Consider the following 72,089-nt stretch of genomic DNA (forward strand, 5'->3'; position numbering starts at 1 on the left):
CACTGACTGTTTTTGAAAAACATTCCCAGGGAAAAGTCTGTTCACAGTGAGTGAGCTGTGTCAGGCAGGTCACCTGAAGTCAAACCCTGTTAGTAGGTTTCCAAGGAAATGCTAGATAGGTCAAGTATTGACAGTTTTCTGAAACTGTGCTCTTGGGGTGCTCCAAATTTGTCCAGCTCACATCCAGTAGTTGCTAGCCTTCTAGTTTTCACTGTGACTGTGGGTTATCAATGTGCAAAGCTACTACACAGGTGGAGAGAGTGAGGGTGGGGTTAGGGCATGGTAACCCCCCCAAATTTGTTATTCTTACTGACATTCAATGAGTTTTCTTAAATTAATACTTTTGGATTGGTATAGACCTTTGATTAATATCCATAGTTTTCAAAAAGTTTGTGTTGGTTTGAATGTATTATGTCCCCCAAAATGCCATTATCTTTGACATAATCTTGTGTGGGCAGACATATCAGTGTTGATTAGATTGTAATTCTTTGAGTGTTTCCATGGAGATGTGCCCCACCCAACCGTGGGTGATGACTTTGATTGGATAATTTCCATGGAGGTGTTACCCCACCCATTCAGGATGGGTCTAAATTAAATCACTGGAGCCCTATAAATTAGCTGACAAACAGAAGGAACTCAGTGCAGCTGAGAGTGACATTTTGAAGAGAAGCTACAGCCAAGAGGGACACTTTGAAGAATGCACATAAGCTGAGAGAGTTGCTGCAGATGAGAGGCAGTTGAAGACAGCCTTTGAAAGCAGACTTTTGCTCTGGAGAAGCTAAGAGAGGACAAACACCCCAAGAGCAACTAAGAGTGACATTTTTGAGGAACTGCAGCCTAGAGAGGAATGTCCTGGGAGAAAGCCATTTTGAAACCAGAACTTTGGAGCAGACGCCAGCCATGTGCCTTCCCAGCTAACAGAGGTTTTCCGGACACCATTGGCCATCCTCCAGTGAAGGTACCCAATTGCTGACATGTTACCTTGGACACTTTATGGCCTAAAGACTGTAACTGTGTAGCCAAATAAATCCCCTTTTATAAAAGCTGATACATTTCTGGTGTTTTGCATTCTGGCAGCATTGGCAAACTAGAACAAGTTGCTGCCTGTATGCTTGCTGCTTTTATGGAGGATCATACTTTTGATGGTCCTTACTCCAACATTCCCTCTGACCTATCCAATCACATTTTACATTTTGGACATTGCTCTATTCCAAGTTAATCTTTGTGTATGCTGTGAGACAAGGGTTGAAATACCCTTTTTAAAAAAATATGGCTATCCAGTTGTTCCAGCACAATTATTGGCAATACTTTCTTTTCACCATTGAATTTCTTTGGCATCTGTAGTGGTGTTGTATTGTTTCTACTTAGGTAGGATGGACCTATATTTCCCAGAATTCTTTTCCTGTACGCACAAAATTATGTTAGGCATAAAAGAAGTTTGCGTGAATTTTGGGAGGCAGAAATGAATCAGAGGTCATTATATTTTGAAGGTAAGTGCAAGGCACTAGGCACCACTGCAGCTTTTATAGGTTGTCTCTGATCTGATGGCTCACCTATTGGTGTGGGACAGAAATAAGGCTCACAGCTTTCCAGCACTTGATGAATCTTGATTTCAGCTTTTGGTGTCCTCATCTACAGATGTATGGAGCTTCCTGGAATAAAATTGCCACTTTCTTTGAAGGTTACCTGCATTTTTGAGGTTGCAGATGCTGAGGCAAAAATCTTTGTTACAATTTTTCTTCATTGGAAATATTTTTCTTGCTGACTGATGGTTACGGTGACACATGGTGACTTGAGGCTCACCAATAGATGGAGAGACAATGTCCTTCATAGATTTCTTCATCTGCTATAATATTTGCATAGTATAGAATTCCTATAATAAATTCCTTATTTCATATCATTCATTTTGGTTCTGCTTCTCATTTTGAACTGTCATGATACAACACTTTTGTTAAAATCAATGTACTATAAATTTTATGGCTTATTTGTGGACTTTTTTCAATTCCATTGATCAATAATTCTATTAATATGACAATAACCCAGAGTAAATCTTGAATACAGTTAGTGTAAGCCCTCTATCTATTTTCTTCTTAATGAAAATTGCTTTGGCCATTATAGGTCCTTTAGACTTTCAGATAAATTTTAAAGTTAGCTTGTAAATTTTTGTTAAAATTCTTGCAGGGATTTATATTCATATTGGATAGAAACTGTAGCTCATTAGAAAGAACTAACAATTAAATGGCATTGTCTCCCAATAAGTGAATAAGGTAAATACTCTCACTTATTTCTGCCTTCTTTAATTTCTCTCAAAATAATTGCAGTTTACAATGTACAGGTCTTTCCCATATTTTGATAAATTCACACCCAATTATTTTCTTTTTAATGCTATTGCATGTGTCTTTAAAAATCAACTTTGTTGAGGTATAAATTATATAGAATAAAATGAACCTATTTTAGGTGCCCAGTTTGATGATACAACTGTACCCATCCATTTAACTACAATCATAGAGAATGTTTCCATCACTCTCTAAAAATTTCCGCATGTTCCTTTGTGGTGAATCCTATTCTGGGCAACCGCTGATCTGTTTTCTATCACTAGAGGTTAATATTTTCTGTTCTGTAATTTCATAGGAGTGGAATCAAGAAGTATGTATTGTCTTTGTGTGTATGACTCCTTTTGCTCAATGTACTGGTTTTGAAATTCATTCTTGCTTGTATGTATCAACAGTTTGCTTCTTTTTTAAATTGCTGAGTGATATTTCATCATATAAATATAACAAAACTTGTGTGTTAATTTGACAGCTGAATGATTTAGTTTCCCATTTTTGGCTATTATGAAAAAGGCTACTGTGATGGTTTGGAAGCTTTATGGGCCCCAGAATATCATGCTCTTAAAGATAATCCATTCCTGAGGGTGCAGACTGATTGTGGGTGTGACCTTTTGTGTAGGCTATTTCAACTGAAGCATGCCCCAGATGGATTTTTTTAAATTAAATTTTAATGATACAGAAATAGTATATAGTACATTTCTTTCCACAGCAGCACCTCATTCACCTCTAAAAACTTTAACACAATTAAGGCTAAATCAGATAATCTGATATTAAAGGGATATTTTATGTGATGTTATTTGTAAAGAATGTTTTCATAAATACAGGATGCTCTTATTTTAATGTTGAACAAGTTACCAGAAATGGGAAATGCAGTACAAAATGTGCTCCTTTATACTGACTCACTGATAGACACCACAACTGCCCTGAGAAGTTTCAAAGGGGATTTTTTTTTAAAATGAATGTTTATGACATGATACTAAGACTTTCTGGAGTCAAAATTCCACAGTGTTGGGCCATTTTATAAAACAAAACCAAGGACAGTTGAGTCTCCAATATAACCCATCTAGAGGAAAAAAAATGCAAAGAAGTGCAGTTTAAACTTGCAAGAAAAATACTTTCATTGACAGACAATTGTGCTAACATTACCAAGCCCTAGAGAGGGTGGTCTTATTTACAGGCCTTAAGGCCCACTTACTTTAACAGGGGCATCTTACTTTATGACAAGAGGACCTGTTACCCCAGAGAACAATCTCATATAATTTTTAAATATTCACCATAAAGTAGCAGATAGTAAGAAACAATGTATTTTTTTTCTTTAACTTTGCATGACAATTTTGTTTTCCTATTTCTTTGCTTCCCACATGCTCCATTTCCACTAAAGAAATAAAATGGAAGGAAAATGTCCAGGTAAATAACATCAAATACATTCTTAAGAATTATCTTGTTTTCTAAAGACTACTAAAACCTCAAGGAAAGAATAGGTTGAGGTACGTATACTAAAATGCATTTCTTATATAAATTCATGTGTAAATACAGATGAATATGATAAATGCCTAATAACCTGTATTTATGTAGAGTAATAATACAATAACATTATATGACAACACAATTGCAGAAAAAGAAGGAATCTTTGAGATCTTCTAGTTCAGTGGTTTTCAAACCTGGCTGATCATCAGGTTCAGCTGGTGGTGCTTTTTCCTAGCCCATCCAAGGATAGTCAGATCCAGCTGATATGGCCGAGGACCCAGACTTTTAAATTTGATAGTTCAATCCTCTCGTTATACATAGGAGGAAACTAAGACCCAAAGAAGTCAAAAAGCTTGTCCACAGCTACAGAGCAAGCAAGCGACAGAAAGGGCTAGAAACCCCAGGTCTCCTGTCCCCTAACCCATGGCTTTTCTGTTACACCACACTGCCTCCCTGAGCTTCCCCCAGACCCATCACCTTTACACACAAGCAAAGCAATTGTTAAAAGAAGTTAGGTAGTAAGCTGTTGAGGGCAGGGCCTAGCCTCATATTCCTTCTGACACAATCCTAGGCACCTGGTAAATGTCCAATAAATACTTGCTGGTTGGCAGATATTTGGCTAAGGCCCAGAACTATGTTCTCCACTCAAATCTCTGTCTATGATCATCCAAGAAGATGTAAAACTAAGTAGCTGGATATTGAAGGGGAGGGACTCCTCTATTTAGGAAGATGCCATGTTCAAAAAACCAGGAATTTGAGTGACAACACAAGTTCCATCAGATCAATCACTCTGTCTTTCCTTTGATCCCGAATTATCTGAAAAAATAAAAAAAATTTGAGGAATAGGAAGAATCTGGCCATTTACCTACCACATTTGGCAAATACAAATGATAAAAAAGCCTTAGCTAGTCTGAGACAATCCTTAGCAACTTTCTGTTGCCATTTCTCTTGCTTTTCCACGTGTTTTCCCAGACTTACAAAATATTCTTTCATGGATGGATCAAACTCATTTATAAATTTGATAGTGGGGGACTGGCCACATTTAGCCTCTATTCTACCATGGCTCTGTCTCTGCCTTTCTCTCCCTATGCATAAATGCACACACACGCGTGCATGCATGTAGATGCACACACACGCACACACTGTGTGTGTTTATTTGGAGGTGGGGAGAACAGGATTTATTATTTTTTCTGTTTGTAGCTAAGAATCATGAACCATGTAAGAAATAAGATAATTCTACTATATTGTCATCTTGTTTGTAGATATGGTAAGAAAAAAACAATAACCAAAACATTTAAAAAGCAAACAGGAAAATATTAAGGAAAAGTTAAGGTTAAAAATAAATAAGCAGGAACATCAGCCAGCCGCTGCCATGCAGCCCAGCCCTGATTAGGTGCACTTGCCAGTCCAGGCTCTGCCAGCACCAGGAGCAAGGAGGGGGCCCCAGGGGCAGCCATGATGTAGGAAGAGAGGTTGGGGCTGGGGTGGGATGGGGGAGAAACCTTCCAGCTGGTTTCCTGGTACTCAGAAGTGGGGAAGGAGCTATACCTCCACAGCAACCACCAGAGGCGGCCCCTTGCATCCCTTTCTGGAGCCCTCCCTCCCTCCCACATATTATTAAAGGGATGCAATGCTCCACTTTAAGAAAATGTTGCTAGAATAATTTATGGCTGAGGACTTTTCCACTTGAAAGAGCCTGTAAACCCCATTCAAACTATGCGTGCATCAGAGCACTCCTTCTTCAAATCTTCTGCCACAGAGAGGCTGGGCAGGAAAGACTTTCCTCAATGGGTATTTTGTTTTGATTCTTATAGAAAAGGAACTGTCTTTTCTTTTCTTTTAAAAAAAAACTTGCTGAATGGAATCCAGTTTTGCCTATACACAGATTCCTAATCATTCCTCCAGATACACTTTAAAAATCACATTGATAAGCTCATTCCTCCATTTATTCATTCAATACATTAATTAAATGATGATGATGGACTTCCAGATGGTCAGACTAGAAGAGACCATGGACATGTGGCATCCCAGGCCCCTCATTTCACCCAAGATTTATGGAGGCCAGGCCAGCTTTACAGCCTGGGCCTCCTCACCTTGTCTCCCTGATCTGGTACCATCCCACCATCCCAACCCAAGGACTTGGCAGTACAAAGCCTCATACGAAATGTATGTTCTTTTTCATATCTTCAAGAAGTGAAAAAATTATAAGATGAAAGAATTTTTGTACCTCGTTCTGATTTACAAAGGTAATAAATATTAGCAAAATGGAATGATAAAATCAAAGGGTAAGAGTGCCTTTTGAAAAAATGAATGGCAGAGTTTGTAATGATTCTTTCCAATTTTTTTGATATTAGTTTATCAAGTCATATGCTATATGCATATGACAACTTTTATGTCTTCCTCCAGGGTTAGGATGTCATTCCAGAAAGACAACAATACCACAAAACAACACTCAGAGAATGCACATTCCACAGCACTGACATTTGTAATCTACGGTTCTATGCTATAATGTCCACTGTGGTCAATACACACACCGTGGAATTGGCTACAAAAACATTCATTTTCTATTTATTTAAACAGGAGGAGGATGAAGCTGCTGATAACATTTCAATAAAATATCTGATTCAAAACTGTGAAAAGTAACTGAATTTAGCGAGGGTATGGACTGACTAATCAAATGCAAGTTCTGGACAATCTTATTTAAAACAGTACAGGTTCAGATAGCTGATACATCTTTTCAGGGATTTTAATAAGTAATTTAAAATGCCAAATTACTTTTTTTATGGGTCATATGTGTGTGTAGGAATATATTAATATACTTATCATCCTTAGCCTTTTATAGAATTTTTTTGTGCCCAGTTCCACAAAATAGAGCCCTAAAAAAACCTGTTAGCTGACAGATCCTACTGTGAACAAAGAGCTTCAACTACTGAATACCCTAATCCTCCAGGAAAAGTACACCAAAAAAAAAAAGAGAGGACATTTTATGACAGAATCACTCATTTATCTCAAAACCAGAACAAATAGAAAACAACACCAGTAAGGGAAGTTATGTGTTTTTCTGACCTCTATTGCAGAAACAAAGAAACTGAGCAGATTGCAGACATGTGGGAGCCAGCACTGTATAGGAAAGGGTTAATGAATCAAATGCAGTACTACTTTGATAACTGGATTGAAAGTAGACTCTTAATAAAACCAAATTATTTCTTCCTCAAGGCAACCATTAGCTACAAAGGAAAAATGATTTCATATCCTTGGTCCATAAAGAAGTCACATTTATTCACATTCTCAATGTACTAAAAGAGATTTTAAACTGTCACAATTAAAATTTTATGCTTCCAAAAATATCATATGATCAATGCACTTAACTTAAAGCTTTAGGTATTAATAACTTCATTTAGACTTCTTAAAAAACCAACAACAACATACTTTCTAGAGTGCAAAATGCTTCTTATTAAATACTTCAATAACACAAAAGCAATTTGTTTTTAAACACAGGAATCCTTTTCTGAAGGATTATCACCACAGAGACATCCATTGCCGGCAATGGACATTGAACAAAACTGCCAGCTCGGTAAATGCGAACATTGCCACTGTGCATTCAGTTTCTTCACCTCCCCAGATTCATTTGTACAAACTCATTGTCAGACTCTGGTACTGCACATATATGCATCACAAAGAAGTCTTGTGCACATCCTTGGATTCTTCTGGAGTCCAAGGAATGTAGGTCTTCCAGAGACATTTTCAAGTACTCGCCTACTTCTGGGCATGGGGTAACTTGAGGAATGTTGAAGCCATTCTGACCATCATCCCAATCAGCCATGTTGTCAAAGAAGAGCCAGGCAGAGGCATCTTTCCCGTACTTCACAAAAGCAACATAGTGGCTTGTTTCTATGCAGAGAACAGTAAACAACTCCATCTTCTGGCAGGGTATGCAGCCGTGTCTCCAGTCCCAGTCAGGCAAGTCTTTGGGAAGTGACACTGGATTATAGTTATGATTCACCCTCTTGGGATGAAGGTGGACTTGAGCATTGCAGGCTTTATAAAACTGTTTGATTTTTCCAGCTGAGATGTCAGGATCATCATAGCATTCTCTACATTCATACATTGCAAGTCCTCCACATATATGGCACTGCCTGGGAGTGTCTTCAAGTAAATCTGTTATATTTAATTCCAGAGAAGGAAAATTTTTTAAAAACAGTTTAAAGTCTTTTCCAAATCGAGGCATTGGAATAATCAGACATGAGGGTGCCTCTGCAAACTTCAGGCTACTGTTGATAAAAGACCATTCTAACAACTGCTGAATTGTAGGAACTCCAACTTTCTCATTTTTTTTCCATAAAAATTTGATAGAAGTAACAATCTTGTACTTTTTGACCTGCTCATCTTATTTTTAACAATGGTTCTACCCTTAAAATATGATGAAACAGGATATTCAAGAATTCTTCAGGATCTTTTTCTTCAGAGGTAAATCGTGATACAGCCTCAACTTTTTCAAGTATTTTCCTCAGTTTCATAATTTTTGGTGGCACACACATATCCATATATTCTCAGAGGCTTAACAATTTCCATCCTCAGTAGTTCTTGAGTTTCACTATAATATTCTACACCATTCTTTTCTTTGGGTCTAAGTAACCCAGTGTCCAGAACAGAACTAAAAGCAAATAAGCATAATAAGGTCGAGTCTAAGTAACAAGAATTATAATGACCCTGGATACCTTTCTTCTTTCCAATCATTATCTCTAAACCTTCTTTTACCATTTTTCGTGGAGTGTTTTCTTCTACTACTGCACTTAAGTAGCTTCCAAATGTTAAATTTACAGTGTTCAATCTGATTGGAAACTGGCTGCAGGGAGGCAAACCTGGAATCAGGCCTGCAGCTCTTTAGTTTAACAAACAGCGCCTTCTTCAGGGCACAGGTGAAATAGCGAGTGCCCTTAAAGTTCCCATCTGTGCAGCCTGCACACTCTTCTTTCAGTTCCAGTCCAGCTAATACTTCATTGAGCCCTGGTGGCTGACCAATCCAATGGATCACTCCATAGAAAAGAGGATTCTCTTTAACTTCAGCCAGTGAGCCTACTTCCAGACCATGTGAGTTTCCAGAAGACATGGCCAAGGGTGGGCTCTCTTGGACAGGTGCATTGTTTAGTTCTCCCATCACAGACTGAACTGACAGAGAAAGCAGACTGTGGCCAATACTTCCATTGGTGTTGGGCATCTTTGTCAGACTAAATGGTAAAGAGTGAAACCTGTTCTCATTGGATAATGAGTTCATGGAAGGAGGCTGCAGTGGTGGTGAAGAATGTACAAAGTCCAGAGATATCTCTGTAAGTGATTTTGCAAGGTCTTCAGCAACTTCATCAATATACCATGTACTTTTTATTTGGATCGTGGTTGTGAATCAAAAGAAGACCCATTTAAGGTATAAAATAATTCAGATCTGTTTCTGTTTCCAGGGTCTGAGGTAGATCCTGTAACCTTTGGTTTATTATGGCTGGATGAACCTTTGTCCCCAACACCTCTTGATGTAAAGGCAGGTTTGGGAGGCCTCCATTCCTGTGTCATGCTCTCTGGGATGATATCACTGACGTGCAAGAGAAGTGTACTTTCAACACTCGCAAAACTACAGAGCTGCACTCCATTAAATCTTCCATCCCAGTTGCCAATAGGATTGTCCATGTCCACACCAACAAAGTACCCTAAGTCTTCTTTTCCTGGCAAAAGACCACAGAATATAACTGTTCCAGATTCTAGAGTTTCTCCAACCTTCAGAGAAACTCTGGAGTTTATTTCCAAAAGAGGAAGTTCAACTCGCGTTGCATCCACTGGACCTGCATAATCACTTTCCAATACATGGTCGTCATCTTCTATGATTTCCAGCTTGTCCAATGCAACAAACACTCCACAATCTTCATCACACTGAAAAAGCTGTTTCCCTTGATATAGCCCATCTGTGAACCCTTGGCCATGACCTTCTTCCAGCAATTCTACTCCAAAGAATATCCCCGACACTGTCCTTTCTGCTAATAAGGGTCCTCTGAAGTGTACAACTCCAGGAAATTTTTCTTCCCCAGATCTCAACTGTACTTTCACAGGGCTGCCCACAGCTATTTGAAGGCCTTTAGTTAATCTGTTTCTGTTTTTAAACAGGCTGAACCTCTCCTCACAACTGGTAATTGCCAAAAGTAGCTCTGTGAATTTTTCACGTATTTCTACAACATCCTTTTCATCAACAAAGAGAACTGCATGAGGTTGCTCTAAAATTTTTAATCCAATCTGATTTTTCTTGCGTTTTGCAGAAGGAATGCTTGAATGCCCCAAAGAACAGTCTTGGATATACTGTCCTATACTTCCCTTTGGTACTTTAAGCAGCTTTTGTGTCTGTTTATCTGTAATACTGCATTCTTGAAGAAGCAAATAAAAATTCAACTCTTCCCAGCAGAATGAGGTAACTTTTTCTTGGCTCCATAAGCCTGAACTCATTGTGGTATAACTTTAAAATAGTAACTCAAAAAAAAGGGAACTACTATTAAGTTTTTCGTCAAACCGCAATAGATAAATTCATCGTGAGCCCCAGAGCACGTTTTTAGCAATTTGATGTCCATGCTGTAAAAACATAGAAAATCAAAATGCCTTGTCTCAACAGAGCACATCTTTCAACTAAAGAACTCCGGGCAGTTGTGTAAAATCATTCTCACCCTGCAAAGGGGGAAACCGGGACTCCTGACGCCAACTTGGGCGGTCGGGAGCCGGCCAGAGGCCCGTGCCTCAGTTTCCCCATCGGTAAATGGGGCCGAAGGGGGAGACTGCGTCCAGCGCGGCTCGCACCCCAAGTTTTCTCTTCTCCGGAGCTCGCGGCGGCGGCGACCAAGTTCCCACGACCCGGGACCCCTCCCGGGAAGGCCGGGGGGTGGGGAAGCCACCCCCCAGATGGATCTTAATCCTCTTACTGGAGTCCTTTATAAGAGGATGAAATATATAAAGACATAGAAACAGAGAGAAAGACACAGAAGCTGAGAAAGAAAACCACAGATAGAGCAGCTAGAAGCTGAAAGCAAAGAAACCCAGGAGAGAGCAGAGAGCTCAGCAGATGCTGTCATGTGACAGAAGGGCCCAAGATCACTGGTAACCTGCATTCAGAGAGAAAGCATTGCCTGCTGATACCATGATTTGGACATTTTCATGACCTCAGAGCTGTAAGTTTGTAAAGCAATAGATCCCCATTCTAAGTGCCAACCCAGTTGTGGTATACTACATTTTGGCATCTCTAGCAAATTAAAACAGCTTCTATGAAAATTCATATACAGGTCTCTATGTGGCCAATATCATTTATCTAGGGTAAATACCTAGTAGAGGAATTGCTAAATCTGTGGGGTGACCATAGATTGTCCAGTATCAGCTCAGGTTTAACACTGGAAATCCCATGTCCCAGAAAACCTCTCAATTCTGGGATAGTTGGTCCCACTAATTGTGCTTAATATCATTAAGAAACTGAAAAACTGTTTTCTACAGTAGCTGTACAACTTTTAATTTCCATAAGAAATGTATGAGAGTTTCCTTGTGCCTTGGGTGTAAAGTCTAAGAAACCATTGTCTAGTACAAGATCCTGACATTTCCTTCCATTCTTATTTTTTAGTGTTTTTATCAAGGGAGGATGCTGGATTTTTTCAAATGCCTTTTCTGCATCAATTGAAATGATTATATGTTTTTTTCCCCTTCACTTTGTTAATGTGGTGTATTACATTAATAGATTTTCTTGTGTAGAACCACCCTTGCATACCTGGGATAAAACCCAATTGATCATGGTGTATAATTCTTTTAATGTGCTGCTTGATTTGATTTTCAAGTGTTTTGTTGGGGATTTTTGCATCTATATTCATAAGAGATATTGGTCTATAGTTTTCTTTTCTTGTGGTGTCTTTGTCTGGCTTTTTGACAGTGTTACTCCAATTTTTTTGGAAGAGTTTGAGCAGGATTGGTATTAATTCTTCTTGGAAGGATTAGTAGAATTCACCTGTGAAGCCATCTGGTCCTGAGCTTTTCTTTGTTGGGAGACTTTTGATGACTGCTTGTAATTGGTCTGTTGAGATCTTCTGTTTTTTTGAGTCAGTGTAGTTTGTGAGTTTCTAGGAATTTTTCCATTTCATCTAGGTTGTCTAATTTGTTGGCATACAGTTATTTAGAGTATCCTCTTATATCTTTTTTATTTCTACAGGATCAGTAGTAATGTCCTCCCTCTCATTTTTTATTTTGTTTATTTGCATTGTCTCTCTTTTTTCTTTGTCATTCTAGCTAAGGTTTTGTCAATTTTATTAATCTTTTCAAAGAACCAATTTTGGTTTTGTTAATTGTCTCTATTTTTTATTCTTAATATCATTTATTTCTGCTCTAACCTTTGTTATTTCTACTCTGATGCTTGCTTTGGGGTTAATTTGCTGTTCTTTTTATAGTTTCTCCAGATGTGCAGTTAGGTCTTTTATTTTAGCTCTTTCTTTTTTCATGTAAGCATTTAGGACAACGAATTTCCCGTTCAACACCACCTTCACTGCATCTCTTATGTTTTGATATGTTGTGTTCTCATTTTCATTTGTCTCAAGATATATACTGATTTCCCTTGCAAATTCTGCTTTGATCCATTGATTTTTTGAGAGTGTTATTTAACTTCCATATATTCGTGGATTTTCCAGCTCTCTGGCTGTTATTCATTTCCAGATTCATTCCTTTATGATCAGAGAAGATGCTTTGTATAATTTCAGTCTTTTAAAATTTATTGATACTTGTTTTATGATCCAAGATGTTGTGATCCAAGATGAAGAATGATTCATGTTAACTTAAGAAGAATGTATATCCCCCATTTTTGGGGTGCAATATTCTCTATATGTCTGTTAGGTCTATTTCATTTATCATATTATTCAAGTTCTCTGTTTCCTTACTGATCTTCTGTCTAGATGTTCAATCTATTGATGAGAGTGGTGTATTGAAGTCTCCAACTATTATTACAGACATGTCTATTTCTCCCTTCAGTTTTTCCAGTGTTTCTCATGTATTTTGGGGCATTGTCATTAGGTGCATAAATATTTATGATTGTTATCTCCTCTCCATGAATTGCCCCTTTTATTAACATATAGTGTCCTTCTTTGTCTCTTACAACAGCTTTTGATACAGTCTATTTTGTCCAATATTAGTATATCTACCTCAGTTCTTTTTGATTACAATTTGCATGGAATATCTTTTCCATGTTTTCACTTTCAACTTATTTGTACCTCTGGGTCAAAGGTGAGTCTCTTGTAAACAACACATAGTTGGATCATGATTTTTTATCCATTCTGCAAATCTATGTCTCTTGATTGGGGACTTTAATTTGTTAACATTCAGTGTTATTACTACAAAGGCAGTACTTCAACAATTTTATTCTTTGGTGATTATATGAGATATCTTTTTTTCCTCTTTTCCTTTATTGCAACTTCCTTTTCTGTATAGTTGGTTTGTTGTGATGTATGTCACTGATCCCTTCTCATTATTTTTTCTGTGTATTTTAAAGTACTTTCTTTGCTGTTACCCTTGGGTTTGTATTACACAGCCTACATTTATAAGCTACTAATTTGAAAAGATGCCATCTTAAATTCAATAGCATACATGTTCTCTGTTCCCATATCCCTGTTTCCCCTCTTTATGTTTTCCTCCCTTTGCCAGTTTGGATATATTATGTTCCCCAAAAGCCATATTCTTTAATGCAATTTTGACCTCTTGATTGATTGTTTCCATGGAGATTTCACCTGCCCAGTCAGGATGGATCTTGATTAGTTTACTGGAGTCCTTTAAAAGGAGCCAACTGGGATGCTTGTGAAAGCTCTGAGATGCTAGCTCAGAGTTTGCTCCAGAGAAGTTAAGGGGGGGACAAAATGCCCCAAAAGCAGCTGAGAGAGGCATTTTGGAGCAAGCCATTGAAAGATGATTCTTGGAGATGTGGACAGAAGGATGTTTGTAGATGCTAAGCTAAGAGATGCTAGCCCAGAAATTGCTCCAGAGAAACTAAGAGAGTATGTCCAGATGGTTAGAGGCACAGGAGCTGAAGAGCCTAAGAGAGACAAGCCCAGGGACATTTTGGAGAAAGCCATTTTGAAATGCAACCTGGGAACAGGAAATGCCAGCCATGTCCCTTCCCAGCTGACAGAGGTGTACCAGACCCTATCGACCATTCTTCAATGAAGGTATCTTTGTGTTGATGCCTTAGTTTGGACACTTTTATGGCCCTAGGACTGAAAATTTGTAACCAAGTAAACCCCCTTTATAAAAGTCAATCCATTTCTGGTGTTTTGCATAACGGCAACATTAGCAATCCAGAACACCCCCACTTTGTCACTTTATAATTTTGCAAGCCCATAACCATCTTTTTCTTGTTCAATTGTATTATGACTCTTATAGAAATTAAAGAGTAGAGTTGTATACTGACTATAGGCTTCCAAAAGTACTCACACAGCCTGTGTCTTCCACATCTTTCAGTTGTAATCAACTGTTATTATGCTTTAACATTGTTGGTGTGGTGGCAAGGTAATGGGGAGGGAGAGAATTCTATAATAGTCCAAGTAAATACCAGTCTGCTGGTTTGCCTATGTCTCTGGCTTATGAACATCACAATTGTTTCTTTTTCTATAGCTTGAGCCCCCTTACTTGAGACAAGAAGGCTAGAGAGGCTGGAGTGAGAAGACTGCCCTTCAACTAAAGCTTTGAAACAAGGCTCTGGTAAATTCCTTCCTCCTGGAATGCAGACCTTTTCTATGAGAAGTCTGTCATATTTTACAAGAATTATTCTTCTTTCAAACTGACAGTGCCAAGAGGGGTCTTTCTCAGCTCTTGACCAGGAGAACTTTTTGGGTTTACTGAAATAAGAGCCTAAGAAACTGTGGGAGGCCCTTAAGACCATGGCTGCCAGGAGTTTCATACTTTCCCTCTATCCCAAACTTTTTGTCAACCAACTCATCAAAATTATCATTTAAAGTTTCCTACCGTTTGCGGCTCCAATAATTCCTGCTCCTGGCTATCAAATCTAAACCGTCTCTCTTGATTCACTTGCGTCTTGAGATTTTGTGGTGGCAGTTTGCCCTGTGACCTCTCTTCTCTGATAAATCCAAGAATATTCTTGGATTTTCAGTTTGTGCAGTTTTTTCTTGTAAGTATAAGAGTGACAAGTTCCAAACTCTTTACATGTAGAAGGTGAAACTATAAGATCCTACATTTGATTTTTTATATTGATTTTGTATCATGTGACCTAGCTAAGCATACTTATTATTTGTTGCAGGTTTTTTTTTTTTTTTTTTGTAGATTTGGTAGGATTATTTACCTAGACAATCAAGTCTTTTGATAATGAAGTCAGTTTTACTTTATTCCTTTCCAGTTTTGTTTGTTTTTCTTCCTTTATTGAACTAAAAAGGACATCCAGTACAATGCTGCACAGAAATGGTGAGAACATATATCCTTGCCTTGGACCTGATATAAGAGAGAAAGAATTCAGCCTTTAGTAATTCGGTATGATATTAACTGTTGCTTTTTCTATTTTTTTTAGCAGATCAAGGAAATTCACTCCTATTTCTACTTTTGTTTACATTTACTTGATTGGGTGTTGAAGTTTTTCAAATGATTTCTCTGAAACCATTGAGAAGACTGTATGATTGTCCTTTCATAGTTCTGTAATGTTTTGAATTACACTGATTAAATTTTTTAAAGATGTTAAGCCAAATTTGGAGGTTTACTATAAACTCCATGTGATCATAAAGTAGTATCATTTTTATATATTACTGGACTTTATTCAATAATATTTAAAGGGATTTTACACTAATACTCATGAGGAATATTGTTATGTACTTTTATTTTTTTGTAATGTTTTCATCTGATTTGCTTATCAGAGTAATGCTGGATACATGGAATAAGTTTAAAATTATTCTTTCCTCTTCTGTTTTTTGTAAAATTTGCATGGAATTGATTTTATTTCTTCTGGAATGCATAAGGTGCACCCCATAAATTTTGATATGTTGTGCTTTTAATTTTACTCAGTTCAAATTATCTTCTAAATCCCTTGTGACTTTCTTTTTGCCTCATGTATTATGTACTTCTACATATGTGGGGATTTCTTTTTGACTCATGTATTGTTTTGCTTCTACATATGTGGGGATTTTTCAAATATCTTCCCAATATTGATTTCTGACTTAAGGCTCTTGACATCAGAGAACATACTCTATTATGTCAATCCTTTTAAATTTATTGAGAATGTTTTATGACCAAATATATGGTCCATCTTTGGAAATGTTTTGTGTACCCTTTAAGAAAATGTTTATTCTGCTGTTACAGGATGGAGTTTTCTAAAAATATTAATTTGGATAAATTGGTAGTTATGGATTTTCCATTCTCTTACATGATCACTTATTGCTTGCTTACTTGTTCTATCAATTATTGAGAGAATGTTATTGAAATCTGTGAGAATAATTGTAGATTTTTCTATAATATTCTTTGTTCTTAAGTCACCCTTTGCAAAATATTAATACATTCACTCCAACTTTTTAAAATTACTGATAACTTTATATCTTTTTTCATCTTTTCACTTTTAACCTGTATTTATCTTTATTTTTAAAGTTTTTGCATGTTTTCCACATCTTCCAGCTGTTCTTTCTTCACTTTTTCCTCATTTTCTGCTTTATCTTGTATTAAATATTTTAAATATTATTTCATTATATTTTCTGTATTGGATTTTTAGATATATTGCTTTTGTTTTCATTGTTTTAGTGATTTCTCTAAGATTTACTGTATGAAAATTAAATTTGTCATGTTCTACCCCCAAATAAATATTATAACATTTTATATTTATCATAAGTTCCTTACAATTGCATTATTTTGCCTCATCATATGTTGTCTTTCTGCTATGTCATATATTTCACTTTTATGTTAGAAACCCATAATATGTTCCTCATTTGTACCTTAAATAATTATATTTTAAAGAAATTAATAATTTTAAAAATTATTTGTGTTGGAGCACAAAACAAGTCTTAATATATTTAAAAATATTGAAATTATACAAAGCATATTCTCTGATAATAATGGAATTCAACTAGAAATCAATAACCACCAAAGAACCAGATCTTTCACAAATATGTGGATGTTAAACAATACACTCCTAAACAATTAGTTGGTCAAAGAAGGAACTGCAACAGAAATAGACAAATATAGAGAGGTGAATGAAAACAAGAACACAACATATCAAAACCTATGGGATGCAGTGAAGGTGGTGCTGAAAGGGAAATTTATGGCTTTAAATGCATAAATTAAAAAGCAAGAAAGAGCTAAAACCAAAGAACTAACTGAATGACAGAAGAGGCTAGAGAATGATCAGCCAATTAACCCTAACACAAGTAGGAGAAAAGAAATAACAAACATTAAAGCAGAATTAAATGAGCTGGAGAATAAAAATACCAACAGGGAGAATTAAAAAAAAAAGTTGGTTCTTTGAGAAGATCAACAAGATTGACAAACCCTTAGCTAGACTCACAAAATCAGAAAGAGAGAAGACCCAAATAAAGATAATCAGAAATGAGAGTGGGATAATTACAACAGATCCTGAAGAAATAAAAATCATAAGAGGAACAACTGTATGCCAACAGGCTAGACAATTTAGAGGAAATGGACAATTTCCTGGGAACACATGAACAACTTAGACTGACCCAAGAAGAAGTAGAAGACTTCAGCAAACCAATTGCAAGTAAAAAGATCCAATCAGTCATCAAAAATCTACCTACAAATAAAAGCTCAGGGCCAGATGGCTTTACATGGGAATTTTACTAAACTTTAGAAAAAGAATTGACACCATTCCTTCTCAAATTCTTTCAAAAAATTGAAGAAAAAGGGACACTATTTCACTCATTTTATGATGCTAATATCGCTCTGATCCCAAAAACAGATAAAGATACTACAAAAAAAGGAAAACTATAGGCTTATCTGTCTAATGAATATAGATGCAAAAATTCTCAACAAAATACTTGCAAATTGAATCCAAAGGCACATTAAAAAAATCATACACCATGACCAAATGGGGTTCATTCCAGGCATGCAAAGGATGGTTCAACATAAGAAAATCAATGTATTACAGCACATTAACAAATCAAAAGAGAAAAATCAAATGATCATCTCAATAGATGCTGAAAAAGCATTTGACAAAATCCAACATCTCTTTTTGATAAAAACTCATCAAAAGGTAGGAATTGAAGGAAGTTTCCTCAATATGATAAAGAGCATATTATGAAAAATGCACAACCAGCATAGTACTCAATGGTGAGAGACTGAAAGGCTGTCACCACTGTTATTCAACATTGTGCTAGAAGTTCTAGCCAGAGCAAAACTGCCAAGACAAAGAAAAGAAGTATCCAAATTGGAATGGAAGAGGTATAACTGTCATTATTTGCAGATGATATGATTGTATATTTAGAAAATCGTGAGAAATTGATGACAAAGCTACTTAAGCTAATAAATTCAACAGAGTGGTGGGATACAAGATTAATGCACATAAGTAACTAATGACCCCATACACTAATAATGACCTAACTGAAGAGGCAATCAAAAAAAAATTCCATTCACAGTAGCAACTAAAATATCAAGTACCTAGGAATAAACATAACCAAGGACATAGAAGACCCCTACATGGAAAATTACAAAACTTTACTAAAAGAAATAAAAAAGGACCTAAATAGGTGGGAAAATATTCCATCCTCATGGATAAGAAAGATAAATTTCATTAAGATGTCAATTCTACTCAAAGTGATCTACAGATTCGATGTATTTCCAATCAAAATTCCAACAACTTAATTTGCAGACTTAGAAAAGCTGGTTATCAAATTTATTTGGAGAAGAAAGGGGCTTCAAATTGCCAAAAACATCCTAAACAAGAAGAACAAAGTAGGAGGACCTACACTTTCAGACTTTGAAGCCTACTATAAAGCCACAGTGGTCAAAACAGCATGACATTGGCACAAAGATAGACATATTGATCCATAGAATTGAATTGAGAGTTAGGAAAGAGACCCCCCAGATTTATGTTTGGCTGATTTTTGATAAGGCCCCCAAATCCACTGAACTGGGACAGAACAGTCTCTCCAACAGCTGGGATTGGGAGAGCTGGGTATCCATAACCAAAAGAATGAAAGAGGACCCCTACCTCAAACCCCATACAAAAATTAACTCAAAGTGGATCAAAGACCTCAATATAAGAGATAGCACAATAAAACTCTTAGAAAATAATATAGGGAAACATCTTCAAGACCTAGTAATAAGAGGTAGCTTCTTAGACCTTACATTCAAAGCACAAGCAACAAAAGAAAAAATAGATAAATGGGAACTCCTCAAAATCAAAAGTTTGTCTGCCTCAAAAGACTTTGTCAAAAAGGTGAAGAGGCAGCCAACTCAATGGGACAAAATATTTGGAAACCATATACCTGATAAGAGAGTGATATCCTGCATATATAAAGAAATCCCAAATCTCAACAACAATAGTACAAACAGTCCAATTATAAAATGGGCAAAAGATATGAAAAGGCATTTTTCTGAAGAGGAAATACAACTGGCTGAAAAACACATGAAAAAATGTTCATTTTCACTAGCCATTAGGGAAATGCAAATTAAAACCTCAATGAGATACCATCTCACACAAATAAGAATGGCTGTCGTTAGGCAAACAGGAAACTACAAGTGCCAGACAGGATGTGGAGAAATTGGAACTCTTACTCATTGCTGGTGGGAATGCATAATGGTACAACCACTGTGGAAGACAGTTTGGTGGTTTCTCGGATAACTAGATATCAAACTACCTTATTATCCAGCAATTCCACTTCTCAGTATAAACCCAGAAGATCTGAAAACAGTTGATCCAAACAGACATTTGTACATCAATGTTCATAGCAGCATTGTTCACAATTGCCAAGAGATGGAAAAATTCCAAGGTCCTTCAACAGATGAGTGGATAAACAAAATGTGATATATATATATATATATAAAATATATGATGGAATACTATGCAGCAGTGAGAACAGTGAGAAGGAACAAGGTCCTGAAACATACGGCAACACGGATGAACCTTGAAGATATAATAATGAAATAAGCCATACATGAAAGGAGAGATAGTGCATTTTACCAAAACTATGAACTCCCTGAACAATGTAAAATCAATGTCTAATAATGTAGAATATTGGGGACCTAGTGATAGACAGAAGCTAGTGAAGGGGGAATGATAATCTAATATGTTCAGATATGATAATGAGGGTGAATTCAAAGGCATGGGAATTGATAGGGCTTATGATTGTTTGTTAATAGGATTGTAAGTATCAGAGCTGCATTGAAGGCAAATAGGATTGAAAGGGTTGTTTAAAGGCATATACCCCACAGATCAGCACTCCAAATATAGATATGTGCTTGCATGATATACTTCTAAGATAGTACACTGGTACATAGAGTTGACAACAGAATGGTATATGGGAAAAATCTATCTATTGTATACTAGGGATTATAATTAATAGGAATACCTTACTAGTACCATACAAATACTAGGGATAAATAATTAAGGGCTGGAAAGTGCTATTGGGTATTTTGGGTCATGAGAATTGTTTAAATTGGAGAGTGATGCGGATTGTACAACTCTGTGATGATAATGTATGTTATGGATGGATTATCATGGACATAACACATGCTTTGTGAATTTAGGAACCCCCTACTTTATAAGTTAAGCCCTCCATCTTGAGGCTTACTCTTGTGAAACTTATGGTTGTAAAGGGGAGGCTAAGCCCACCTATAATTATACTTAGGAATCACTTCCTGAGAACCTTTGTTGTCACTCAAATGTAGACTTTCTCTCTCTAAGCCCAGCTATGCAAATAAATTCATCACTGTCCCCCCAACATTGGACAGAACTCTGCAGGTGAATGAGTCTCCTTGGTGAAGCGGGACATGGATTCCAGGAATGATCCTGACTCTGGCATTGAGGGGCTTTTAATGTCTTCTCAAAGGTTACTCTTATGGAAGATCCAGCTAGATATCCCAAATGGCCACAGTATGCCATGACCTTACCAACAGTAGTCCCCAAATACCTAGGTCTCTCTCTGAGATTCTATAAAAGATTCACTCATTAATTTTTATCTCCCACAAACTTAAATCCACCAGAGTTCCTATGCCACACAATTTCTAAAACCCAGAAGCAACAGCCTCTTTAAAAACAACAATCAGATGCAGCCCCCTTCCCCACAATGTTAACACTCTCTTTCAATATGAACAAGTTAGGGTGGTCGCTGCCTAGACACATGTGAAGATTGAGAATGTGATTAGACATGAAGAAGGGGCAGCAACAGACAAGATAGAATTTAACAAAAGATTCGGAATACTGAATCTCCATATAATTGATTTTTTCTTAGTTTCTAAGGTATTAGAATAGCTAGAATGAAAGAACTGAAATGGTGGAACCATAACCCATAAGATTCTTTGAAATTAATTCTATAGATCCTTGTTAAATTGTACTTTGAAAGTTATCACCTTTTGTATGTATGTTACATTTCACAATAAGGAAATAACTGAAACTATGGTATTGCAACTCATAACATTTTTGGAAATTTCCTCTATAACTACTTGTTAAATCATACTTTGAATGTTATTACCTTTTTGCATATATGTTATATTTCACAATAAGAAAATAACTGAAACTGTGGAACTGCAACTCAAAACAATCTTTGAAATTTGCTAACTACTTGTTAAATTGCACTTGGAAAGTTATTACTTCTATGTATATGTTATATCCCACAATAAAAAATTGATTTTAAAAAATTATGCACTTCCCCTATTTTAGCAATTTCTGGTGTTCTTTATCATTCCACTCTATAGATACAAATTTCCACCTAGAATCTTCTTCATTCTGCCTGACCAACTTCTTTTAACTTTTCTTGTGATGGTCTGCTTGTAATGAATTCATTCAGGTTTTGTAAGCCTAAAAAAGTCTTTCCATTGTCTTCTTTTTGAAAGGTATTTTGTTTATTGTGATATTCTAGAGTGACAATACTCTTTTCTTTTGATATTTTAAAGATATATCCCCCACTGTCTTCTGGCTAGCATTGTTTCTGATAAGAAGTCTACTGTTAGACTTTGCTTTGTTCGTATGGAGTGTGAACTTTTTCTTCCTTTAATTTTTATATATTCTTTATCCCTGGTTTTCAACAATGTGATTATAGGGGACTTGGTGTGGTTTTCTTTGTGTTTCTTCTGCTAGTGGTTTGTTGTTATTGTTAGATTTGTGGGTTTATAGTTTTTATAATATATAGAAAAGTTTTGGCTATTATGTTTTCAGATATTAGTTCTGTCCTTCCCATTCCCTAATTTCCTTCTAGGATTGCAATTTGGAGTGCATATTAAATGAAATGATATTGTTTCACAGCTCACTGAAGCTCCATTCTTTTCTCTAATGCCTTCGTCTCTCTTTTTTATTTGACAATCTATATTTCCATATGGTTGAATTCCACAATCTTTTCTTCTACAATTCTATTTTGTGGCTAATCCCATCCAGTACATTTTTATTTCAGATATTGGAAGTTTGTCTCTTATTTGTAACTTTTTTCTCAATTTTTTCCCCAGTTTTGTAATTGGTTATCTTTTCAGGACACTGCCCCTGTTACTATATCTTGCACAAAAACAGAAGTTTTTCAATCATTTTTGTTGCTGATATTGGGTCTCAAAATGCAGGTTGTGGGTACCTGGGGATCCCCTAAAATTTTTCATTGGTCCTGAAGCTCAAACCAATTTCTTAAAAATACTTAGATGTTATTAGTATTTTGCATTGTGTTGGTTGGCATTTGTGCAATGGGGAATAAGCAATGATGAGTAAAAATTTTGGCATTTTAGCAGAAATCTAGGTAAGAGCACCAAATTGTATTGGCAGTTATTGTATTCCTTGATTCCATGCACTTGTATTGAAAAAACATTCCAGTTTCATTTAAGATGTCCTTGATGAAGCAATACAATTTCATGAAATCTCTATTCCTGTGTCCATGACTTTTTAATGTACTGTGCTATGAATTAGAGAGTATTCATAAACACTTTATGCTGGAGGTAGAAATTCAAGAATGGAGGTATGAGAAGCTCAGGGAAAGCCCTCCCAACATCTTTTATGGTGGTTAAATTAGAAGAGACTATCATTGTTAATCTCTGATGATTGATCAAATGCTTACAATAAATTGAGAAGCTTTTATTCAAGAAAATCTACAGAAACTTGATAAGAATAAAGGGAGATCATGGCCTTTGAGTTATAGACTGCACACATTCCCCCACATATCCACATCACAGAAAGTCTGTTCTAGCAAGTTCTAGATAGTTTCCATCTCTTCCATATCCCTTGGATGGAAGAGCTAATCTGAGTGGATTTGCTAGTTGGTTAATATTGACAGATCCCATTTTTTACAGTTACATGCTCTATAAGGCCTATATAAAGTGACTGGCTGCATCTGGGTGGCAGTTCCAGTTCCACAACCCTGATTTCAACTATATACAAGGGCATCTTGTGAAGAGCGTAGAGTCCTTCCATTACAACTCTGTTAGGGGAAATCTGCTCCATTGGCCCAGTCACCAAGTTTCACCTCCAGTATCTACCAGCTTCTGGATGTAAGAGATGTTTTGGGGACCTTCAGTACCTGGTGAACATTGGCAGATCACATATTCCCAGGCTGTAGGCTGGTAAAAATCTATACAAGGCAGTGCAGACCACCAAACAGTAGCACCAGTCTCCTTCCTTCATTCTCCCCTGCCTACAACTCCTGCACCATAGGAAGAACACAGGTGTAGTAGCAGGAGAAGAGTGAGTTCTCCATTCTGCCTCCCGCTTCCAGCTCCTGTTTTATAACACAGAGTTTCCTAACAGTGTAGGGTAAGAGCAAACCTCAGTGACTAACAACATCCTGATCTTGACTTTATTTGGGTCAGATTGTGGGGCAATTTATGTCCCAGGACATTGTTGAAAACAATAGAGCATACAGTTAGCAATCAGTGGAAGCTAACAGCTGGATGGGAAATGAATAAAGACAGAAAAGTAAGAAACTTAAAGGGAAGATTAGGAAATGAGACAGTCAAAAAAAGCATGTCTAAAACCCCAGTTATCTTTGGTGGTTTGGAATGCTGTGTTCATACCCAAGGCTGCATTCTCTTAGGAACAACAATTAGAGGGAGCTTCTGAGTTACGGGTGTCTGGCTGAATATAGGGCAAGCAGGTGAAATATCTGAAGAGTGAAAGCAGTCTCAAAGCCAAACAGATCCAGTGGAAATATATAAAAACTTTCTTGATCAGGGGATTTAAGTACAATCAGTGACTTCTGTGGGGGGACTTGATCTGTGGGGGGACTTGATCAGGGGACTTAAGCGCAATGGTTGAACTCTATATAGTGTTGAATTGGGGGCAACCCTTAGGAAGCCATGGTGAATAGAAATTAGAAAAAGTTAGTCAGAACATCAGATGCTACAACTGCTGGAGACATAGATGTCACTGAGCTAGTTCAGGCGAATCATTAAGCAATTAACAAGAAGCAAATAAACAACAAGAAGCCCTAGGAGGTGGGGGTTCAGTATCCAGAGTTGCTACAATATACTATCCAAAATATCCAGTTTTTTTTTTTTAAATCATGAGTCATCCAAAGAAACAGAAAAGTATAACTCATACATAGGAAAAAAGGCAGGCAACAAAATCTGCTTTTTTGAGGGCTCATATATCTCACACAGCAGAGAAAACATTCAAAGCAGCCATTACAAATAAACTCAAAGAATTAAAGGAAACCATGCTACAAGAAGTATAGTAAAGGAAAGGATTCCAGAATGGAGGCATGAAGAGTTTCACAGACCCTCCCTCTCTCAAGAGAAAAGACTGTTGAAAATTATTTTTAGAAACAAACATTTAAGGTCTCTGAAAATTGTCCTAGAGAATGGAGCAAATAAAAAATATTTGTTCAAGAAAGCCTACTAAATCTCTGTAAGAGTAGTGAGAAACTATGCCATTTGAGGCACAAATTGCTCTCTCCTTCCAACCCCGCTCCTACCCCCCCACCCCCACTCCCTGCAGCAACCCAGCTCCGTGAGACAGAAAGTGCAATTTTAGCAAGTACAGCTAGGAACACAGGGCTCCCTCTCCCCTTAGCTCACAGTCCAGGGGTACAGTATCTCTTCAGGAAGGGCAAGCCACCAGCATTTCTCATCCCCAACAGCTTTGTGTTGCAGAAGCTCTATTCCAAGCAAGAGCAGTTGAGAGGTCTGGGATTCTCGTCTTCCCAGCATCAACTGTAAAGTGAAAGATCTACTCCATGCATGGAAAGCAATGAATATGGGGTACCAAATTCCTCCACCCCAGCTTTCGTTCGGAGTAGAAGTTTCTTGCTAGGAGAGGCAAGCTAAAAAATAATGGAGGCTACTACTTCTATCCAGCACCCCACTGATGAATCAGGGTGTCACTTCAGGAGACATTCAAAACTCTAAAAAGGTAGATGGAAGAAGATGGAAACATAGAGAGGAGTGGAAGCTGGTTTGTCCCCCTGGAACAACTAATAACAAACCAGGAACAACTAGTAAATAATCTGGAATCACTGAGGGGGAACAAACGTGACTGTCCACTCATCATACACCAATTTGAATTGGGAGGAATGCCAGAGATCATAGCATAAAATCTTTAAGTAAGAACTGCAGACCCAAGCTGGGAGCCCCTCCCCCTACAGCCCAAACTGCAAAGCCTCATGGTGACAGAGAGCAGCACCCTCCAAGCAAATGATTATAGCTCAGCTGAGCTCCAACTAGGGTTTTAATTAGCAAATGTGGACTGCTCAATAAAAGCGATGAATCCCCCAAAAGCAGAGGCTTTTGCTTATGACTGACCTTGGAGAGCTGGAGAGTGACCACTGACTGGCCTAGAAGGGGGATTTCTGTCCGTTTTTCAGCTCAGTGGAGAAAGCTTCAGCCATTTTCAGTTCTCAGCACTCTGACCCAGACAAGGGTGGAGACAGCACAGGCAGAGACACTATTCAAATGTAAATGACCTCTCCCTAAGAGGTCTATCTTCCCTAAGAGGAAAGAAGTGGTGCCAAGCTCTACTACCCACCTTCCATTCAGAACCAGACCCCAGAGCATGGAGGAAAACAGCCATGGACCACACCACCTTAAACAGTCTGGAGCTAAAGGCTGTCAGATGCCAACTGCTGGGCGTAAAAGCACGGTGACTTGAGGCCTCACAGGGTGTACCAGTCTTCTAAGACACTCTCAGGGAAACAAGATACTATTCCCTCCTTCCAAGACCTGAGGCCATTCCAGTCTGGGAAAACCTGATTGGGGTAATGAAGGAAACCAGATGCCTAGACAACAGATAACTACAACTTACACTAAGAAAAACAAGGTTATGGCCCAGTCAAAGGTATAAACTTACACTTCAACTAAGATACAAGAATTTAAACAACTAATACTAACTCAATTCAAAAAGTTTAGGAAAGATATGGCAAAAGAGATGAAGCATATAACGAAAACACTGGGTGTACCTAAGGTATAAATTGAAAGTTCAAAAAAACAACTGGTAGAATCTATGGAAATGAAAGGCACAACACAAAAAAGATGAGAGACACAATGGAAACATACAAAAGCTGATCTCAAGAGGCAGAAGAAAACACTCAGGAACTGGAGAACAAAGCATCTGAAAGCCTACACACAAAAGAAGAGATAGAGAAAAGAATGGAAAAATACGCACAACATCTCCAGGAACTTAAGGAAACACGAAATGCAGGAATGTACATGTCATGGGTGTCCCAGAAGGAGAAGAGAAGGGAAAAAGGGCAGAAGCAATAATAGAGGAAATAATCAATGAAAATTTCCCATCTCTTATGAAAGACATAAAATTACAGATCCAAGAAGCACAGCATACCCCAAACAGAATTGATCTGAATAGGCCTATGCCAAGACACTTTTAATCAGATTATCAAACTTCAAAGTTAAAGAGAGAATCCTGAAAGCAGCAAGAGAAAAGTGATCCATCACATAGAAAGGAAGCTTGATAAAACCATGTGTGGATTTCTCAATAGAAACAATGGAGGCAAGAAGGAAATGGGGTGATATATTTAAGATACTGAAGGAGAAAAACCACCAACCAAGAATCCTGTATCTGGCAAAACTGTCCCTCAAATATGAGGGATAGCTTAAAATGTTCTCTGACAAACAGACAATGACAGAGTTTGTGAACAAGATGCCTGTTCTACAGGAAACACTAAAGGAAGCACTGCAGACAGAAGGGAAAAGGCAGGAATGAGAGGTTTGAAAAAAAAATTGGGGAGATAGTAGCACAGAAATGTAAGTACACTGAACAAAGATGACTGTGAGCATGGTTGAAAGAGGAAGGTTAGGATCATGTGGGACACCAGAAGAAAAGAGGAAAGATAAAGACTTGGACTGTATAACTCAGTGAAAGCTAGGGTGCTCAGTGATTGTAATAAAAGGTTCAAATATGTTTTTACATGAGGTAGAACAAATGAATGTCAATGTTGCAAGGTGTTAAAAATAGGGTGGGATTGGGGGAAATACAATCAATGCAAACTAGAGACTATAATTAACAGAAACATTGTATTATGCTTCCTTTAATATAACAAAGGCAATATACCAAAGCTGAATGCTTATGGGGGGGACATAGGAAAAGGGTATGGGACTCCTGGCATTGGTGATGTTGTCTGATTCTTTATTCTACTTTAGTTTGATGCTATCTTTTCTTTTGTTGCTTTCTAGCTGTCATGTTTTTTCTCTCTCTCTCCTTTTCTTTTTCTTTTATCCCTCTACCTTCTTTGACTCTTCCTCCTTCTTTGTGGAAGAAATGGAGATGCCCTTAAATAGATAGTGGCAATGGTGCTGAGTGCATAGATATGTGGCTATACAAGGAACTGCCAATTGTTTACTTAGGATGGGGTGTGTGGTGTGTGAACAAAGCCATCTTAAAAAGAGATGGGTTGGTTGAAGAAACCTTGAGGGCACTATATTGAGCGAGGTGAGACAGACAAACCGGAATGGATGTTGCAGGGTCTCACTTATGTGAACTAATTATAATATGTAGACTCATGGACATGAAAGATAAGTTACCAGGATATAAAATGAGGCTAAAAAATGGGGAGTGGTTGCTTATTATGAGCAGAATGTTCAACTTGGTGAACTTAAACATTTGAAAATGGACAGATGTGATGGTAGCAAGTTGTGAGAATAACTAACAATGCTGAATGGCATGTGAAGGTGGTGGAGGGGGTGGGCTCAGAGTCACATGTGTCACCAGAAAGAGGGTTGGAGTTTAAAAGATGGGAATGTATAAAACAGTGAATCTTGTGGTGGACAATGTCCATGATTAACTGTACAAATATTAGAAATCTCTCTCATGAACTAGAACAAATGCATGACACTATAACTTGAAGATAATAATAGAGGGGCATATAGGAAAAATTATATACCTATTGCAAACTATATACTGCAGTTAGTAGTATTTTAACATTCTTTCAGCAACAGTAACAAATGTAGTATACCAAAACTATGAATCAATAGTGGAGGTGGGGTGGTTAGGGGTATGGGAGGATTTGAATTTCCTTTTTTGTCTTTATTTTCTGGAGTAATGAAAATGTTCTAAAAATTGAAAAAAATTAATTGTTTTAATTGATGCACAGCTGTATGATGGCACCATGGGCAATTGATTGTACACTTTGGATCTTTGAATAATTGTATGGTATGTGAACAATCTCAATAAAAAGAACTCTAAAGAAATAGTGTAGATATTTTGCACAAAGGGAGAGGTGGGCCATAAGAAAAGAAATTTCTGTAGCACTCCCAAAGGGAAATGACTTTATTTGGAACAGAACATGGAGAAGTTCAAGCTTAACTTGTGTTGGTGAAAATAATGGAGATTTGGGTAGTAAGCAATTAAGAGGAGGCTGATAGTTTGATGAAAGCAACAAATTAAACCATATGCCAGCTAGAAGTTTAACAGAGAGAATCATGGAAAGGGACAAGTAAGTACCCTCCTGTTGTCAAAGCACACCTCAGAAACTGGCCTCAAAAACTACCAAGCAAATGGTCCCAGATTTAATTGGATCAGGTTGTGGAACAATTTATGCCTCAGGGCAGTGTTAAAAACAGTAGGACAATTAGTCAGCAATTAGTAGAGGCTAACATCTGTGGGTGACACTAACAGAAACAGCATAACAGAGATCAGGAAGAGACAGTCAAAGAAAGCCCTACTAAAACCACTGGGAACGTGTCTTTGTATATGTCCAAGGCTGTACCCTTTGATGAATGACATCTGAGACCATACCCTGTGGAGGAAATGGACTTAATGAACCAGTCAAGCCAAGTTGCTAAAAAATAAAAGCAAGCAATAGAAACAAGCCCTGAGAAAAGCAGTCAATATCCAGACTTGTTACAATATATTATGCAAAATGTCCAGTTTTCAACAAAAAATTACAAGTCATGCAAAGGAATTACCAGAAAAGTGTGACCCATACACAGGAGAATAAAAACACAGGCAACAGAAACTGAATTTGAAAAATTCCAGAAGTTGATGTTAGGAAACAAAGACTTCAAAGCAGTTATTATAAAGAACTAAAGAAAACTATGTCTAAATAACCAAAGAAAGGTATGATGTCAGTGTTTCATCAAACAGAATAACAATACAAATATATCAATTATAATAACACAAAAAAGGAAATTTTGGGGTTTAAAAGTACAAAACCTAAACAAAAAGTTTGCAAGAGAGACCCAATAGCATTTTTGAGCTGGCAGAGGAAAATCAGTGAACATGAACATAGATCAATTGAGATTATGCAAGCTGAAGAATGGAAAGAAAAATGTGGAAGAAAATTAACAGAGCCTCAGAAAAATGTGGGACACAACTAACCACACAAACATATGTGCAATGAGAATACCAGAAGGAGAGAAGGAAGAGAAAGATGCAGAAAAATACTTTGAAGAAATAGTGGCAGAAAACTTCCCAGATCGGATGAAAAATATTAATCTACTCATCTAAGAAGTTTAACAAACTTCAAGGTTAAACACAAAGAGATACACAACCAGAACATCATTGTCAAAATGTTGAAAGACAAAGACAAAATTTTGAAAGAAAAAGAAAATGGCTCATCATATAAAAGGGAACCCAATAATATTAACATCTGGCCTTTCATCAAAAACAATGGAAATCAGAATGTAGGGAGACAACATATTCAAAGTGCTGAAAGGGAAAGAAAATGTTCACCAAGAATTGTATATCAAGCAAAAGTTTCAAAAATATAGGCAAAAATAAAGATATTCACAGAAAAACAAAAAAAAAAATCTGAGAAGAGTTGTTGTTAGCAGATCCATGATATAAGAAATACTAAAGGAAGCTCTTCAGGCTGAAATCAAGTGACACAAGACAATAATTCAATTACACATGAAAACAGAGATGGTCAGTAAAGATAATTATGTAGGTGTTCTAGTTTGCTAATGCTGCCCTTTTTGCAAAACACCAGAAAGGGATTCACTTTTATAAAGTGGGTTTATTTGGTTACAAAGTTACAGTCTTAAGTCCATAAAGTGTCCAAGGTAAGGCATCAACAATAGGATACCTTCACTGGAGAAATACTATTGGCATCCAAAAAACTTCTGTTAGCTCAGAAGGCACATGGCTGGCATCTGCTTGCTCCAAGGTTGCATTTCACAATGGCATTCTGCAAAATTTCAGCATCAGCTTTCAACGGCCATCTTCAAATTTCTCTCTAAGCTGCAGCATGCATCTGGGCCTGCATGAGAGGTAACTCTGGTAGGCACTCTTACGCACAATATAGACAACCCTTTTTAGGTTGTAATGAATTGGAATAGCTAGCAGTAAATACCTGAAACTATCAAACTACAACCCAGAACCCATGAATCTTGAAGACAATTGTACAAAAATGTAGCTTATGAGGGGTGACAATGTGATTGGGAAAGCCATATGGACCACACTCCCCTTTGTCCAGTGTATGAAAGAATGAGTAGAAAAATGGGGGCAAAAAAAAAAGGCACCCAGTGTTCTTTTTTACTTTAATTGTTCTTTTTCACTTTAATTTTTATTCTTATTATTTGTGTGTGTGTGGTAATGAAAATGTTCAAAAATTAATTGTGGTGATGAATGCACAACTATATAATGGTACTGTGAACAATTGAATGTACACTTTGTATGACTGCATGGTATGTGAATATATCTCAATAAAAATGAATTAAAAGAAAAAAAGGTACTCCAGTAAATCAATCAAGACCCACCCTGAAGGGGTGGGGCCACACCTCCATAGAAATAATCTAATCAAAGGTATTACACACAGTTGGGTGGGTCACATCTCCATGGAAACAACCTTCCCATCTGATAGAGGTGTCCCAGATGCTGGTGGCCTTTCTTCAGAGTCCAGGTATCCTCCTGTTGATGCCTTGATTTGGACATTTTCATAGCCTAAGAACTGTAATTTGCAAGTTAATAAATCTTCATTGTAAAAGCCAATCCATTTTGGGTATATTACATTCCAGCAGCTTTAGCAAACTGAATCAACCTCTTTTGGATATCTGTTTTCAGAAAAAAAAGAGAAAAGACCACTCTAAAAAGCAAAGATCATATGGGGTCTTTTTAATCATATAGTTTTGGGGGAAGAAAGTCTTTAGTCCCTCTGAGAAATAACTCTTTGAGAACAAGGAATACCACCCAAGATATTCCTTTCCAAAATGAAGGTAGATGCTTGAAAGAAAGAAAAATATATGAAACTAAGAACTTTTAGAGAGTGTATGCTTATTCCTGCATGGCAGAGAAGAGGAAGGACTCATCTCCTTCACAGATACTATCAATTTAGGGGTAAAGTTGCCCATTTGCTTGATTAACTGAGAGTGGTTTTCTATGAGCACTGTTTTATTAACATTGGAAAAGTGAGAACAGGAGGAAGGGTGGGTAATATGACACTGGTCTTATTTGCTCTGTTATTAATATATCACAAATCCTCACTTCCTGATAAACACACACCCAGCTGGGTCTGAGATGCCTTGGGAAGAAATTTAATGTCATGGTTGGGCCATGGGCTCTGGAGTTGAACCGCCCTGCTTATCCTAGCTCCACAGCTATATAAACACTCTTTCAGTGTCTTGATTTTCTCATCTGTAAAACTTATCCCTCCAGTTTCTTAAGATTGTTGTGTCCATATAAGGCTTTAATTGAACATGTATCCATTCAGCCATTTCAGAGCAAATCAGGATTGGAGGTGCAGATATCCAGGAAAGATCTGTGAAAAGTCCTACTGTCTGATGGTTTGGACCCCTGTGAACTACATGCAAAACCAAAAGTTTTTTGCATAATTTGTATGAACAGAACCACTACCAACCTGGACTGAAAGGGACAGAGAGGGGACAAACTGAAGGAAGAATGATTTCAAGGGCAGAACAATGGAAGTTGAGATCCCCTCAGGCCAAGAGAGCAGGCTTACCCACATGTGTGGAAAGGGCAGGTTTGCCCTGGAGCTTGGAGGGGGTAAGCTTTCTACCCCATTGTTCAGGAAGAGTGCTGCCTCCTTGATGCTCAGAGAGGGTGGGGTCTTTATCCCAGTGTTTGCAAAGAGTCTGGCTGCCCCTTGATACTTGGAGGGGTAGACCCTCTGCCCCAGCATTAAGGGAGAGCCTGTGTGTTATCCTGGTGCTTGGAGAGAGTGGAGCCATTGCCCCAGTATTTGGGAAGAGCATGGCTGCTCTGCAAGCACTTGGAAGGGGTGGAACTGCCAGTCAGTCAGGCCCAGAGGACAAAAATCTCATCTATAGATGACTTTCAGACCTTGAAATTTAATGGAGCTTTTCCTGCTGGGTTTCAGAATTGTTTGGGACCTGTGACCCCTGTTTTCCTTCCAACTTATCCCATCTGGAATGGAAATATTTATCCCATGGCTGTCCCTCATTTGTATATTGGAAGCAGAAAACTTATTCTCTAGGTTTCACAGGTCCACAGACAGAGGGAATTGTGTCTCAGAACAGAGCATGCCCAAAACAGATTGTGATGAGTCTTTGTACTTAGCATTGTTACTAAAATGACTTAAGACTTTTGGATGTTGTGATGGAATGAATGTATTTTGCATGTAGAAAGAACATGTCTTTTTGTGTTCAAGAGGGTGGAGTGTGGTGCTTGTAACTGTATGTACCCCAGAAAAACACGTTCTTAAAGTGAATCCATTCCTTTAAGTGTGAACCCATTGTAAGTAGAACCTTTTGATGAGGTTACTTCATTTAAGGTGTAGCCCACCTCAGCCAGGATGGATTTTTATTCTATTACTGGAGTCTTTTATAAGCAGAAGGAAATTCAGAGGGTAAAAAGCCACAGAGGGAGCAGCCAGAAGGTGAGCATGAAAGGAACCTAGAAGAGAATGGAGAGACCAGGAGATGCTATCATGTGCTTCATCATGTAGCAAACTAAGGACCAAGGATCACCAGCAGCTAGCCTCTGAATGCCACTCTTTGGGGAGAAAGCATTGCCTTGATGATGCCTTGATTTAGACCTTTTCCCTAACTTCAAACTTGTGAGTAAGTAAATTTCCATTGTTCAACCTGACTCATTTCATGGTATTTGCTTGAGCAGCCTGGGAAACTAAAACAGGTGCCAAGTCCATTCAGTGGGGAAAGAATAGTCTCTTCAAAAAATGTTGCTGGGTAATCTGGATATCCATATGCAAAAGAATGATGGTGAACTCCTTACATTACACCACACACAAAAATTAAGTCTAAGTGTAACAAAGACCTAAATATAAGAACAAAACAATAAAACTCTTAGAAGAAAACATTCTGAAACATTTTCAGATCCTTGTTAGGTAATGCTTTAGACTTTATGCCAAAACACAAGTAAAAAAAGAAAAAGTAAATAAATGGGCCCTCATCAAAGTTAAAAACTTTTGTGCATCAAAGGACTTTATCAAGAAAGTAAAAAGACAACCTATACAATGGGAGAAAATATTTGGAAACCAGATGTTCAATAAGGGTTTAATATCCAGAAGATATGAAGAAATCTTACAAGGATGTGGAAAAATAGGAACACTTGTTCATTGTTGGTGGGAATGTAACATGGTGTGGCTGCTATGGAAAACAGTTTAAAGTTCCTCAGAAACTTAAGTATAAAATTACCAAATGACCTGGCCATCCCACTTCTAGGTATATACTCAAATGAAAGTAAGAATTTGAACAGATATTTGTACAGTGATGTTCATAGTGCCTTTATTCATATTGTCAAGAGATGGCTGCAACCCAAGTGCCTATTAACAGATGAATGGATAAACAAATGTGCTATATACATCAATGGACTATTTTGTATCCTAGAAAGGAATGAAGTTCTTACAATTGCTACAACATGGATGAACCTTAAAGGCATCATGTTGAGTGAAATAATCCAGACACAAAAGGACAATTATTGTTTGATCTGACCCATATGAAATAGTTACAATATGCAAATTAATAGAATCAGAAACTAGAATGCAGTTTACCAGGAGCTGGGGTGAGGATAGGGAATGTGGAGTTAGTGCTTAATTGGTAGAGTTTCTGTTTGGGGTGATGGAAATGTTTTGATAATGGATGGTGGTGATGGTAGCAAAACACTGTAAATGTAAATAACTCCACTGAATTATATATTTAAATGTGGTTAAAAGGGGAAATTTTCAGTTGTATATATGTTACTAAAATAAAAATTTTAAAAAGCCATAAAACTGTACAACACAAACAGTAAACCCTTATTATAAACTATGTGAATACACAATTGTAAAAACACCAGTTGCTGAAATAACTATTTTTTCCTCTATTGAATTGTCTTGGTACCCTAGTAAAAAATCAATTGTCTACAGATACATAGGTTTATTTCTGGATTTTCAATGCTATTCTGTTGATCTCTCTGTCTATCTGTATGCCATTACAGCACTGTTTTGATTACTGATAAAGCAGTTAGTTGAGACTGGAAAATAGAAAACTGAGGATATCTACATGGACATTGGGGAAGGAGGCAGAAGAGAATATTGCCTGGTAGTATCTAAGAAGCAAATGGTGTTCAAGATAAGATGAATATGAGAAATTTGTTGGAGAGTAGTGGGATGATTCATCTCTCACAGAAACTTCAATATGGCCACATTATCTTGGAGGGATTTGAGGTAAGACATACAAAATACTAGGTTATAGCGAAGGTTGAGAGAGAACAGAATAAACCATAGAATGGGAATGGCTATGAGGAAAGGCTTGGAGGAAACCCCTCTCCCTGCCATGTGCACAGATGTTGAGAAGGGGTACTAAGTCACTTTTGGAAAGCTCCTTAGTGAGATGTCAAGAAAAGACCCACTTTCTCTGACCAGAGCATCTTGGTCTCCTAAGCATCCCTACCCCCTGGGGTGTCAGGAGTAGTGCTTTGTGATGTTTAAGCCATCCTTAGCCTCCACTGGTTGGGGGAAGAGCCTAGGTGAACAAACAAAGCTGAGGAGTGTGGTCCTCATTGTCCTGCAGAGTATATATGGTTTAGAAGCCCTGATGCAGACCACCAGGAGGCTTTAATATGGCTAAGGTTACCAAGAAACCAGAGAAACCTGGCACAGTTATGGAGCAACCAACTCCATACACAAAACAACTAACTCTAAGCAGAAGAGAGAGGAAGAAGAAGACTCCATGTCAATCCAGATCCAGAAGTGACAAGGTGAGAATACCTCATACAAAGTCTTCCTCTTATTCCCCATTGATTACCCCTCACCCAAGACTCCTACCTTATCCTTTTCTGACACAACCCCCCTCTTCAGCCTGTGCTCTTTCACATGAAGCCCCCCCTTCACATTCAATCCCATTTCTCTTCCTCCAATTCAACACCTTTTTGGAATCATCCTGTTTCTCTCCCAGGTGAAGAAGATACTGAAGGGAATAAAAAGACTGCTTCCTAGGAGTTCAAGGAAAAAGTTACTTCATGCTAATACAACAATTCCAAGAAAAGTGAATCAACTGAAAAGACCAAGAGTTTCAGGCATTAGCAAAGTGTGAGTAGAAGCCAGAACCAAAAGCACTCAGGCCAGGTTCAAGAGACTCTGAAAAATGACACCACTACAAGATACAACAGCATCAGTGGAACAAAGATGGTGATGATTAAAATAAAATCAAGGTTTGAAAATCCCCTACTTCCAGATGTATGTGTTTCTTTGCAAGATCTCTCATCATAGGGAGGGAGAGAAGGAAAAGAAGAGGCAGGTGTGTGAGAAGGGAGAAAGGTGGGGTCCTTGAGAGCTGGGAGCCTTTATGGTAGTTCATAGTTAGCCAGACATCACAGATAAGGGTGGTCAGAAATGATCACTGACCACAAATTTACATATAAATAATTTAACCCACTGGCCAGGAGAAAATGGGCTTTGTGTTTCTGTGCATATGTGTGGTAGAAGGTGACATTAGGGTTTAGATTGCCGGAACCCAGATGGGGAGATGTGTGACACATGGGGGATAGTAGGGTAACCTTCACACAGCCAAAATAAGGTAGACAAAGAAATAACTTCCAGGCAACCTACCTCAGTGTGGTGTTTGCTTCCCCCCACCCACTCCATGCATTAAGCATCTAAAGGCCATCAGAAGGCCTCAAAACACACCTAGTAAAAGTTACCAACAGGACTCCCAGGCCTAAAATAATGGTGTTTTGATGCCACCATTATTTTAGGCCACTTTCTTGCTAAGAAAACTTGGGGTGAAGAGTGACATTAGCACAATAGCTGAGTAGGCAGCTTCATACTCCTGACCCACCACAGATTCATTGAATAAGCAATGAGAGATGTCAGAGCCAACTTTGTCAGAAATCTAAAAAACAAAGATTCACAGCAACCAAGTGAACACTAAATTAAGAAAAAGGCAACTGAAAAACATTAGAAATGCATAGTGATGTTTTTACTTGCCCTTGCCCCACCCTTTTCCCCAGCTGGCAGCAGAATTGAAGATGGTAGTCCATGTTCCAGGTTGGGACCCTGGTCCCTAGTTCCAGAGGGAGCAGAGCAGAATTTATTAAAAAATTATTTTGTTTGTCCCTTCTAACCTGTCTGGGGGCTACCTGAAGGACAAGGTGCTAGTCTGTTCACTTGAGTAAGAACTCAGGGCAGAAAAGTCATGCGCATTGCTCAGAAACATTGTAAGCAGTTGAAAACAATAGCTTATTTCTCATCAGAAACCATGAGGCCAGAAGTCAGTGGGATGACATATTCAAAGTGATGAAAGAAAAAAAAGTAAATCAAGGATTCTATATCCAGAAAAACTGAATGAGAAATTAACAACAAATTATCAGATAAACAAAAACTGAGAGGATGTGTTACTAGCAGACATTACCTTCAAGAATACTAAAGGAAGTCCTTCAGACTTAAATGAAAACACACTGGAATGTAATTCAAAATCATATGAACAAATGAAGAATACTGGTTAAAGTAGCTACATAGGTAAATATAAAAAGGCAGTTGTTCTGGTTTGCTAATGCTGTCAGAATGCAAAACACCAGAAATGGATTGGATTTTATAAAGGGGGTTTATTTGGTTACAAAGTTAGTCTTAAGGCCATTAAGTGTCCAAGATAGGGCATCGGCAATAGGGTAACTTCACCAAAGGAAGGCCAATAGCATCCGAAAAACCTCTCTTAGCTGGGAAGGCACGTGGCTGGCATCTGCTGATCCTGGATTGTGTTCCAGCTTCTCTCTCAGCTCCTGTGCATTCTTCAAAAATGTTGCTCTTGGGGCATTTTATCCTCTCTTAGCTTCTCTGGAGCAAAAGTCTGCTTTCAACAGCCATCTTCAAAATGTCTCTCTAAGTTGGCAGCTCTTCCTTCTATCTGTGAACACTTTTATAGGACTCCAGCAATTCAATTAACACCCACCCTGAATGGGCGGGATAACACCTCCATGGAAATTATCAAATCAAAGTCATCACCCACAGTTGGGTGGGTCCTATCTCCATGAAAATATTCAGTCAAAAGGTAACACCTTAATCAAAGAGATTAACCAATCTGCCCCCACAAGATTGCATCAAAGAAAATGGCATTTGGGGGGCCATAATACATCCAAACCAGCACAGAAGTATAGGTGTATTCTTTCTTGTAACTCCTGTTTTTTTTTTTCCTTTTTGATCTAAAACCAACTTTATAATGCTATAATTATAAAACTAAGTTAATGGGTATGCAATATATAAAGATATGCTTTGAGCCTATAAAAGTCTGAGAGGGGACACAGAACTATACAGGAGCAAAGTTTATATACACTACTGAAATTAAGATGGTATTAATCAAAACCATATTTTTCATAACTTAAAATGTTAATGTCAGTCCCCAAGGCCACTGCTAAAAAATAACTCAAAAATATATTGTAAAAGAAATGACATAATAAAAATTGTTTACTCTAAAATATCCATTGAACACAAAAGAAGGCAGTAACAGAGGAATTGAGGAAAAAAAATACATAAGATATATAGAAAACAAATAGCAGAGAGCAGGGAAGACATTGGGCCATGGTGGCTGGGCAGCCCTGTGGCACCTGAGGAAGACTTTTCTCCCCCTTCTGTGCCTGACTTTTGCAGGCCCCGACCTCCATTTGGCCCCAGAGCATGGCATGGAGCACAGGGATGCAGCGCCAAACCTGGTCTCAAGATTTTGCCCTCCCCAAAATTCTTGCCATGATTGGATAGGACCCCAAGATAAATATTCAACCCTTTGACTTGTTCAGTTTTACATCCCTGAAAATGAATCACCATTGGAACAAAGCTGAGACAATTCAGATGAGAAACAAGAATGGATTCAACCATTCTAGGCAAACCAGAATTTGACTTTTAGTAAGGATAAAGAAGAGTTTATTCACTCAAGACTAAAAGCTAAAGGCCTGGGCTTCAGAGCTAGATAAGGTCAAAAAGCAACACTGAATGCAGAGGAAATGGCTGACTTTTACAAGGAGTTCTTAAATAAAAATTTCCAGAAGCACATGTATTATAACAAAGCCTGGTACAAGTATAATTTCATCATCACCTTCCTCAAAGGGAAAGTGGCCCTGGAAAGGATGTGGAAGAAGCTTGGACTGAAACAGAAGATGACCAGCACCTAGGATCCCGGCCTGGCCCACACCCACAGGGCATGGATTCTTAGAGGTTTATTTGACTGGGTTCTTAGAAAACTGTAAATGAGCCCAAGACCCCACTTTTCCTTCTAGGACCCTTAGCTTGTGTTCTTGCCCCACTGAGGGCCCCTTGTAGCTAAGCTGACCTGGGGCAGGGCAACCTGGAGAATGCAGGTCCTAGCCTGCCACAGGCCTTGGAACCCCCTTCCAAATGCTCTCCAAGCTGGCTTGTCATGATGACATGGTGCTAAAGAAAGCCCAAGTATTGGATGTCTGCTGTTTTCTGTGCTTTTGACTTATACCAATTTGAAATAGAACAATATAAAAATATTAATAAAGTTACAGTCAAAAACTGGGACTCACAGTGAAGGACTGCTTTTGAAGCTGGCTGCCAAGTGAACTGTGAGCCACCTGTGGTGTTACCAGAGGGGACTTATGGCTGGTAAACACAAGTCCAGTCACCCTTGTACTGCTAGGGCAGCTCAAGTCATTTGAGGCCTTCAGGAGTACATGCCCTGAGTAAAATGCAGTTGTCCTGAAACACTGAAGGCACAGACTTTAAAAGCAGCTGCAGTTGCAAAGGAGAGGCTAAACCTGCTTATAATTGAGCCTAAGAGTCTCCCCTGAGTGCCTCTTCGTTGCTCAGATGTGGCCCCCTCTCTCTAGCTAAGCCACCTTGGCAGGTGAACTCACTGCCCTCCCCCCATGTGGGACCTGACTCCCAGGGATGTAAATCTCCCTGGTAATGTGGGATATAACTCCCATGGATGAATCTGGACCTGGCATCATGGGATTGAGAACATCTTGACTGAAAGGGGGATGCAAAATGAAACGAAATAAAGCTTCAGTGGCTGAGAAATTTCAAATGGAGTTGAGAGGTCACTCTGGTGGACATTCTTATGCACTACACAGATAGCAATTTTTGGGTTTTAATGTATTGGAATAGCTAGAAGTAAATACCTGAAACTATCAAACTCCAACCCAGTAGCCTCGACTCTTGAAGATGATTGTACAACAATGTAGCTTACAAGGGGTGACAGTGTGATGGTGAAAACCTTGTGGATCACACTCCCTTTATCCAGTGTATGGATGGATGAGTAGAAAACTGGGGACAAAAGTAAATGAAAAACAGGGTGGGATGGGGAGGATGATTTGGGTGTTCTTTTTTCTTTTTATTTTTTATTCTGATTCTGATTCTTTCTGGTATAAGGAAAATGTTCAAAAATAGATTGGGGTGATGAATGCACAACTATATGATGGTACTGTGAACAGTTGATTATATACCATGGATGATTGTATGGTATGTGAATATATCTCAATAAAACTGAATTTAAAAAAAGCAGCTGCAGTTCCTTGTCAGTGAAACCTAAAGTGATGTTGGGGTATGCCTTTTCTCAGATTATTCCAGTGCAGATAGAAATTCAGCCAAGGATTCCTGAGCAACTTCCTACTGGGTCATGTCACTCTATTTTTAATGTGCTTTTAAAATGAGCATCATTTTTCATTACTGAGAGGACTGAAAACAGAGAAAGGATGCAGTGGGGTTGTTAGCAAAAAGAGTCCTGATTCTCCCCGGCTTTAGAAGCAGATTCAGCTGCAGTGTCCAGGTCTAAACTGTCACATGGAAGTTGGAATGTGTGCTTGAATGTGTGCAGGTGCCAGGGGAGTGGTTATGTGGAGTGAGTTTGATAAATATGGGGGAAAATCAACATCAACTGAAACAGGGATCTGTGGTTATAAAGCCATGGGCCATGTGGGAGCACCTGCCCCCTGTGGAAATCACCTTCAGAGCCAGCGCATATCATCACATATGTCATCTGAGGAGAGGTCAGCTATTTGAATTAACCAGAAGCCACTTGGCAGGAGATTTTTATTTCAGAATGAGGCTCTCATAAAGTAAGAAGCTTGAACTTCTTCTGTGCATATGGTATGAAGATGATTCCAAAAAGGAATTTCAGAAGCACAAGAGACAGTATATCACCACCACCACCACCCCTAGGCCTTCTAGAGCCCCAGTGAGATGTGTGAAGCTGAGGGTCAGAACCTCCTCACCCTTGTGTGTCTGAAGAGAAAAAAACCAAACAGTAGTAGCCAGAAGGTCTAGGGTGCTGGACAGCTACCCTTGGTTCAGGAAGCAGGGGACAAGGGGTCAGAATTGCATTCTGGCCTTTAATTCTTTTATTGCATAAAACTTACTGACCTTAAGGTCATTTAAAGACCATCTTCTCCCTGGATAATGTGGTGTTGGGATAGATAGCATTTTCCAGTGACAGTTTCTAATTCTTTTTGTAAATCAATTCTTAGAGATTCAAAGATGACTTTCCATAATAAATCAGAAAATGACAAGTGGATCATCTGAAAGAAAACTTATTTTTCAGGAAAGTGACCCCCAGTGTGGGTGGTAAATCCATGTCTCTTCAAGGACTTCTAGGACTTGTGTGTGTGTGTGTGCATGCACACACATGCACACATGTTTTTGCTGCAACATTACAAACTTAAAGATCTGGAAAAAATATGTAATAACTCTGAAGGCATGGAGAGAATATGGAAAGTGGGGGTGTATTTTGTGACCTGTGTGACTATGGAAAGAGTACTTGAGATGTGCTACTGATACAGGGCCTTTTCACATGCAAGTGTGCCATGATCTCGCTCAGAGCTGTTGAAATCATTCTGTCCAAATGGCCAGCCTAATCTCTAGATAACTTGTTTACCTGAACATCAAGCAGGTGAGTTTTGCCTCTAGCTGGTGGCTTGGTGATCAAAGACGTGTGTTCATTCTGTACAGGAACTTTTAGCAACTAACTTTTCTCATGTCTCATAATTTGCCTTCTTAAGATCTTCAGAGCTCCTATAGTCAAACTTCTTGGTGATTTCAAGGAACAGAAAGTTACCCAGGTGTGCTCCAGTCTCTGGCATGGACCAGCAGGGGGCCCTGCAGTAGGAAAACTGAGTGCCAGGGACCTCAAGGCCCCTGGTATCAGTAAGGGTGGTGGATAACTCTCCTCCAGGGGTCAGCCACTTCCACTCCCACACTGCCAGGCTCGGCCTTAGTGGGAAAATGCTGGTTGCTGGGCTTCCAGTGGGCAGGTCCCTGGCCTGGTGTCAGTGATGCCATGAGCACCAGCCTGCTCAGAGCAAGTGACAGAGGACTGCTGAGACCCTCGAGGCCCATGCCCCCAGCAGAGCTCCTCTGACATGAGGCCAGGGAGATGTGGCTTTCTTTTAAGAGTGACTTAAAAATGAGCAGACAGCAAGCAATTGTGTATTCCATATTCAGGCAGAAGAGAACATGAGTGACTCTGTAAAGTAAAAAATTGTGAAAATTCAGTTTTTTTTGGACATCTGTTTCAAAAAGGAGCAGTGACCCAAATTGGTCCTGTACTGGAGGAATGTATGTGAAGTGGGAGTTTGGGCTGCATCCTGATACTTGCTGGGTTGAAGAATCAGTGCTATGCAGATTTGGGAGAAGGAAGGAAATGCCCTGAGCCCACCTGGAACCTGCCCCCGCTGGGCTGCTCATTAAGAATCCATGAAGATGGCACCCAGATGACTGCATTTCTGAATGCCATGCAGTTTTCCTAAAACTGTTTCCACCTGACACAGCAATATGGCAGTTAGGTTTGGGGGATGGGCAGCATTTTTTGCAAGTGAAGAGAGAAGTGTAATTGAAATCTCAGTAATCTTTATGGTATCCTTTTATAATTATGATTTTATTTAATGCCAAATAGTTTAACTTGATTCTTGGTGTTAACTGTGATTCTGGATTCTTTTGTGCTCTAAGTGAATTAACAAGAAACCACAGAGCTGTTTTCCTCTTTCTTGAATTCTACACATTTGACATAAAATTATGGTAAATATTACTTTAGGTCACAAATAAATGCAAATAAATTGTAACTAATGGGTTTTGACCCTAAAAATTAGATTATTTTAAGATGATTCTCTGCCAGGGCCCTATTAAAATAAAATGTATTTGTGGACTGTTAGTTTTTAAGTATTTATAGAATAAAGGTTATCTCGATGATACATTTTATATTGCTTTTCCCAGAAAATGTCTGCTTGATAAAATTCCAAATACTTTTAATGCTTCCATTTTCTGAATTAAAAAGTAAAATTAAAAAAGAAAGCAAATAGCAAAATGGCAGGCATAAATGCTTCCTCATTAGTAAATACATTAATGTAAATGCATTAGACACTGGAATTAAAAGGCAGAGATTGATGGAATAGATTAAAAACCATTATCCAACCATAAGATTTGTACAAGACACAATTCAGATTCAAAGATGCGAATTAGTTTAAAGTAATTTAGTGGAAAAAGGTACATCTGGAAGTGTACAAGCTGATCCTAAAATTCACATTGAATCACAATGAACACAGAATAATACAAGCAATTCTGAAGAACAAAGTTGGAGGACACACACATCCCACTTTTAAAACAACTATTGTACAAAATACCATAATCAAGACAGCATGGTACAGGCATAAAGATAGACATACAGAGCAATGGAATTAAATTGAGAGTCCATTTATAAACCCATACATCTATGATCAGTTGCTTTTTGACAAAGGTACAATACCATTCAATGGTGAAACAATAGCCTTTTCAATGAATGGTGCTAGGACAAGTCAATAGCCACAGGCAAAAGAAGGAATTTGGATCTCTATCTCATACTGTATAGAAATATTAAATCAAAATAGATAAAACTCCTAATTATGAGTCTTAAAATTACAAAACTCTTAGAAGAAAATGTAGGTGTAAAACCTTGTGACCTTGTACAAGGCAATGGTTTCTTAGACATGACACCAAAAATACAAGCAACCCCAAAAAATGATAAATTGGACTTCATCATAATTGAAAAGGTTGGTGCATCAAAGGACACAAACAAGAAAGTGAAGATAACCCACAGTTTGGGAGGAAATATTTTCAAATCATATATCCAATAAGGATCTGGTATCCTGAATATACAAAGAACTCTGTCAAATAAATATTAATGACAAGCCAATTAAAAATGTGCCAAAAATTTGAATAGGCATTTCTTCAGATATATTTACAAGTGATCAGTATGCATATGAAAAAATGCCCAATATCTGTCTTAGTTTCCATGCTGCTAGGACAAATACCATACAATGGGTTTGTTCAACAACATGAATATATTGGCTCACAGTTTCAGAGGTTAGAAGGCTTGTTTTCTCCCAGGGTTGAAATCATTCTGGCTGGCCAGCAGTTCTTGGGGTTCCTTGGCTTTCCCACCACATGATGATGTTCTTGCCTTTCTCTTCTGGGTTCTGTTGACTTCCAGATTCTTGTCCTTCTCATGACTTTCTTTTCACAAAGCCTCCAGTAATAGGATTAATGCCCAACCTCATTCAGTTAGGCATCACTGTAACTAAAAATAACATCTTCAAAAGGTGTGTGTTCATGGGGGGCAGAGAAAGATTGTGGCATAGAGAGGTGTGGAATTTAGTTAGTCCTCTAAAGCAACTAGTAAATGACCAGGAACAACTAGTAAATAATCTGAAACAACTGTTGGGAGACATCCATGAATGGACACATATCATATACCAGCCTGGAATGGGTGGAATGGCTGAGATCACAGCATAGAAGCTGTAAGTAAAAACTGCAGACCTGCATCAGGAGCCCCCTCCCCCCATTTCAGACTGAGCTGCAAAACCTCCCTGTGGGAGAAAGCAGCAGTCCCTGTCAGGAGCAAGCGAATATAGCTCAACCTAGTTCCAACAGGGGTTTTAATTAACAAATGTGGATGGCTGAATGCAAACTACAAACATACACAAACCCCTAACAAGCAGCAAAGTACCCTGAGGTCGCTCCCAGTGGAGAGGAAGTGGAGTTGACAGAAAAAAAAATACAGAGGCTTTTGGAAATGTCTGGGCTTAGAATATTTGTAAAAGCCTGTGCCCCAAGAAAAGGAGCACAGAAGACCAGCCTGGAATGGGTGGAGTGGCTGAGATAGTAGCACAGAATTGTAAGAAATGCTCCACAAACCCAGAACAGGTGCCCCTCCCCCTTTGGACAGGGTAGGCTGAGCTAAAACATCACCATGTGAAAAAAAGAAACAAGTCACAGGGAAATTAATTCAACCAAGCTCCAATTGCAGTTTTAATTAACAAATTTTGACTACTGAATACAAGCTGCAAGCACAGATAATCATACAGAGCAAGAAGGGAAGGAGGTTAATCCCAGCACAGAGGAGGCAGGGCTGATGGGAAAAAATACATAAATAAGTGAAAACAGAGACTTTTAGGGATGGTTGAGCTGAGAATACCAGAAGATGGCTGTGTCCCAAGAAAAGGGGCACAGAGAACTGGGTACCAACTCTGGCAGACCAGCAAAACTGAGGGGCTGGGGATTGGCTCTGAAAAGGGGTTTTGGTCTTTTTCCATTTTTTTCTCTCATTCTAAGCAGCCCATTAGAGAAAGCCTCAGATATTTTCAATTCCATGCTGACTCAGGCAAGGGTGGAGTTAACAGAGCCAGAAAGACAAAGGAGGAATTCAAGTGGAGAAGATAACTCCCTAGGGGGTGTATCTTCTCTATGAAAAGGGGGGTGGGACCAACTTAAATGACTGCCCACTCTCAGAGAATTCAGACCTGGGGGGAAAAACAAACCAGAAACAAGTTAAGCTTGATTTCTGACACCCTTGCCAGGCCAGTGTCCACTGAAAATTAAAGGGACCACACCTCTTTACACTAATGGGCAGCTGCAGGCTGACAAGTGCCACCCGCTGGCCTGGATAGGAAAAGCACAGAATCTACAGGCCTCTGGCAAAGTCTGTCAATCTTCTAGGATTACCCCTCAGGGAAACCTAATACTGAATACAGCCTCCTCCTGAGACCTGAGTCCCTCTGGTCTTGGGAAATCTGATTGGGGCAATCAAAGAAACCAGATGTCTAGACAACAGAAAATGAAAAATCACATTAGGAAAAATGAAGATATTTCCCAGACAAAGGAACAAATTTACACTCCAACTGAGATACAGGAATTGAAACAACTAATTATTAATCAAAAAAATCTCCTAAATCATTTAAAAAATCAATCCAAAAATCAATTCAATGACTTGTGGGAATATATGGAAAAAGAGATGAAGGATATAAAGAATACATTGGGTGAACACAAGGAAGAAATTGAAAGTTTGAAAAAACAATTGGCATAACTTACAGTAATGAAAAGCACAACATAAGAGATGAAGGACACCATGGTGACATACAGCAGCAAATTTCAAGAGGCAGAAGAAAAGATTCATGGACTGAGAAGAGGACATCTGAAACCCTACACACAAAAGAACGGATGGGGAAAAGAATGGAGAAATATGAGCAATATCTCAGGGAAATGAGTGACAACGTGAAGTGCATCAATGTATGTGCCATGGGTGTCCTGGAAGGGGAAGCAAAGGGAAAAGGGGCTGTGCCAGTTTGAATGTATTATGTCCCCCAGAAAAAGCCATATTCTTTGATGCAATCTAGTGGGGCAGACATAAGAGTGGGGATTAAGTTGGAACGTTTGGATTAGGTTGTTTGCATGGAGACGTGCCCCACCCAACTGTAGATGATAACAGATGGGATATTTCCATGGAGGCGTGGCCCCACCCATTCAGGGTGGGCCTTGATCAGTGGAGCCATATAAATGGGCTGACTCAAAGAGAAGGAACTCAGTGCAGCTGTGAGTGACATTTGGAAGAGGAGCGAGCTTGCTAGAGAGGAACGTCCTGGGAGAAAGCCATTTTGAAGCAAGAACTTTGGAGCAGATGCCAGCCACGTGCTTTCCCAGCTAACAGAGGTTTTCCGGATGGCATTGGCCATCCTCCAGTGAAGGTACCCGATTACTGATGTGTTACCTTGGACACTTTATGGCCTTAAGACTGTAACTGTCTAGCCAAATAAACCCCCTTTTTATAAAAGCCAATCCATCTCTGGTGTTTTGCATTCTGCAGCATTAGCAAACTAGAACAGATTTTGGTACCAGAGAAGTGGGGTGCTTTTGCTGCTGAGTTTGCAAATGCCAAACATGTTGGAATGGCTTTTTAAATGGATAAGGGGAAGATTCTGGAAGAATTGTGAGGAGCTTGACAGAAAAGGCCAAAATTGCTTTAAAGAGACTGTTTATGGAAATATGGACTCTAAAGATACTTCTGATGAGGACTTGAGCAGAAATGATGAATGTGTTGCTGCAAACTGGAAGAAAGGCGATCCTTGTTTTAAAGTGGCAGAGAATTTGGCAAAATTGAGTCCTGGTGTCAGATGGAAGGAAGAATTTGAAAGCAACAACCTGGAATACTTGGCTGAGGAGATCTCCAGACTATGTGTGGAAGATGTCCCCTGGCTTCTCCTTGCAGCTTATAGTAGAATGCGGGCAGAGAGAGATAAACTTAGAACTGAACTCTTGGGTTCAAAGAAACCAGAAGCTGATGGCTTGGAAAATTACAGGCTTCCAGGGGGTGGAATCCCAGAAGCTACAGCCCAGTGTGAGGATATAACCAAACATGGAACCCAGCCACCATTTCAGTACAAGCCAAGATTGAAAAAGGAGTTAAGCAGAAAGGATTTGTGGAAAGTCCTATTGTCTGGTGGCTTTGACCCCTGTGTGCTTCATGCGAAGCCAACAGAATTTTTGCGAGATCTTTACAGACAGAGCCACTGCCAGTCGGGACTGGAGGAGAAAGACAAGGAACAAGTTGAAGGAAAAATTTCTTCAAAGACAGAGCCATGGAGGTTGAGGTCTGGAGTTAAGAGGCCTTGGGCTGGGAGAGTGGAGCAGCCCACACACATGGAAAGGGTGAGTTTGCCCGGGAGGTCAAGGGTGGGCATTCCACCTCGATGCTCTGGAAGAGTCTTGCCACCCGAGGTCCCAAAGAGGGTGGAACACATTCCCAGGGAATTGGGGAGAGCCTGGCTGCCACCACACTGTTCTGAAGGGGTTGAGCATGTTCCCTGGAGAAGGAAGGGAATCCGGGAGCTACCCCAATGTTTGAGGAGGGTGGGGCCAAGAAGGTGGTCTCCCCAATGTGTAGATATGTTGAAGCACTCACCCAAGTGTTTGGAGAGGAAAGGGCTGCCACAAAGGCCCTTAGGAAGGGTTAGATTCCCACTCTCTCAAGCCCCAAGGATGCAACATCATTTTGTAAATGACTCTCAGACTTTGAAATCTAATGGAGTTTGCCCTGCGGGTTTTAGGAACTGTTTTGGTCCTGTTAACCCTGTTTTCCTTACTCTTTCTCCTTATGGCAATGGGAATGTTTATCCTGTGAATGTCCCTCCTTTGTATATTGGAAGCCCGTAACTTGTTCTAAGTTCACAGATCCAAAGCTAAAGGAAAAGTATGCCTTAGGACTGACCACACCTATATTTGATTTTGATGGGATCTTGTACTTAACTATTGTTACTGAAATGATTTAAGTTTCTGTGGTATTGTGGGATGAATGTATTTTGTATTTGGAAAGACTATGTTTTTCTGGGGTCCAGGGGGTGGAATGTGCCAGTTTGAATGTATTATGTCCCCCAGAAAAAGCCATATTCTTTGATGCAATCTTGTGGGGCAGACAGAATAGTGGGGATTAAGTTGGAATGCTTGGATTAGGTTGTTTGCATGGAGATGCGCCCCACCCAACTGTAGATGATAACTGATGGGATATTTCCATGGAAGCGTGGCCCCACCCATTCAGGGTGGGCCTTGATCAGTGGAGCCATATAAATGGGCTGACTCAAAGAGAAGGAACTCAGTGCAGCTGTGAGTGACATTTTGAAGAGGAGCAAGCTTGCTAGAGAGGAACGTCCTGGGAGAAAGCCATTTTGAATCAAGAACTTTGGAGCAGACAGCAGCCACGTGCCTTCTCAGCTAACAGAGGTTTTCCGGATGCCATTGGCCATCCTCCAGTGAAGGTACCCAATTACTGATGTGTTTGTTACCTTGGACACTTTATTACCTTAAGACTGTAACTGTGTAGCCAAATAAACCCCCTTTTTATAAAAGCCAATCCATCTCTGGTGTTTTGCATTCTGTAGCATTAGCAAACTAGAACAGGGGCAGAGGGAATAATGGAGGAATTAGTCACTGAAAATTTCCCATCCCTTATGAAAGACATAAAATTACAGATCTAAGAGGCACAGCAAACTCCAAACAGAATAGATCTGAAATAATCTTACACCAAGACACTTAATAATCAGATTATCAAATGTCAAAGGCAAAGAGAATTCTGGAAGCAGCAAGAGAAGAGCAATCCATCACATACAAGAGAAGATCAGTAAGACCATGTGCAGATTTCTCAGTAGAAATCATGGAGGTGAGAAGGCAGTGGTATGATATATTTAAGATACTGAAAGGGAAAAAACACCAAACAAGAATTTTGTATCAGGCAAAACTGTCCCTTAAATATGCGGGAGAGTTTAAAATATTTTCAAACAGACAATGAGAGAGTTTGTGAACAAGATACTTGCTCTACAGGAAATACTAAAGGGAGCACTACAGACAGATAGGAAAAGACAGGAGAGAGAGGTTTGGAGCACAATGTTGAGAGATGGTAGCACAATAATGAAAGTATGCTGAACAAAGGTGACTGTAAACGTGGTTGAAAGAGAAAGGTTAGGAGCATGTAGGACACCAGAAGGAAAGATAGAAGATAAAGACTGAAACTGTGTGACTTAGTGAAACCTAGAATGGTCCATGATTGTGATAAAATGTACAAATATGTTTTTGCATGAAGGAGAACAAATGAATGTCAACTTTGCAAGGTGTTAAAAAGGGAGTGGTATTGGGGGAAAACACAATCAATGCAAACTAGAGCCTATAGTTAACAGTAGCATTGCAATGTACTTTCTTTAATTGTAACAAGGCAATACACCAAAGCTAAATGCCTATTAGAGGGGGCATAAGGAACAGGTATGGGATTCTTGGCACTAATGTTGTTCTTTGACTTTTTAAAGGTATTTTATTTTATTGTAACCTTTTATTTTGTGGTTTTTAGTTGCCATTTTTTCTCTTTGTTTTTCTTTTGTCTTTTTACTTTTTTTCCTCTTCCTCTCTCTTTTTGGCTGTATTTTATTTTATTTTTATTTTTACTTTTACTTTTACCCTTTTTATTACTGACCTTATTGCTGTACTTTATTTAAGTTTTACTTTTCCCTTTATCTTTTACATTATTCTTTTGTTTCAATTCTATTTTTTTTTGAGTAATGAACTTGTGTAAGTGCCAATTGTGGTGACAAATGAATAACCATATAATGATATTGTAAATGATTGTATACTGTAGATGAGTGTATGGTATTTGAATATATCCCTATAAAATTGCAGGGAAAAAAATAAACAGAGGGACACAAGTGCTGGAGTGAATTTAGGGAGAGAGATGTATGTATTCACTGTTGGTGGGGAGGTAGAATGGTGTAGCCTATCTGGAGGACAGTACAGTGGTTCCACCAGAAGCTAAGTATGTGGGGGTTTCAAGGTCCTGCAACCTCAGTATGGGGTATATACTTGAAATATCAAAAGCAGGAACAAAAATGGACATTTATGCACTGGTATATATAGCAGCAGTATTCACTATTTGCAATAGACAGAGGTGGCCTAAGAGTACATTGATGAATAGAATGGTGAACTGTAGTGTTTGCATACAATAGAATATTGAGCAGCTACAAGAAGAAATTAAGCTGTGAGACACACAACTAGGTTAATGGATCTTGAGTACAACATTTTGAGTGAAGCACACCAGAAACAAGAGGACAAACATTGTAATGCCTCACTAATATGGACTAACTATAATGTGTAAACTCTGAGAACTGAGTCTTACAGCACAGCTTATCAGGGAAATCCTTATTGTAGTGGTCCCTATATAGTAAGCTCTTACAGCATTCACATCTATTCCTGAGTTGTAATGGTTATGTCTAAATCTTGAGATGCCGAGCTCCTTGTGTATAACCTGGTTGATCTCTGGAACTTTGGGTATATGTGTGACATATGAGACTCAGAGCCAGAACTTGGCAGCTATGAAAGTCAGTATTACCCCATACAGCAACTTTTGAAAAAGCTGAAAAAGAATTCAGACTTTAATTAGAGATATGAATGAAGAGGATCTTGTTAGGACTAAGGCAAATCAGGCCCAAGGGTAAAGGATAATACTGACTGGGTTTTAAAACTACAACTTATGTATGAGACCAAAGGAGGAGATGTTTATCTGGTTCAGGATCCATATTTTCTGTAGCACACTAGATAATTTAACTTGTATCATCAGTTTGTTTGAACACCATAGGTGCATGAACTTTTTAATCAGAAGTGGGATTTGGTGAGTTTGTGCAGGCTGAGGTGAAATCCCAACACATTCCAGAGTGATATGGGCAAAGTATAAGTGTATTTGTGCCCCCCCCCCTCAAGGAGCTGGGGAGAAAAGCAGAAGTTTTGGATTTCCTCACCTAGGCTATTGCTGATTTTCCTGCAAACATTGAGGACTGCCAGTTTGGTGGGCCAAGCCCTTGATCACGGGGCATTCCCCTGTGAGGCTAGTTGCTGCAAGGGAGAGGCTAAGCCCACTTATAATTTTGCCTAGGAGTCACCCCCCAAGAAAGCCTCTTTGTTGCTCAGATGTGGCCCTCTCTCTCACTAAGCCCACTTGGCAGGTGAACTCCCTGCCCTCCCCTCTATGTGGGACATGACTCCCAGGGGTGTGAATCCCCTGGCAATGCAGGAAATGACTCCTGGAGATGAGCCTGAACCCAGCACTGTGGGATTGAGAGGATATTTCAAATGGAGTTTGAGAGGTCATTCTGGGGAGTATTCTTATGCACTATATAGATATCACCTTTTAGTCTTTAGTGTGTTAGAATGGCTAGAGGGAAATAACTGAAGCTGTCAAACTGCAACCCAGTGACCTTGATTCTTAAAGATGATTGTATAGCTATGAAGAGTGCATACTGTGACTGTGTGACTGTGAAAACCTTGTGACTTTCACTCCCTTTATCCAGTGTATGGACAGATGAGTGGAAAAATGGGGACAAAAATTAGATGAAGAGTAGGGTGGAATGGAGGGGATGGAAAGAGTTAGGGGTTCTTTTTTGCTTTTATTTATTTATTTATTTTGATTAAAGGAAAGGTTCAAAAATTGATTCTGTGTGATGAATGCACAACTGTACGATAGTGCTGTGAATAATTGATTGCACACTGTGGATGACTGTAGGGTGTGTGAATATATCTCAATTAAACTGTATTTTAAAAAGTAAATGAACAATGGGGAGGAGAAGAATGGGCTATTTTGGATGCTCTTTTATATTTTAATTTTTATTTTACTTTTTAGAATAATGAAAATGTTCAAAGTTTGTGGTGATGAGAGCATAATTATATGATTATACTGTGAACAACTGTTGTATGTTATGTGATTATATCTCAATAAAATTGCATTAAAAAAGGGTGTGGTTTCATACCCACAGGAATGCAGAATAAGATAAAGGGCATGTTTATTTCTGGAATACTTAATTCAACCTACCACAGTGCACTCTCTGGATCCCAAAAAACATGTTCTTCCTATATACAAAATATGCTAATTCCATCGCATCCCCAAAGCTTTAAGCAATTTCAGTAACAATGCTAAATGCAAAATCCCATCAAAATCACTTGTGGGTGTGGTCTGCCCTGAGGCAAAATTTTTCTTTATCTGTGGACCAGTAAAACCTAGAAAAAAGTGATCTGCTTCCAGTATACAATGGTGGAACAAGCATAGGATAGACATTCCCATTCCAGAAGGGAGATATTGGAAGGAAAACAAGGGTCATGGGTCCCAAGCAAGTCAGAAACCCAGCAGAGCAAACCCCATTAGATCTCAATGTCTGAAAATCATCTCTAGATCAATCCTTTTCCTCTGGGACTCCTAGAGTGACAGCCCCACCCTTTTCAAGCTCTTGCACAGTGGCTATGCTCTACCCAAATGATGGGTCCTAGGCCCCACCTTCTGTGAGCACTGGAGTGGTGGCTATGCTCTGCCAGAGAAGTGTGGTGTAGGCCCCACCCTAAGTATTGGCATGGTGGCTGAATTCTCCCCAAACATTGGGGAAGAAACCCTGCCTCCTCCAAGCACTGAGCTAGATGGTCTGCCCCCTCCAAGCACAGGGGTGCATCCACACTTTCCACAAATGTGGATGGATCCATGCTCTTGGCCCAAGGAGATCTTTTTGGTGCAAACTTCTGCTTCCATGGTTCTGACCCTGAAGCCATTCTTCCTTCAATTCATCCCTTCTCTGTCTCTTTCAGTCCAGGATGGTCATTTGTTTTGGTTTGCTAAAACTGCCTGAATGCAATATTTCAGAAATGAGTTGACTTTTACAATGGGGGTTTATTAACATACAAATTTACAGTTCAAAGTCCATGAAAATGTCCAAATTAAAGCATCAACTGGACAATACCTTCTCTGAAGAAAGGCCACTGGCATCTTGAACATCTTTGTCTCATGGGAAGGCACATGGCTTCCTCTGTGTGTCCGTCTCTCCAGGGTTTCATTGCTTTCAGCTTCTGGCTTCAGTGGCTTCCTCTCTAAGCTTCTGTGGGTGTGTTCTTGTCTCTCAGCTCTCTGGGGTTTCTCTGAGCTCTCTGGGGGCTCTTCTGTGTGTCTTTATCCTCTTATAAAAGACTCCAGTAAGGAGATTAAGACCCACTTTGAAGGGAGTGGGTCACATCTCAATTGAAAAAACTGAACCAATCTATAAAAAAGCAATGGAGAACTGATGAGAGAACAACATATAAGAGGCAATGGGAATCCAAGAAGTAAGTAGACTATCAAAGCTGCTTTTCTCCTGAGGGCATTGGCTAACCTGGGCAAACTTGGGTTTTGGTTTTTGGAGGACTTCCAGGCAAGGGAAACAGAAGTCAAGGCCGAAAGCCGTCTCAAAGTGTAAGAGTTTGAATAGGAGGCCCTCCACATTAAGCTGGGGCTCTAAAAAGTAAGCCAGAAGTAAACCCACCTCATCCCACCCCTGGGGATTTCAGGGAATGTTGCTTAGGTGCCAAGTGAAATAGGAAATATAAGAAAAGGAAATATATATACATATATATATATGTCCATTTGAGATCTTGTGGCTATGAGCCAAGCTCCAGGCAGACTTGCAGTCTGGGCTTACATTGCTTGGGTGATTGAGGGACCCTCAAGTCATGAACTTGGTTTAATGTTGCCTTGGACTGATAGTAACATCAGACACATAGCAAAAGCAAACACAAATGTTCTCTGGAGAATAGCATCTTAATCTTATGTACCAAAGAGTCCCTACACAAAAAAATTCTTATGAACAATACAAAGTACACAGTAAAAAAAATAACAAATCACACAATAAAACAAAGTACTATGAGCAGGAAAGGGGTCAGTGGATGCAAAAACATCAGATACTGGAGCAATCAGACATAGATGACAGAACAAATAACATCAACATTTTAAAGAAAAAGGCTTGAAATCTCTGTAGAGATGAGGAAGCTATAAAATGTGACACTATATATCCAAGAAGTAAAAACTGTAATTTTATATCTGAATTGGAAATCTCAGCATGACATTGATTAATTTTTCTCTCTCCAAATAATACATACCTCCTATCTCTTTCCCCTGAGAAAGACTAGAAACAATGATAATGCAGTAGCAGTTAGCACCAAGCATGTGGTTTCAAAATATTTCCCAGTTAAAGAAACCAGGGCTCCTTGGAGAAATGGTTTATTTCAGGTTTGAGGCAGAAGGTGCTCATGGTAAACCTGAGACATCATATTATAACATAAAACAAGAAAACTATCAAAGACATGGGGGTTGTGTCAGAAGGACATGGCTTCCAACTTGTTAAAGTTGCCACTGGCTAAAAGTGGCCACATTAAAAAGAATAATTAAACTTCCTTCCTTCTTTCCTCTGTCTCTCCCTTGCTTCCACCTACATCCCTGGGGTTTGGGGCTTATGCATTGAGTGAGGGCAGTGACATTTGGGAGGGGGTAGTTGGAAACCAGCTTGAAGAATGTTTACCTATTGAGCACAGCAGGGTCCTGTAAGGGGTTGGGTGCCTGCTTGGAAAAGGTTTGTTGAGTGAGGGAGGTGGTCTTGGGATGGTGGTCTTCTGGAGGCAAGTCAGAGATCCATGTGAGGAGGGCATGGTCAGTGATGGTGGCAGTCCTGGAGAGGGGTTGGGAACACAAGCAAGGAAGGCATGCTAAGTTGGGTGGTGGCCTGGTGGGGCAAGATGATAGGTCTTATACAGCAGAGGTATTAATGATAATTGGACCCAAGTTTCTTGCATCTCAGTTAGAGAAGGGAATTACAAATATGGAAATAGAAAAGGCTAGAATTAATGTTGTGTAGGATTGGAGTTGGAGTTATGGTGTGAACTCATGGTTTTCAATATACAGGTAGGCACAGATATTAATATAGTTATAATTTAAGCATGTATATATACACACATATCTATATGTGTATATGTGTGTATGCTACATGCATTTCTTGGTACTGTCCCCTGAGAAGGTCTGGGATCAGTTACTACCCAATAGCAGTGAGCACATCTAGCCCTCAGATCTTGTTTCCTAAATAATATTCTTTTCATAAAAGAACCAGGACTCATTAGAGAAGTAGCTGATACTAAGCTGGAGCAGGGAAAGTACAAGATGACCTTGGAACATATTGTTGTGTCAGAAAATAAGGAAGTGCTCAAAGAATAATAGATACACATCAAAAAGATACAGAGGAGTGCAACATCACCAAAAATGACAGAATAGGGAGCTAGCCAAAGATGTTTCTCCACTGAAACAATTAAGCTGGCAAAAGCTGTCAGAATCAACTGTTTCAGAACTCTGGACTCTAATAAAATACATATGATAACCAGTGGAATTCATAATGAAAAAAGAGATTGCTAATGTTTGGTAAAAGATTGTTGTGGCATTTTTGCTTATCACTTACAATTCCTGCCACCACCACTAGATGGGTCTTGGCTGTGGGGATAGGGACCCATGTTCCTGGTGTAATTTGTGACAATAACAGCTTAAAAGTGGAGATGGAAATGTATCAGAGGAGAGTTTAGTATCCTATTGAAGCTAATTTAGTATTAATTCAAGCTAGATTATTATAAATTCAGGATGCTAAATGTAATTCTCAGTGTAGCCAGTAAGGAAATAAAAACAGAAAAAAAAATGAGAGAGGGGTCAAACTAATACACTAGAAAAAATCAATTAAGCATGAAAGAAGGCAGTAATGGAGAAATTGAGGAGAAAAAATATATGGCATATAGAAAACAAAGCAAATGACAGAAGTAAGTCCTTACTTGTCAGAAATTACTTTAAATGCAATTGGATTGAAACCTCCAATGAAAAGGCAGAGACTAGCAGAATGGACAAAAAAGCATGTTCCAGCTATAAGCAATCCACAAGACTCATTTTATATGCAAAGGCACAAAAAGGTTAAAAATAAAAGGATAGAAAAATATATATTGTGCAAACAGCAACCATAAGTGACCTGGAATGGTTATGCTAACATCAAACAAAATAGACTTTAAAAGAAAAAACATTAATAGAGATAAAGAGGGAAATTTTATAAAGATAAAAGGGTCAATCTATCAAAAAGATATAACAATTATAAACATAGATGCACCTAATAACAGAGCCCCAAATTATATGAAGCAAAACTTATGGGATGTAGTGAAAGCAGTGTGAAGAGGGAAAATTATATCAGTAAATACCACACTAAAAAATAAGAAATATCCCAAATTGATATCCTAACTTTACAACTTAAGGAAGTGAAAAAAGAGGAAGCTAAACCAAAGCTAGCAGAAGGAAGGAAATAATAAAGATTAACATGAAGAAAATTGAAATACAGAATAGAAAACTGAAAGAATCAATGAAACCAAAAGCCGGTTCTTTGAAAAGATAAATAACATTAACCAAACTTGAGGTAGATTAAGAAAAAAAGAGAAAACTCAAATTAATACAATCAAAAATGTAAGTGGGGAAATTACTATAGCCCTCATGGAAATAAAAATGATTACAAGAGGGTTCTATAATTATATGCCAACAAATAAGATAACCTAGATGAAATGGATGAATTCCTAGAAATCAACAAATAACCAAACTGATTCAAGAAGAAATTGAAAATCTGAACAAATCTGTAACAAGTAAAGAGATTGAATCAATAATCAGAAACTTCCCAACAAAGAAAATTCTTGAACCATGTAGCTTCAATTATGAATTCTACCAAATATTAAAAGAAAAATTAATATTAATCCTTTTCAAACTCTTCCAAAACATAGAGGAATAGGGATCTCTTCCAAACTTATTCTATGAGGCTAGCATTACTCTGATACCAAAGCTAGTCAAAGACATCATAAGAAAAGAAAGCCTCTGATTTAGGAGTGTGCCACAGCTGAGTACTTTTTCTTAAAATAAATGTTTTATTTGCAAAAGGTTTATATCTGCAGAAAAGTTGCAAAGATAATATTGAGAGTTCCTGTATACTCTGCACCCATTTCCCATATTATATTATATTATATTATATTATAGTATAGTATAGTATATTATAGTATATTATAGTATATTATAGTATACTATATTATATTATATGCTATACTATGTTAAGTTATGTTATATATTTTTATATTAGGATGGTACATTTGTCACAATGAATGAACCACTATTGATTCATTATTATTAACTAAAGTCAACACTTTATTAGAATTTCTTAATTAGTTTTTCCTAATGTTCTTTTTCTGTTCCAGGATCCCATCCATTATAGCACATTACATTTAGTCATGTCTCCTTAGGCTCTTCTGGTCTGCTAGTTTCTCAGAACTTCCTTGTTTTTGATGACCTTCACAGTTTTGAGGAGGGCTGGTCAGGTATTTGGATTTGTCTGATATTTTTCTCATGATTAGAACAAGTTATGGGATTTGGAAAGCACAATCCAGGTTTATAACATTTCTATCACCCAAAAAAGTTCCCTCATGCACATTTGAAGTCTCTGTTCCAACACCTATCGTAGCAGCTACTAATCTACTTTCTGTCTCTATAGATTTGACTTTTCTGGATATTTCATATAAATGGAATCTAACATGATGTCATCTTTTGGGTCTGGTTTCTCTCACTTCACATAATGTTTTTGAAGGTCGTTCATGATGTAGTATGTGTCAATAGTTCATTCCTTTTTATTGGTGGTTAGTATTACATTGCATAGACATATCACATTTTGCTTATCCACTCAAAAGTTCTTGGGCATATAGATTGTTTCAGTTTTTGGTTATTATGAATAAAGCTTTTATGAACTTTTCTGTACAAGTTTTTGTGTAGACATATATTTTCATTTCTCTTGGGTATATACCCAAGAATGGAATTAGTAGGTCATACGATAACTACTCTATGGTTAATATTTTGAGAAACTGCCAGATGGTTTTTGAGAGTGACAGCACCATTTTAACATCTGCACTGACAATGTATAAGGGGTATGATTTTCTCCACATCCTAGCCAACATTTATATTGTCTGTCTTTGTGATTATAGCCTTCCTTGTGGAAGTGGAGTGGCATTGTGTGATGGCTAATGATGTTGAGTATCTTTTAATTTGCCTATTGGCCATTTGCATATCTTCTTCAAACTAATTTCTATTCAGATCCATTGCACACTTCTTAATTGGGTTGTCTTTTTATTATTTGAGTTGGAGGAGCTATTTATATGTTATAGATACATGCTTATCAGATACATGATTTGCAAAAATTTTTCCCCAATCTGTAGGTTGTATTTTTTATTATTACATGTATCTTTTATTTCATGAAATAAATGCATTCAATTAGATTGAACCATAAGAAATCGTCACTCTTATAGATCAAGTAAGGTGAAGTAGCAATTGCAGTATTTCAGTCTAATAGTACTGCTGGCTATAAAGAAAATTTTTGCAAAATAAATATTCTATTTTATTGCTTTCTTGAAATTTCAGAGATTCATTTCCATGAAGACAGAGTTGAAAATTGGCTGTGTATCATGCTGGGCATGGCTGGAGTTCAGCGGATTATTCTTGCTTAGAATATTTGTTTCCATTGGAATAAGAGTTCACAAAACTGCTCATTGAAACATTTAGGGAACTTTTAAAAGATACTGATGCATAGGCCCCACCCAAGACTGATTAAATCAGAATCATAGAAGTGGGGTTAGGAGAGGACTCATGCCTCAGTATTTTTTTGTTCCCCAGGTGATACTAATCTGCAGCCAGGATTGAGAACCACTAGATTAGAATTTCACTTTGAGGATACTCAACAAAGCTTTTCTTTACCTTAGAAAAACAGAAATACAACACCTCTGTCTCTGATCTATTTCTCAACTTTGCTTCTGACCAAAAAGGTCCTAAGATAAAACATGATTGTGCCACTGTCAAAACTACATGGTGGTGGAAGCTTTCAGAAGACAACGAAAGTCCTTGAAGAATGGGGACACTTCTAAGCAACTCTGGAAGCTAATCAAACCATGGTGAATTCATCAAGATAATTCCCTCAGGGAGGAAATCAACATCCTGGAGATGTTCCCAGATATTCCACCCATGTGAATGTGCTCTTCGTTTAAACTTCAGTAATTCCTAGTTTCTGATTTCTGCTCTCAGTGATGCAAAGAATGATGCTATCTGTTCCCTCTCACATTTAAAGGGTATCAGGAGCAACCAACTCCATTTTAATCAAGTATGAATGATTGAGAGATAAAGCAGTAGAAGGGGCAAGATGGTGGCATAGAGAGGAGTGGAATATAGTTAGTCCCCTGGAGCAACTAATAAACAACCAGGAACAACTAGAAAATAATCTGGAATAACTGCTGGGGGACAACCATGACTGTCCACACATCATACACCATCCTGGATTGGGAGGAATGCCTGAGATTGCAGCATAGAATCTGTAAAAACTGCAGAACTACACCAAGAGCCCCCTCCCCCCATGGCAGGCTGAGCTGAAAAATCTCATTGTGGTAGAAAGCAGCACCATCTGAGCAAGCAAATACAACTTGGCCCAGCTCCAACTGTGGCTTTAATTAACAAATGTGGACTGCTGAATACAAGTTACAAACCCCTAACAAGCAGACAGAAGCTTTTAGTGATGACTGACCTTAAAGAGCCAGAAGACTCCTCTGTCCTGGGAGGGGGAGCCCAGAAGACCAGATGTTACCTTTGGCTGACAGGTGAAACTGGGGGACCATGTACTGGTTCTGAAAGGGGGCTTTCTGTCCATTTTCTCTCTCTCAACCTGAGCATCTCAGTGGAGAAACCTTCAGCCATTTTCAGGTTGCAGCACTCAGACCCAGACAGGGCTGGAGATAGTAGAGTCAGAGAGAAAAACGAGCTATCCAAATGCAGACAATAACTCCCAAGGGGGGTGTCTTCCCTAAGAGGAAGGACATGGGGCCCAGCTCTAATAACCACCTTCCCTTCAGAAACAGAAACCAGAGCCTGGGGGAAACAGCCAAAACAGAAACTAAAGGGACCAACCATACTTACACCAGTTGGGAGAGACAGGGTGAGATGTTCCACTTGCTGGGCAGGTTAGGAAAACTACAGTGGCTAGAGACTTCACATGAAAGACTGTCAATCTCTAAGACACACCTACAGGAAGACTTGAAACTGAATATAACCCCATTCTGAGATCTGGGAAAATCTGATTGAGGTAACCAAGAAGACCAGATGCCTAGACAACAGAAAACTACAATCTACACTAGGTAAAATGAAGATATGGCCAAGCAAAAGGAACAAATTTACACCTCAGTCAAGATACAGTTGAGATGTTTCACTTTAATGAAAAACTCTATTAAAGATTTTCAAGGAAATATGCAAAATCAAATAAAAAACCAAATCAATGAGTCCAGGGAAGATACAGCAAATAATATTGAGGCTATGAAGAAAACACTGGGTGAACATAAGGTAGAAACTGAAAGTTTGAGAACACTGAACAAAGATGACTGTGAGTATCATTGAAAGAGGAAGGTTATGAGCATGTGGGACAACAGAAGGAAAGAGGAAAGATAAAGACTGGGACTGTATAACAGTGAAAATAAAATCATACAAAGTAATTTTTCTGGTCATAATGGAATGAAGCTGGAAAATGACAACAGGCAGAGAACTGGAAAATGCACCAATTTATGCAGGTTAAACAACACACTTTTAAACAATCAGAGGATCAAAGAAGAAATTGCTACAGAAATCAGTAAATATATTGAAAAGAACAAAAACAACAATACAACATATTAAAACTTATTGGATGCTGCTTAGGCAGTGCTGAGAGGGAAATTGATAGATCTAAATGTTTATATTAAAAAAGAAGAAAGTGCTAAAATTAAAGTCCTATCTGCAAACCTGGAGGAACTAATAAAAGAATAGCAAATTAATCCAAAGAAGCAGAAAGAAAGAAACAACAAAGATCAGAGAAGAAGTAAAGACATTGAGAACAAAATAATAGAATCAATAAAAGCAAAAGTTTGTTCTTTGGGAAGATCAATAAAATTGACAAACCTTTAACTAGACTGACAAAGGCAAAAAGAGAGAACATACAAATAAATAAAATCAGAAATGAGAGGGGGGACATTACTACTGACCCCACATAAAAAAAAGGATCATAAGGGGATAATATGAACAACTATATGCCAGGAAATTAGATAAACTAGATGACATGGATAAATTCCTAGAAACACATGACCAACCTAAACTGACTCTTCAAGAAATAGAACATCTCAACAGATCAATTACAAACAGAGATTGAATCAGTCATCAAAAACCTTTGAACAAAGAAAATTACATGACCAGATGTCTTCACAAGTGAATTCTCCCAGTTGATCCAATAAGAATTAATACCAATCCTGTTCAAAATCTTCCCCAAAAAATGAAGAACAGGGAGCACTACCTAACACATTCTGTGAGGACAGCATCACTCTAATACCAAAGACAGCTACAGAAATATATTATAAAAAAAGGAAAATAAAAGATCAATTTCTCTAATGAGTATAGTTTAAAAAGTCCTCAAAAATTTCTTGCAAGTCAAATCCACCAGTACATCAAAAGATGTATATATAAACCAAGATCAAATGTTTTTTTCCCCAGTATGCAAGGATGGTTGTATGCATGAAAATCAATTAATGTAATACATCATATCAACAAAATGAAAGGAAGAAAAAACATGATCCTCTCGAGTGATGCAGAAAAGAAATTTGACAAAACTCAGCATCCTTTCTTGATAAAAACACTTTAAAAATATGAATAGAAGGAAAATTTCTCAATATGATAAAGGGCATATATGAAAAACACACAGATAACATCATGCCCCATGGTGAAAGAATGAAACTTTCCCTCTAAGATCTGTAACAAGACAAGGATGCCCAATGTCACCACTCTAATTCAACATAATACTGGAAGGTCTAGCCAAAGCAATTAGGCAAGAAATAATAAAAGTCATTCAAGTAGGAGGGGAAGAAAGGAAACTTACTATTTGCAGATGATATGATCCTATACATAGAAAGTCCTGAACAATCAACAACAAACACACTAGAGCTAAAGAAAAGAATTCAGTGAAGTTGCATGGTACAATATCAACTTGCAAAAATCATTACTATTTCTATACATTAATAAAGAGCAATCTGACAAGGAAATCAAGAAAGAAATTCAATTTCTTTGTAATTTAGTTTTTAGACTAAATTTAACTAATGATACAAAGAATGTGTACACAGAAAACTACAAAACATTGCTAAAAGAAATAAAAGAAGATGTAAATAAATGGAAGGACATTCTGTGTTCATTGATTGGAAGACTTAATAAAACTGTGATATCAATTCTACCCAAAATGATTTATAGATTCAATGCAATCCCAATCAAAATTCCTACAGCTTATTTTCATAAATGGTGAAGCCAATAATCCAAGTTATTTGGAAGAGTAAGTGTAACTGTATAATCAAAAACATCTAGAAAAAGAATGAAGTTGGAGAGCTCACACTTCCTGACTATAAAACAAATTACAAAGCTACAGTTATCAAAACAGCATGGTGCAGGCACAAGGGTAAATATATCAACCAATGGAATTGAATTGAGAGTTTAGAAATAGACCCTCAAACCCATGGCCAATTGATTTTTGACAAGGCTGTTAAGTCCACATGACTTGGAAAGACTAGCCTCTTCAGCAAATGGTGCTGGGAGAACTGGATATCCACAACCAAAAGAATGAAAGAGGACCACTCTCTCTTATGATATACAATAGTTAACTCAAAATGGATCAAATACCTTAATATAATAGCCAGAAATATAAAACTCCTAGAATAAAGTTTAGGGCAACAGCTCCAGGATCTTCTGTTAGGCAATGGTTTCTTAGTCTTTTCACTAAAAGGACAAGCAATGAAAGAAAAAATAGAAAAATGGAACCTCCTCAAAATTAAAAATTTTTTGTTTGTTTTTTGTTTTTCTGCATCAAAAGAAATTGTCATGACTGTGTTCAAACTTAAACTTCCATGTGAGACCAAGGGAAGAGATGTTTATCTGATGTAGGGTCTATATTTTCTAAACATTATAACTTCTACAGTCAGTTTGTTCAAACACTACAATGACATGGAAATTTGAATAGGAAGTGAGTTATGGTAGGTCTGTACAGATTAGAATGAAATAACAAAACATCCTAAAATAATTTGGGTGGAGAATAAAAATATATATTCAGGGCCCCCCTGAAGAGCTGAGGGAGAATGCAGAGGTGTTGGACTTCCTCACCTGGATTGTTGCTGATGTTCTCACAAACAGTGGGGACTGACAGCTTGATGTGCTGAGCCCTTGTCTTGGGGCTGGCCCCTATGGAGCTTGTTGCTGCAAGAAGAGGCTAAGCCTGCTTATAATTGTGCCTAAGAGTCTCCCCTTTAGTGCCTCTTAGTTGCTCAGATGTGGCCCTCTCTCTCTAACTAAGCCACCTTGGTGGGCGATCTCGCTGCCCTCCCCCATACATGGGACCTGATTCCCAGGGGCATAAATCTCCCTGACAACACAGGATATGACTCCCAAGGATGAATTTGGACTTGGCATTGTGGGATTGAGAACATCTTCTTGACCAAAAGGGGGATGCAAAATGAAATGAAATAAAGCTTCAGTGGCTGAGAGATTTCAAATGGAGTCAAGAGGTCACTCTGGTGGACATTCTTATGCAGTGTACAGATAACAATTTTTAGGTTTTAATATATTGGAATAGCTAGAAGTAAATACCTGAAACTATGAAACACCAACCCAGTAGCCTTGACTCTTGAAGACGACTGTATAACAATGTAGCTTACAAGGGATGACAGTGTGATTGTGAAAACCCTTTGGATCACACTCCCTTTATCCAGTGTATGGAAGGATGAGTAGAAAAATGGGGACAACTACTAAATTAAAAATAGGGTGGGATTGGGGGGATGATTTGGTGTTCTTTTTTATTTTTATTTTTTATTCTGATTCTGATTCTTTCTGGTGTAAGGAAAATGTTCAAAAATAGATTGGGGTGATGAATGCACAACTATAAGATGGTACTATGAACAGTTGATTGTACACCATGGATAATTACATGGTATGTGAATATATCTCAATGAAACTGAATTAAAAAGAAGAAATTTTCATGAAAGAGAAGCAACAACCCACTTAATGGGAGAAAATATTTGGAATCCACATATATTACAAGGGTATAATATGCAGAATATAAAGAAATCCTACAACTCAACAATTTAAAAAGAACCTAATTAAACAATGGGCAATTGACTTGAATAGACATTTCTCTAAAGAGGATATACAAATGTGTAAAGAGCACACAAAAAGATGTTCAACATCAGTAGCTCTTAAGGAAATAAAAATCAAAACCTCAATGAGATATCATTGCACACTCACTAGAATGGCTACATTTTAACAAACAGAAAATTACAAGTGTTGGTGAGCATGTGGAGGAATAGCAACACATTCATTTCTGGTTATATTGTAAGTGATGCAGCCTCTGTGGAAGACAGTTTGGCATTTCCTCAGGAAGCTAAGTATAGAATTAAAATATGACCCAGCAATTCAACTACTAGATACATATACAGAAGCATTGACAACAGAGACTCAAACAGATATTTGTACACTGATGTTCATAGCAGCATTATTTATAATTGATGGAAGATGGAAGCAACTTAAATGTCCATCAACCAATGAATGTATAAAGCAAATATATTATGTACATATGATAGACTATTATTCAGCTGTATAAAGAATGAAGTCCTGATGCATGTGAGAACGTCACTGAATCTTGAGGACATTATGTTGAGTGAAATAAGCAAGGCACTAATGGGAAAATATTGGATAATCTCAGTGATATGAACTAATTATTACAAGCAAGCTCATAGAGATAAGGCCTAGAATATTGTTTACCAGGTGATAGAGTCGGGTAGAGAATATGGATTTGATGCTTAATTTGTACAGAATTTCTATTTAGCTTTATTGTAAAGGTTTGGGAATGGATGGTAGTGATGTTAGCACATTATTGTGAGTGTAATTAACAATGTTGAAGTACGTATGCTAATGTGGTTGAAAGGGAAAGTTTGGGGTCATGTATGTTAGTAGAATGAAGTAGAAGTTAAACCATGGGTCTGTACAACACAGTGAATCATGTTGTGAACAATGGACTGGGGTTAATAGTACAAGTATAAGAATGTTTTTTCATGAATTATAACAAAGGTATGACAATATTACCAGATGTTAATTATATGTGGAATATGAGAAAATTCCACCTAATGTAATCTATGGACAATAGTTAGTAGTACTATTTCAATTTCCTTTCATCCATTATCACAAATGTCCCACACCAATGCAAAGTGTCAACAATAGGGGGTATATGGAAACATTGTAATTTTTGCATGACTTTTCATAAACTTATAACTTCTATATTTAAAAATGATAATAATAATTTTTGAAAAATCATGCTAAGTGAAATAAACCAGATGGAAGTAAAGAGAGAAAATGTGAAGCTTGAAAATTAAAAATAATGAAATTAGTAACACTTATTAGAAGATGACATGTTTTCCTAATTAGAAACCCCAAGAAAACCATTGGCAAATGCACCAAGATATATAAGAGAATTCAGAAATGTGGATGATGAATAAATATAAAAAAATAATTTTAAAAATTGATGAAATTAACTAGAGAAGTCCTAAATAAATGACAAGACAACCTGTGTTCATGGATTGGAAGACTTAATATTGTTAAAATATCAGTAACACTCAAAGTGATCTACAAAATCAATCCTTACCCTATAAAAATCCCAGCAGCATTTTTTGCAGAAATGGAAAATCTGTACCTGAAATTCATATGAAATTTCAGGGGGCTTTGAATAACCAAAACACTTTTTTAAAAAATCAGTTTTATTGAGATATATTTACATATCATAAAATCACCCATGGTGAACAATCAACTGCTTAAAATGCCATCATATAGTTGTACATTCATAACCCCAATAATTTTTTGAACATTTTCCTTACTCCAAAAAGAATGAAAATAAGAATAAAAATGAAAGTAAAAAAAACACCCAAAGCATTCCATCCCTCCCTTTCTGCCCCATTTTCTTTAGTTTTGTCCGCATTTTTCTACTCACCTATCATACACTGGATGAAGAGAGTGTGAGCCACAAGGTTTTCTCAATTACACTGTCACACCTGTAAGACACATAGTTATGCAATCATCTTCAATAATCAAGGCTACTGGGTTGCAGTTCAAAAGTTACAGGTATTTCCTCCTAGTTATTCCAATACACTAAAAACTAAAAAGGAATATCTATATAGCACATAAGAATGCCCACCAGAGTGACCTCTAGGCTACATTTGACATCTCTCAGGCACTGGAACTTTATTTTGTTTCATTTCTCTTCCCCATTTTGAACAAGATTTTCTCAATCCCAGGATGCTGGGTCCATGCTCATCCCAGGGAGTCAAGTCCCACATCGCCAGGGAGATTTATACCACTGGGGGTCATGCCCCATGTAGGGGAGAGGGCAGTGATCTCACCTGCCCAGTGAGCTTGGGTGGGGGGGGCACATTTGAACAACAAAGAGGTTCTCTGGGGGAGACTCTTAGGCACAATTATAAGTAGGCTTAGCCTCTCCTTTGCAATAACAAGCTTCATAAGGGCAAGCACCAAGATAGAGGGCTTGGCCTACTAAATTGTTAGTACTCAATGTTTGTGAGAATATCAGTAATAACCCAGGTGGGGAAGTCCAACTTTCCACATTTTTCTCCAGTTCCTCAAGGTGGGGCTCTGCAGGTACATTTTTATTCTCTGCTTAAATTACTTTGGGATGTATCAAGATTTCACACTAACCTGTACACACCTACCAGATCTCACTTCCTATTCAAAGTTCCAGGTAATTATGGTGTATGAATAAACTGATCCTACAAGTTAAAGTATTTAATGTGTTGCAGAAAATCTAGATCTTGCACCAAATAAACATCTCTTCCCTTGGTCTCACACAGAAGTTGAAGTTTTAAAACACAGTCAATATCGTCCTTTACCCTTTGGCCTGATTTGCCTTAGTCCTAACCAGATCCACTTCATTCTTATCTCTAATTGCAGTTTGAACTCTTTTTCAGCTTTTCAAACAGTTGCTGTATGAGGTACTACTGACACTCATAGCTGCTGTGCTCTAGCTCCGAGTCTCAGGGGTCATGCAGATACCCAAAGACCCAGACAGAGACCAGTTTATACACAAAGAACTCAGCATCTCAGAATTTGGAAGTAACCATTTTAACTCAGGAATAGATGTGACTGCTGTAAGAGCTTACAACCTAGGGATTATTACAATAAGCATTACCCTGATAAGCTGTGCTCTAAGATTAAATTCTCAAAGTTTACACATTATAGTTAGTCCATATTTGTGAGACATTATTTTGTTTGTCTTTTTGTTTCTGGCATACTTCCCCAAAATTCTGTCCTCAAGATCCATTCACCTAGTTGCATGTCTCACAGCTTCATTCCTTCTTGCAGTTGCTCAATATTCTATTGTATGCATATGCCACAGTTCACCATTCTGTTCATCAGTCGATGTAACCTTAGGACGCCACCATCCATTGCACATCGTGAATACTGCTTCCATAAACACCAGTGTGAAAATGTCCATTCATGTCACTGCTCTCAGATCTTCCAAGTATGTAACCCATAATGAAGTTGCAGGACAATATGGCACCCACATACTTAGCTTCTAGTGGAACCACCATGTTGTCATCCATACAGGCTACACCAATCTACTTCCTCATCAACAGTAAATAGATACATCCTTCTCTCCATGTTTTCTCCAGCACTTGTAACTCTGTTTATATTTTTACCTGCAATTTTATAGAGATATATTCACATAGTATAAAATCATCCACAGTATATAATCAGTTGTTCACAGGGTCATTATATAGTTTTGCATTCATCACCACAATTAGCACTTGAACATATTCATTTCTCCAAAAAATTTTATAAGGAAGATAAAAAGATAAAAGAATTAAAGTACAGTACAATATAATAATAAGGTCAGACAATAACACCACTACCAAGAATCCCATACCCCACCCTTATATCCCCCTCTCATAGACATTTAGTTTTGGTATATTGCCTTTGTTACAGTTAATGGAAGTATATTATAATGTTACCAATAACCAAAGAATCCAGTTTGCATTGATTATATTTTCCCCCAGTACTATCCCTTATACAACACCTTGCAAGGTTGACATCCATTTGTTCTCCTGCATGTAAAAACATTTATACATTTAGTCACCATCACTGACCACTCTAGGTTTCACTAAGATGTAGAGTCCCAGTCTTTGTTGTCTATCTTTCCTTCTCATGTGACATATCCCCTAGCACTCCCCTTTCAGCTTTACTCACAGACATCTTTGTTTAGTGTACTTACAATATTGTGCTACCATCACACTGTATTATGCTGTATATTTCTGGTTCTGTACAATCAATTCTGTTGAACATTCTATACTCTTTCAGCATCAAATGACTGATCTCTATCCTTTTTCTATCTCCTGATAACCTGTGTTCTCAGTTTTAACTCTCAAAGTTTGCTCATTAATATTGATTCATGTTAGTGAAACCATACAGTATTTGTCCTTTTGTAACTGCCTAACTTTGCTAAACAAAGTCCTCACAGTTTATCCATGTTATTATACATTCCATGACTTTGTTCTGTCTTACAGACACATAATATTCCATTGTGTGTGTGCTGGTTTGTATATATTATGTCCACCAGAAAAAGCCATATTCTTTAATGTAATCTTGTAGGGGCAGACATATCAGTGTTGATTAGGTTGGAATCTTTGGTTTAGGCTGTTTTCATGGAAATATGACCCACCCAACTGTGGGCAATAACTTTGATTAGAATATTTCCATGGAGGTGTGGCCCCATCCATTCAGCATGGGTCTTGATTAGTTTTATTGAAGAACATTAAAAAGAGCCACACAATCCCAAATGTTTGCTGGCTGATGCCGATGCTTAGACATGTTTGGAGCTGCAGCTTAGAGGGACATTTTGAAGATGACCATTGAAAGCTGATGCTGACATTTTGGAGAACACCATTTTGAAACAAAACCCAGGATCAGCAGACACTAGCCACATGCCTTCCCAGCTAACAGAGGTTTTCTGGATGCCAATGACCTTTCTCCAGTGAAGGTACCCTATTGCTGATGCCGTACCTTAGACAATTTATGGCCTTAAGACTGTTACTTTGCAACCAAGTAAACCCCCTTTATAAAAGCCAATCCATTTCTGGTGTTTTGCAAAACAGCAGCATTAGCAAACCAGAACAGTGTGTATATACCACAGTTTGTTTGTCCAGTCATCTGTTGATGGACACTTGGGTTGTTTCCATCTCTTGGGAAATGTGAATAATGCAAACATAAACATCAGTTTACAAGTGTCAGTTCATGTCTTAGTTTTCATTTCCTCTGAGTATATACCTAGTAATGGAATTGTAGGCTCATATGGCAATTCTATACTTAGCTACCTCAGGAACATCCACACTGCCTTCCAGAATCACTGCAGCATTCTGCATTCCCCAAAACAGTGAATAAGTGTGCCTCTTTCTCCACATCCTCTCCAGCACTTGTAATTTTCTGTTTTTTTTTCTAATGGCCATTCTAATAAGTGTGAGATGATATCTCCTTGTGGGTTTCATTTGCATTTCCCTGATAACAAGGTAAAAGTTGAGCATCTTTTCCCATGTTTTTGAGCCATTTGTATTTCCTCTTCAGAAAAGTGTCTATCCATGTCTTTTTGCCCATTTTTAAATTGGGCCATTTGTCTTTCTATTGTTGAGTTGTAGGATCTCTTTATATATTCTGGATATTAAACACTTATCTGATATGTGGTTTCCAAATGTTGTCTCCCATTGAGTAGGCTGCCTTTTTACTTTTCTGACAATGCCCTTTTATGTATGAAATTGTTTAATTTTGAGGAAATCCCATTGATAATTTTTTCTTTGATTGCTCAGGCTTCAGGGGTAAGGTCTAGGAAATCATCTCCTATCTCTAGCTCTTTAATATATTTCCCTACATTTTATTCCAAGTCTCATGATCTTAGTGTTAATATTTAGATCCTCATTCCATTTTGAGTTAATTTTTGTATAAGGTGTGAGATAGGAGTCCTCTTTCATTCTTTTGTATATGGATATCCAGTTCTCTAAACACCATATGTTGAAGAGGGTGCTCTGTTCAAGTTGTTTTAGCTTGATGGCCTTATAAAAGAACAATTGCCTGTAGATGAGAGAGTCTATTTCTGAACACTTAATTTGATTCCATTAATTGGTATATCTAGCTTTATGCCAGTACCATGCTGTTTTGACAACTGTAACTTTGTAGTATGCTTCAGTCAGGTAGTGTGAGACCTCCCATTTTGTTCCTCTTTCTCAAGATATTTTTAGCTATTATAGGCACCCTGTCCTTGCAAATACATCTGGTTATTGGTAAATTGTTAGGATTTTAATTGGGTTTGCATTGAATCTATATTGTTGGGATTTTAATTGGGTTTGCATTGAATCTATAACTCAGTTTGGGTAGAATTGATATCTTAACTATATTTAGTCTTCTAAGCCATGAACACAGTAAGTTCTTAAATTTTATAGGTCCCATTTGATTTATTTTAGCAGCTTCTTGTAGATTTCTGTGTATAGGTCTTTTGTGGCCTTGGTTAAGTTTATTCCTAAATACTTGATTCTTTTTGTTGCTATTATAAATGAAATTGTTTTCTTGATTTCCTCCTCCTGTTGCTTATTACTTGTGTATAGGACCACTACTGATTTTTGCATGTTGATCTTGTAACCTGCCACTTTGCTATATTCATTGATTAGCTCTAGCATCTTTGCTGTAGATTTTTATGGATTTTCTAAATGTAGGGTCATGTCCTTGCAAACAGTGAATGTTTTCCTTCTTTTCCTCCAATGTGGATGCATTTTGTTTGTTTTTTTCTTGCCTAATTGCTCTAGCTAGAACTTCCAGCACAATGTTGAACAAAATGGTGACAATGGGCACCCCTGTCTTGTTCCTGATCTTAGAGGGAAATCTTTCAATCTTTCCCCATTGAGTATGATATTAGCTATGGGCTTTTCATATATTGCATTTATCATATTGAGAAAGTTCCCTTCTATTCCTATCCTTTGAAGTGTTTTCATCAAAAAAAAGGATGTTGAATTTTGTCAAATGCCTTTTCTGCATTGATCAAGATGATCTTGTGGCTCCTCTGCTTTGATTTATTTATGTGGTGTATTACATTATTTGATTTTCTCATCTTGAAGCAACCTTGCATACCTAGAATAAATCCCACGTGGTCATAGTGTATAATTCTTTAAATACTCTGCTGGATTTGATTTGTGAGTATTTTGTTGAAGATTTTGACATCTATATTCATTAAAGAGATTGGTCTATAATTTTCTTTTATCTGCAGTTTCTTTGTCTGACTTTAGTATAAGGGTGATGCTGGCTTCATAGAATGAGTTAAGTAGATTTCCCTCCTCTTCAATATTTTTGAAGAATTTGAGCAGAATAGGTACTAATTCTTTCTTGAATTATGGTAGAGTTCACATGTGAAGCCATCTGGTCCTGGGCTTTTCTTTTTTGGGAGCTTTTTGTTGACTGACTCAATCTCTTTATTGTGATTGGTTTGTTGAGGTCATCTATTTATTCTTG

The 72,089-nt window shown here is 38.1% G+C and overlaps 2 pseudogenes; one reads left to right on the top strand and one right to left on the bottom strand.

Moving 5' to 3' along the window:
• Positions 1–7,421: 7,421 nt before the first annotated feature.
• On the bottom strand, positions 7,422–10,280 carry LOC119523356 (annotated as a pseudogene).
• Positions 10,281–10,584: 304 nt separating this feature from the next.
• LOC119522431 lies at positions 10,585–38,937 on the top strand (annotated as a pseudogene).
• The last annotated feature ends 33,152 nt before the right edge of the window (positions 38,938–72,089 follow it).

Source organism: Choloepus didactylus, chromosome X (genome assembly GCF_015220235.1).
Source record: "Choloepus didactylus isolate mChoDid1 chromosome X, mChoDid1.pri, whole genome shotgun sequence".
Taxonomy (NCBI): Eukaryota; Metazoa; Chordata; class Mammalia; order Pilosa; family Megalonychidae; genus Choloepus; species Choloepus didactylus.